Source organism: Carettochelys insculpta, chromosome 13 (assembly GCF_033958435.1).
Source record: "Carettochelys insculpta isolate YL-2023 chromosome 13, ASM3395843v1, whole genome shotgun sequence".
Taxonomy (NCBI): domain Eukaryota; kingdom Metazoa; phylum Chordata; order Testudines; family Carettochelyidae; genus Carettochelys; species Carettochelys insculpta.
This window is the reverse complement of record NC_134149.1, coordinates 43,943,698-44,012,135: the sequence shown is the minus strand read 5'-3', so window position 1 is coordinate 44,012,135 and position 68,438 is coordinate 43,943,698. Positions and strand designations below refer to the sequence as shown.

General features: G+C 50.1%; 4 protein-coding genes across 9 annotated transcripts in view; 3 read left to right on the top strand and 1 right to left on the bottom strand.

The window, feature by feature from the left end:
* Positions 1–22,308, top strand: part of ARHGAP36 (Rho GTPase activating protein 36) — a 34,759-nt gene extending 12,451 nt beyond the window's left edge. The window contains exons 3-12 of one of the 3 annotated variants that reach the window (XR_012647331.1): positions 6,305–6,367; positions 7,125–7,381; positions 7,971–8,166; positions 8,991–9,046; positions 11,048–11,198; positions 13,293–13,441; positions 15,116–15,292; positions 16,856–16,953; positions 19,950–20,279; positions 21,007–22,308. Coding sequence is in view for 2 of the 3 variants with exons in the window: in XM_075007946.1 (XP_074864047.1) it covers positions 6,305–6,367; positions 7,125–7,381; positions 7,971–8,166; positions 8,991–9,046; positions 11,048–11,198; positions 13,293–13,441; positions 15,116–15,292; positions 16,856–16,953; positions 19,950–20,211 (1,409 nt within the window). In the remaining variant the exon portion in view is untranslated. Of the gene's footprint in view, positions 1–6,304; positions 6,368–7,124; positions 7,382–7,970; positions 8,167–8,990; positions 9,047–11,047; positions 11,199–13,292; positions 13,442–15,115; positions 15,293–16,855; positions 16,954–19,949; positions 20,813–21,006 lie in introns of those variants that run through there. The other 2 variants (XM_075007947.1, XM_075007946.1) reach the window with 2 other exon arrangements.
* Positions 22,309–25,658: 3,350 nt separating this feature from the next.
* LOC142020254 (centrin-2-like) lies at positions 25,659–30,722 on the top strand. 3 transcript variants are annotated; one of them, XM_075007943.1, is made up of 5 exons: positions 25,659–25,738; positions 26,823–26,981; positions 27,312–27,440; positions 27,993–28,130; positions 29,757–30,722. In XM_075007943.1, exons 1-5 carry the CDS (start codon positions 25,736–25,738, stop codon positions 29,841–29,843), a joined length of 516 nt encoding a protein of 171 aa, XP_074864044.1. In that variant the 5' UTR covers positions 25,659–25,735; the 3' UTR covers positions 29,844–30,722. The 3 variants fall into 3 exon arrangements, 2 of the variants coding, with proteins under 2 accessions (XP_074864044.1, XP_074864043.1); XR_012647330.1 differs by lacking the exon at positions 25,659–25,738 and having other exon boundaries at positions 26,700–26,981; positions 29,757–30,068; positions 30,167–30,722; XM_075007942.1 differs by lacking the exon at positions 25,659–25,738 and having other exon boundaries at positions 26,700–26,981.
* A 3,251-nt stretch (positions 30,723–33,973) lies between these two features.
* On the bottom strand, positions 33,974–41,467 carry LOC142020252 (glutamine amidotransferase-like class 1 domain-containing protein 3, mitochondrial). Of its 2 annotated transcripts, none has more exons than XM_075007940.1 (4): positions 41,337–41,467; positions 36,821–36,992; positions 34,877–35,078; positions 33,974–34,310 (listed from the first exon to the last, which is right to left on the bottom strand). In XM_075007940.1, the coding sequence occupies exons 1-4, from the start codon at positions 41,442–41,444 to the stop codon at positions 34,118–34,120; spliced, it is 675 nt and encodes a 224-aa protein (XP_074864041.1). In that variant the 5' UTR covers positions 41,445–41,467; the 3' UTR covers positions 33,974–34,117. The 2 variants fall into 2 exon arrangements, with proteins under 2 accessions (XP_074864041.1, XP_074864042.1); XM_075007941.1 differs by lacking the exon at positions 41,337–41,467 and adding an exon at positions 40,019–40,500.
* Positions 41,468–43,804: 2,337 nt separating this feature from the next.
* LOC142020382 (uncharacterized) lies at positions 43,805–57,318 on the top strand. Its single transcript, XM_075008138.1, has 10 exons — positions 43,805–43,814; positions 45,682–45,753; positions 46,449–46,562; positions 48,439–50,124; positions 50,726–50,825; positions 51,444–51,592; positions 51,757–51,869; positions 53,782–53,871; positions 55,421–55,543; positions 56,082–57,318. Exons 1-10 carry the CDS (start codon positions 43,805–43,807, stop codon positions 56,256–56,258), a joined length of 2,634 nt encoding a protein of 877 aa, XP_074864239.1. The 3' UTR covers positions 56,259–57,318.
* The last annotated feature ends 11,120 nt before the right edge of the window (positions 57,319–68,438 follow it).

The following is a 68,438-nucleotide window of genomic DNA, read 5'->3' as shown; positions in this document are numbered from 1 at the left end:
GAGGACCCTTCATCTCTCCCTGCTGAGAGCGTCTTCCGGAAGCTCATTCTTGTCCCCAGCTGTCAGGTTGTTGTCCTTTGTTCTCAAGCTAGTCTTCACTCTGCTAGGATACGGAGGGGGCAAATCTTTCCTCTGGTGTCTGACCGCTAGAGGTGAATGTGCTAATCACCGGATCCACCCATGTTCTCTCTCGGATTTGGCATCTGTGTAGGGCGTGGGGAAGAGCTTGTCTGAGATCATGGTGCAAAGGATTTCAGCAAAAACCTCCAAACACCGAGGTGGGTTTGGGGTTTCTTTTCCCCCTGAGCTGCTGCTCACTCAACCTAGCAAATCAGTTGAGAAATGCCGACGAAGAAAATGTAAAACAGAGGAGCGCCGCATCATGTATTTCATAATATTCCATGTTGGATTCAGCAGCGGAGCTGACTTGCCCTTAGTACAAAGTATTTTGGCAAATAAATCCTTGGCAAACTTCAGGGTATACAAAAAAAACCCTATGGCTGGCCTTTTTCATTACCAAATAGAGTGCTTTTCATTAGGTACCTTCTGCATGTCCAAGATTTACAATCTGGCCTGAGGTGGAAAACATGCTCTGTTTTCTTTTAGGAAGAAATTTTAGAAGAGTGTTTTTCCCCCAAATATTGGCTACATTTAGGCTCAGGGATTTGGCAGAGCACAGACTGGGAGAGAAAAGAAGAGAAAGACAGTGGAGTCCTGCATGGGGCTGGGGAGAAGTTATTAGAAGTGATTTATTCCCCTTTATTCGGCATTGGTGGGGCCACATCTGGAGTACTGTGCCCAGTTCTGCATTCCCCAGTATAAAAAGGATGGGGATGCACGGGAGAGGGTCCAGTCGAGGCAACAAAATGATGAGTGGGGCTGGAGCACATGAGCTACAAAGAGATGATGAGGGATTTGGGCTTATTTAATTTGCAGAAGAGAAGAGTGAGGGACATCGTTTTTCCAAAGCCAGCTGGGCGGCTCTGTCCAAGCCACATGTGGCTCTTTAAGAGCCATTTGCAAGTCCGGATGCAGCTGCCTCTGGCTGACTCCTCATCTGTTCCCTCCTGGTTGTGCCTGCAGTGCTGAAATGCCAGCAGAAGGGGGGTCACGTAGAGGAGGCAGTGGTGAGGCACTGGAGGTAGGGGGTGAGGTAGGGTGGGTGGCTGGGCTGGGAGCAGCTTGGGGAAGTCTGGGGTTTAAGCCGGTGGCAGATTGTGGCTGCACAGTGGAGGCAGAGGGGTTAAGCTGCCAGAGGGTGGATTGGGACAGGGGAGGGGCAAGCCACGGAGGCAGCTTGTGCCCTGCCAGAGGGGGGCTCCAGCTCCTCTGGGGGGTGTTTAAGCTGCCAGAGGGTGACTTGGGCCCTGCCAGGGGTGGGGGGTGGCTAAGCCACCAGGAGGAGGCTCAGTCCCCAAGAGAGGGTGGTAAGCTGCTGGGGGCGGGCAAGCTGCCAGGTGAGGTTTTGCTGGGGGCATGGTTTGGGGCTTGAGTGCCCCCACCTTATTTTCTAGACAAAAAGCACTGGTTACCAGAATTTCACTGTGTAACTGCCCACAGGTAGACTGAAACCTGGGACCCTCATGCAGGCACCTCGAGCTAAAGGCCAGCTGGCACCCAGCTTAGGCTGCAGAGGACACTCTTTCTTCCTCTGTGAAGTGGTGTAGGTACCACTCCATGGGACAGTGAACCACTCATAGATGTGTGGGTTACAACTGCATTTATTTTGATGGTACGAATTAGACACCTGGCTTCTGTTGGTGTCTTGTTGCAAGAAGCCATGAGGTGTGAGAAGTTCTTTTTTAAAAAAGAAATGAAATACGTTCTTGACCTCTGGCCCAGGAAGGACTAGCCCGCTTTTTATTTCAGGTTCTCTTTCACGATGGTGCCATGTTCCCAGAGGCTACGTCTGCGCGGGTGGCCTCTGTCAACAAAGCTAGGTTTTTGTGAGCAAAACCTGCAGAGCTTCTACACAGCAGAAGCGCCTCTGTTGAGATTTTGTCGACAAAACTCAGCTGTTCTGCCGGCATCGTTAGACCTCTCCCTGGTCAGGTATAATGCCTCTGACAGTGTTTTGTCAACAGAGTGGTCTTCCGGTTCCCTGGGTGGCCCTGTTTGCAGAGCTTCCGGTCAGCTGCTCTGTCGAGAGAGGGCCAGGCGGTCTGGCTGCTCTCTGTCGGCAGAGCGGCTGGCTCTTTCGAGCCACTTTTATATGTAGGCTCAGTCCCTACCAGCGGGCGGTTTTAACCCACACATCTATGTGTCGTTCACTGTCCCGTGGAGTGGTACCTACACCACTTCACAAAGGAGGAATGAGTGTCCTTCACAGCCTAAGCTGGGTGCCAGCTGGCCTTTAGCTTGAGGTGCCTGCATGAAGCTCCCAAGGTCCTAGGTTTGAGTCTACCTGTAGTTCATGATCTGTCAACAGAGGCTGCCCGTGTAGATGTAGCTGTAGGGTTTTCCTTTTAATTAGGACCTGATTGCTACAAAAAAAAAAAATCAAGAACTAGAAGAAGTCCTGTGGCACCTTCTAGACTAACAAGTATTTTGGAACATAAGCTTTTGTGGACAAAGACCCACTTCCTCAGGTGCGTGGGAGTCGGGGGTTTCAGAGGAAGATTGAGACTCCCTCTTTAAGTCTTCCTCTGAAACCCCTCCTCCCCCATGCACCTTTGACCTACAAAAGCTCATGCTCCAAAATATCTGTTATTCTGTAAGGTGCTACAGGACTTCTTGTTGTTTTTGAAGATACAGACTAACTCAGCTGCCCCTCTGACACTTTTCTTCTGAGGTTTGGTTTTTTATTTGGACTGGTTTAACAGGGTGTTTGTAGTGGAAACTGCCATCCATAAATGCAGTGGTTATCATTTGCTTTTTTTGCTTCATTTGCCTCGGATAAACAGTAGCTATTTACCCAACAGACATCCTTTTGTTTAAATCTGTTTAATAAGTAAACCATTCAAAAGGCATTGCTGTTTGTGCAGGCTTGGGAGGAGCCTGTGAGTCTCTCAATTGTGTTTCAAGTGGTGTGCCAAGAAGGCTAATAGATCCCAACTACTGAAGTCCCAGATGTGCTGGAGACAGCTGCAATGTGAACTCAGTTTCTAGGAAACAAATAGGGAGCTTTGGAATAACAGCTCATTAGGTAGAAAAAAGTACAGCCCAGAGCTTAAGGCACTGGCATGGGCTTTGGAAGATCTGGGCTCCCAGGTGCTCAAGTTTCAGCCTCTGCGCAGGCCTAATAGGCTCAGAAGTTTGCAGCTTTGCGAAAAAGCAGCAGTCCTCTAGCACCTTAAAGACTAACCAATTTATTTCACAAACCACAGAATCACTAGATTACCTATCTCCCATCTAAGCCCCAGTGTGATTCTCAGTCCTTCTAACTCACCTTCCGGGCCTGATCTGGTGGTTTACTATGGTTATGTCTACACTAAACGTAGCAGAGTGTTGATATGCAATTTTAGCTACACCATTGGCTACAATCAACTTATCAGCAGTTAGCTGCCATGTCTGTCTTCATGGAAGAAGGTTGAGGAGAACGTTTCTCCATCCTTTGTCCTTGCTGCTCACAAGTTGTTCCGGGGTCAGTTCTGACCAGGGAAAGTGCCTTTTGCACATGTGCAAAACAAAGCTCCGGAAGATCAACCCTGAGTAGATTGATATGTTGCAGGAGTGAAGACCTAGCTTTAGAGCTCACCTATGGGTTGGTCTACACTGGAAATGTACATTGGCACATCTATGTCTTAAAAACAATCCAATCCCCTGAGCCCGGGGGATACTGCGCTGACCTACCCCCCAGCACAGACCACGTGAAATCAACTGAAGAATTCTTCTGCCAACTTCATTACTGCCTCTTGGGCAGGCGAATGACCGGGAGAACTCCTGCAGAGTCAGTACTGAGTGTCAACGTAATACACTTGCCACTCGCCATGCATGGTGAACGGGATGGTGTGGCAAAATGCGGCGGCTCCTCAGAATGCTTCACGCACTCTCTGGCCTAGTTATTACTTAATGTCAATGGAAAATCTTTAAGAAAAGACATCAGACTAGCCTATAATCGACTGGTGAGGGCACTCTCAGGAGAGATCCTTGTTCAGATCCCTTTTCCTCATCTCCCACATCCCAGCAGAGTGACCAAACCACTTGGTACCCACACAAGTTTCTTTATTCCTTCCACACTCAGGGACACACACACCTTTACCCAATCCAAAGGGCTCAAGGCATGACCCTGTTAACTTAAACTCCCATCCTTACCCAATTCCTAGGGCTTGGGGCATAATTCCCTGCTGGTCTGCAGGCTCTGTGCCAATGAAAAAGCCTTACACAGTCATATTCTTGTTCTCTAGTTATTTACAATTACCAAGAAAGCAGAATACATGCTAAGCATGCAGTATCATGCTCACCACGGCAGGCAGACGTCTTACACTGGGACAGACAGTCACCGTCTGGATGTTGGTTGCTGCTCCACAGGGTCTTGGGGAGTGAGTCCTCCTTAAGGTGTTCCCTCTTCCATCCTTCTTCCCTTCCTGCTTTTTCCTTCTTGGACCCCAGTCTACGTAGTGAAATTTGAGTCCTGCTTACCTCCACCTCGAACAATTGTTTTACTGGGAGCCAGGAACCAGGTTAAGAGCCTTCTCCTTCCTTTCCCCCAGCCACGTAGCTGAAGGCTCCAGCTGCGGGGCTGCAAGTCTCCCTGTCGCTGGGCCGGGGACCCTGAGGCTGGCTCTGCGGTGTCTCGCCACCCCCTGTACTCCCTTCTCACACACCCCTTTGCATAAAAGCAAGATACCTCTTATCTAGCCTGTGGGGCCAGCTGCTGTGGCAGGACCAGCTCCTGCAGGGCTGGCTGCTGTGGGGCCAGCTGCTGCAAAGCCCTGGTGGCTGGGGCATATAACCATGGCTGGCCCTGGGGCAGAGCCCCAGTTGTGGTGAGGGGCCAGGGGCAGAATCCCAGCAGCTGGAGCACTGAGCCACCACTGGCCCTGGGGGACAGAGGTCTGGCTGGGGTGCGGGGCCAGCGGCAGAGTGGTTTGGGTCTGTGAGGGGGGCAGTTTGGGGCATTGGGGGTTTAAGGCTGGGGGCAGGGTCAGTGTGGGGCTGCGGGGGGGTCTAAGGCTGAGGCTGGGGTGGAGTATGGTTTGGGGCTGTGAGGGGGTTTAAGCCAAGGGGCAGAGGGGGCAGTCCGGCACTGTGAGGGGTTGAAGCCTGAGGGGGTGGTTTGGGAGTATTTTGTGTTCGGTCCTCTGAACACACAAAAAATTGCCACGTGGCCCCGATGAAAAAAGTTTGGACGCCCTTGTCTAGACGTCTCCTGTTTTGCAAAGCAGTCCTTGGGGTGTGGCCGCCCATGTTCATCTTCCCGAAATCCCCAAAAGAAACAGAGACCTCCCGCACCCCTCACAGGGTTGACAAGGACAGGGGTCGAGTCTCAAGCCCTGATACTTCCATTTCTTGCGTCCCCACTAGGCACTGACTGAGTCGAGCTCCTGGCAAACGTCGATGTCTCCTCAGTCTCTTCTGTTATGACTGTCATATGGTTGCTGCATTAATTTGAAGTCAGGAGTCTTTCCAGGAATATCTAATAACGTTTCAGGAACTGTTTGTCATCAGTCATTCACGACACAACAGACCCCCAGGAACAATGGCTTAACTGTTCTCCACAGGGTCCAACCATTCCTTAACAACCCATTCTTTGCACTCCAAACAGCCAGGAACGATACCCCTCATGTTTCCTGTGCTGCTCCACCAGCAGATGTAACCCTCCCCCCAAGGAGCAGCTATGCAAAGTACAAAGGGAACTGAGGCATGTATAGACTTAATAAAAACGTGACAAAAATTCCTGTTTTGTAACACCGCCCAGCTCAGAGTTTTTGGCTTCAGTTCTGGTATGTCCTCTAAGTGGCCCTTGGAGGATTTGTGGGTAGGAAGCTTACAGAGCTGACATTTCTCTGCAGTGGCTCTTTCCACTGGTCATGACCAGATGTGGCGGAGAGCTGTCTACAACAGGGCTTGTAGTTAGGTCGCTTACCTTGATAACAAAGAGACAGTAATGAAGAGCAGCCACGGACTGCAGGGATGAGTGCAACGAGGGGATGGGAACTATTACAGGCTGCTCTGGTGGGGACTGGTAAGGTTTGGCCCCTCCCCTGGTTACAGATGGATGCTCGAAACCTGAGGTGGCCTGTTTGCTGAGTGCGGTGGCTTTATGTTGCAAGAGCGGAAAACACCAGGGCAGAACGGTTTGGAGAGGAAGCGTACTCCAGATGGCCTAATGACATGCAATCCTTTCTCACTTCTCTCCCAGCTGGACCTAAACGCAACAAATCCATCGGAAGGAAAGCAGAGAATGTCTCCAAGGAGAAGAAAGGTGAGTGAGTTCCACATTTCATTCCGACCTTGTGCTCCTCAAAGTCCATTTCCACAGGAATGGGGGGTGTTGGGGGTGGGTGAAAGTGTTACTTTCCATGGAGCTTGTTCCTGAGCGTCTCCTGAAATGGATTCTCTGATGGCGCTCCTAGAGAAGGCCGTTATGTTCCGCCACTTACTCCTTATTTCTGTCTGTGTTTAGCTCAGCACCTGTCACAGACGTCAGATTTTCTCATGTGCCCAGCTCTCGATGTGCAGTGTGCGCGATGTGCCTCTCTTAGAAACCTGTCCAGTCCTGGCAGTAGACTCCCCAGGCCATGCAGAGTATCTTCAGGAGCCTGCCTTTGTCTCAGGTGTCTCCTGGCCCGACTTTTAATGGCCTGCTTGGCAGTGGTGACCGGAGCCATCAGGGTCCCTTTGCGACCTGACATTCTGGTTGAAAATTGCAGACTTGGCAGCCCAAGTCTAAAGAGGAAGGTGGTGAGCAGCCCCAGGACCAGCTGATGGTTCTTCTGTGTCCTGCTCCTGCCCTGCCCTTCAGCTGAGGCAACCATGGGAGCTCTGCATGGGGAGGGAGAGGTGCCAAGGGCCCCAGATCGCCTGACTCTGCCTTTGTTGGTGCCGAGTGTATTTCCACTGTGTTGCAGGGCGTGAAGCTCCTGGCTGGCTGGAGGGATTGCTCCTCCATCTCTGCCTGCCTCCTTTCTGTCAGCCAGGGCCCATAACGGTGCGTTTCCAACTGTGCGGTGTTTTCACAGACTGTTGTCCCCAGGCCTTTGGGATCTCGCTGTCCCAGGTCATCGCCAACGACCGGGCGCACAAACAGATGCAGGAAGCAGTGAAAGGCAGCCGCAGGGACTGCCTGGAGGTGGAAGCGACCGTGACCAGATTTCGAGCTCAGATTCAGAAGAAGTCCACTTTCGGCAGAAGCTGCGTGCTGGGGTCCAGAACAGAGTTCGCCGACGAGCCGCTCTCTCCGACTTTCCTGGACAACATGTCCCGGAGCCAGCGAAGGGTATGGCTGCGAAGCAGGTTGTGTGAGAACTAAACTGTGTGCTGGGAGCCTGGCAGGAGGGAAGCCATGGGACTCCAACCTGGATGCTGCTTCCCAGGGGCCTCTATTTCAAGGTCACGCCGTGCTCGGTTGGCCCTCTGGCTGATTTCAGCCAGGGGCTGGGGGACCAAAAATGCTTCCAGAACCACCAACTGCTGTGGGCTACTGCACAGACACAGAGTTGTAAGCCAGCCCCTGCCCTAAGCAAACCTGTTCCGCACGGGAGATGCGAAAGCACAAACGTGCTGGTTTGAAAACGTAACGAGAGGGTGATGGAAGCCGGCCTCACGGACCAGCCACAGGGGGAAGACAATCTCTTGGGCAGAGCTGAGTGAAGGCTGGCGGGTGAGGGGAGGCCATGCAAAGGAGGGATGAGCCAGGCCTGTGCGGCAGGACTGGATTTACGGAAGCCAGAGAAGAGGATGTGTCAGTGGTGGAGATTGGGGCCGGGTGGCCTCTGCATTCTGTGGGCTAAAAGGGGCGTTTGTTTTAGCGCTGAGGTTCTGGGATCTGCCGGGCTCTCCCAAGTCATCTCTGTGTCGGATTTCAGGGGGCGGTGTCCGTGGACTCCATCACTGACTTGGGTGACAATGCCTCCAGACTGCTGGAAGCACTGCAGCTGTCCCATCCCAACGAGCTGGACCTCAGGAGAACCTTGGAGAGGAGCAAGGCCTTGAGCCTCAATCCCATCTACAGGCAGGTCCCGCGCATTGTGGACAGATGTTGCCAGCACATGGAGGCACATGGTAAAGAAGCTTTTTCCCTCTCGCCCAAGGGAGCCCCCAGCAATAATGACGTGGTGTCCCCCCAGGCCCCTGCAATGAGTGACAAACCCCCAGGGAGCTTGGGGAAGCGGGCCCTGTCCCAACCTCCTGCTCTTGGGTTCGCTTGCTTACAGCAACAGAGAGGTGGCTGTGCTAGTTTGTATTCTAGCTAAACAAGCCACCAGTTCAGTAGCACTTTAAAGACTAACACAATAATTTATTAGGTGATGAGCTTTCGCGGGGCAGGCCCCCTGCCTCAGATCTGGGGATACAATATAATATAACCCCATCACCTGATAAATCATTTTGTTTGTCTTTAAAGTGCTACACGATGGCTGGTTTGTTTTGCTTAAAGCAAAGAGGCACCATCCTGTGGCCTAGCCTTCATCTTGGCCTTTCCGGGTGGGAGCAGCTGAGGCCTGCAGAAAATCACGGGCAAGCCGGCGGGGAAGAACCCACCTAGAGGGTTTTCCCCCAGAGCCTTCCCACTCCCAGGCCCACAGTAATCTCCCTTAGGGCTGGACAAACTGACTCAGAGACATCCCACAAATATTTGCCCCTTTGCTGGAGCCAGACCAAGACCTGTCCTGAGTCTCTGACGCTGTTGGAGGTTTGTGACCCACTGGGATACAATCCAGATGAACGAACCGCCGTGTCAGCCCTGCCCTGCCCCCTACACAATGTCCTCCCTTGTAGCTGCAGGTAAAGAGCCCAGTGCCCCACGTGGCCCAGACCAGCCACAGCCGTGGCCAAGTAAAGAAACTGAGCTGACTACAGAGCTGTTCACAGGCCTGTCTCTCTTTCAGGTCTCCAGACTGTGGGTATTTTCCGTGTCGGAAGCTCTAAGAAAAGGGTTCAGCAGGTAGAGTGCGCCACTCCCCCGCCGCAGGGGTAGGTGGCAGGTGTCACCCAGGGCCCCGGAGGGGGATGGGAGAGGGACATGGAGATAAGAACTTGCCTCCTCCACAATGAGAACCTGATTTACATGTGGCTGTATCTGGGGCCATGAGCTGTAACGCCAGCTATTCTCGCTGGGATGCAAGGCACAGAATGGTCTCCCTGTGCGGCGGGATCAGGAATCCCCCTGAAGGAGCTGCCAGGGCTAGACCTTGCTTCCTGGACCCAGGTGTGATGTATCTCTGCTCTGTCACATGGGCAGGTTCACACTTGGAGTGCAGGGTGCTGTACAGAGAGCCTTGCTGGGGGGCAGCTGGGGAGGGCAGGCAAGGACAGACAAACAAATGCAATATAGTAATCCCCTGAGGTAAGTCGGCGATGGGTTGGAGCCCTGGGAGGGGGCAGGGGGTTAAGCTTGGGGTGGGTTAGGGCTGCAGGGGGGTTGGGAGGGTGCAGTTGAGGCAGGGTGTGCAGGTGATTGGACCCGGGCAGTAGGGGGTTGAGCCTGGCCAGGGGGTTGGAGCTGGGGCTGCGGTGGTAGTGGGAGGGGCGTTGAAGCTGGAGCCTCGCACGTGCGCGCGCACCGGGGTTTGGGAGCCCCGCACACAGGTTGAAGCCGGAGCCCCTCATGCTGCGGGGTGTGAGCTGGGGCCATGGGGGATTTAGAGGGTTAGGTCCAGGCCCGGGTGTTGGGGCCTGGGCATGTGGGGTGGAGTTGGAGGGGAGCCCCAGGCGTGCAGCTGGAGACCCTTACTGGAGGAGGTGAGCTGGGGCATGGGGGTGTTGGGGGGGATTGAGCTGGCAGGGGGTATAACGGGAGCGGCACCGCCCTGGGAAGCAGGGGTAAGGGGCCCTTAGCCTGTGTAGCTGCCCACAGGCTGAGAGCCCAGCAGCTTCACATAGCGCAAAACTCGCGTAAAGCGAGGGGTGACTGCACACTGGCTTCTCGCCCCTTGCACAGTGCGTCAGGACGAGTCACGACGGTCAGCACGAACCGGGGCTCAGCCCAGAAGATCGGGCTCGCCTGCCCTGGATTCCCACACTCTGAGACCGGACTGTATAGGAAGCAGCACAAAAGGCTGTAGGGAGTCTGTCTCCTGTGTGTGCAGGGCAGCTGGCCCAGCAGCCTCTTGTCATGGCATGGGGGGGTCCCCAGGCCCTGCTCCCCGCCCGCAGTCAGAGGTGACTCTCAATCAGCTGGAGGGTTCTCAGGCAACAGGGACAGAGAGTGGAACAGACTTGTCAGCACAGGAACCGCGAGCCATCAGCACCATCCCTCTTGGGGAGAGGGGCCCAGAGGGGTCCCTGAGCTGGGCTCTGGCCCCCTTCCTCCCTCTCCAGCCAGACCAGACTGCCCCACTCACCAGCCCAGTTCCAACTCAGTCCAGCCAGGCCCCTCTTCCCACCTTTCTCCTGTTAACGGGGCCGGCAGCTGGGGAAAGGAGTCCATCTGTTCAGTATATCAAAGAGAAGTTAAAGGCTGACTGGGGTGCAATCTAAAAGTATCTCTATGGAGAGAAGATTCTATCAGTAAAGAGCGTTTTAATAATGGCTGAGGAAAGCAGATCAAAACGTAATTGAGCCAATTAGAGTCAGACTGGAAAAAGGGCCCCATTTTTAAGTGGGTGTAATTACCCAGTGGAACAATTTCCGTAGCTATGGGGTGGGTTCTCTCTCGCTCGTCATCTTCAGATCGCAACGGGGTTCTTCCCCAGTGGTGTTCATTCATCCACCCAGCAGCTGTGGGCTGCATTGTGCAGGAAGTCAAACTAGGTGGTCTTAAGGGTCCCTTCTTACCTTAAAATCTAACAATCAATCAGGGATCTGCATGTGCTCCAGACCCCTTCGCTTCCGTGGGAAATGCATGCCTACAGCCCTCAGAGATATGGGTCCCAAACTGCTGGATGGAGGAGACACTGATTAGGGTGTAACTTTTTCTGCTTTCTTTTTCTTTCCATTCTTTAAGCTACGGGGGGAATTCGACCAAGGATTTGATGTCATCCTGGACGACAGTCATTGTGTCCACGACGTGGCGGCTCTGCTCAAAGAGTTTTTCCGGGACATGCCTGATTCCCTGATTCCCAGGGAACTGTATCCAGCCTTTGTCAGCACAGCCTGTAAGTAGCCAGTCATTAAAACGCTTTAGAGCATTGTATGCAGGGGAATGAACAGAGTGAGTCGCTGGACCAGCAGCTGGCTGGACTGAGCAGGCCGACCCTGTTGCTGGCACAGATGAAAAGCGGGGAAAGATGCAAAGAAAAAAGTGACTGACTAGAAAAGCTGCAAAAGGTGAAAGGAGACCTTGAGCCGGAGCAGAAAATTCCTTTGTGCTGATTTACAGAGCCCATCTTACTGGCTCCTTCCACTCTGTGGCAACAGCCTTCCTCAAGGGCTAAGCGCCTGCTCCAACTCCCATTGAAAGCAATGACAAGTTTAACAGGGACTTTTATGGGTCCGGGTCAGACCCTTTGGGGCCGGTCTGGTAAAGTACTTCGCTTTACTTAACTTAAAGTGCATAACTTTAAGTGTGCGAGGTGTGTCCCGGACATCCTCCATATGGACGTTTTAAGCCCGAAAGGACCATCACAATCATCTAGTCCAACCTGCATGTCACAGACCAAATCATTTCGCCCAGGGATTCTTACATCACAGCCATGGCTGGCAGTTGAGCTAGAGAGTATATTTTAGGAGATGGTGAATTTTTATTTAGAGACCCCAATGGCTGGAGAGTACACCGCGTCCCTCGGAAAGTTGTTCCAACGTTTCATTACCTTCACTGTTTACGATTACCTCTAGCCTGAATTTATCTAGTTTCAGCTTTCAGCTGTTGGATCTTGTTTCACCTTTGGCGGCTAGAGTGAAGATCTCTCTTGTGCCAGAAATCTTCTCCCATTGTAACTACTTACAGACAAGGATCAAGTCACCTCTAGACTTTTTGCAATGATAAACTAAATAGATTGAAGCTCGTTAGTCTCTGGCTTTGAGGTCTGGCTGGATCTCAAATCTTTCTTGTGGTCCTTTTCTGAACCCTTTTCATTTTCTCGGCTTCCTTCTAGAAGTGTGTGTAATCCACAGGTCTCCTGGGTGTGGTGTACTGTCCTGTTCAGCGGCCCAAAGACCATTTATAGAGGAAAAATGAGTCTGTTCTACATCCTTATAAGTTCCAGAGATCCCAGATTCAGTTCCATGGGCAGGTGACTAGGGTCTGTCAGCATTACACGGGGACACCAGGACTGGATCTATATCAAGAAACTGTCTCGCTGGTGCCACACGTAGAGGGACTCTTACATGAGAACAGCCCCATTGCGCTGAGCCAGAGGTCCATCTAGCCCCGGTATCCTGTCTTCCAACAGTGGCCAATGCCAGGTGCCCCAGAGGGAATGAACAGAACATGTAATAACCAAGTAGTCCATCCCCTGTCACCCTGTCCCAGCTTCCGACAAACAGAGCCTAGAGACACCATTTCTGCCCACCCTGGCAAATAGTCACTGATGGGCCTAATCACCATGAATGTATCTAGCTCTTTTTTGAACCCTGCTAGAGTGCTGGTCTTTACAACATCCTCTGGCAAGGAGTTCCACAGAGTGACTGGACGTCGCATGAAGAATTACTTCCTCTTGCTTGTTTAAGACCTGGTATCTATTCATTTCACTGAGTGACCCCCGGTTCTTGTGTTATGGGAACCAGTATGTAACAAGCCCACGTTCACACAGCTAAGATTCACACTGGCGCCCTTAGCCCCTGAGTTGCACCGGAGCTCATGGTGAGCTCATTCTCCGTGACCTCTAAGTCACTTTCAGCGTCACCGTTTTCCAGGACACAGTCCCTCTGCCTGTAGGTGGGACCTGCCTTCCTTGTGTGTGGCCTGCAGTGTGACCGTACTAAAATGCAGGTTGTTTAAATGAGTTCACCGAAGCAATCGGGATGTGAGGAGCTCTGGCTGCTGCCGCTTGCGCAGGGCCCAGTTGACATGGGAGTACAGACGGGATGGGAGAGGCAGGTTGTTTCAGGTGTTAAAAAGGCAAAGCCTGCAGTGGGCAGTGGTGGGGTCACCTGTGCATGGGGAACAGAGGCTCCTGTTCCCCAACTGGTCAACAACAGCCATGCTGCCCATCTGGCTGCTTGGGAAATCTGCCGAGGTGAGAGCGAAATGCCTGGAATCGTCTTGTCCATCTCTGGTCTACCTCAGTGACTCTTTTTCCTCTGGCTAGCCATGGAACGCAAGGCCCAGCTCGCCGCGTTGCAGCTCCTGGTGTACCTCCTGCCTCCCTGCAACAGCGACACCCTGTACCAGCTGTTGCAGTTCCTGAACAAGGTGGCCCAGCATGCCCAGGACTCCACAGGTCCAGAGAGCCAGGAGGTAATGGCTGCACAGGCTCTTGCTCCTGTAAAGCTGCTGCTTGCCAGTGATCGCTGCTGCTTTACTTTCCCGGCTTTGCAGCCCCAGAGTACAGCAGCGATGGGCAACCTAGGCAAGAGAATGGGCCGCGTGCGTGGCCCTCCTTCACAGCGGGCCATGAGATTTGCCCTAACCAACGGGGTCCCTCGAGGATAGGGCAGGTTTTTTGGAGTGCACTTGCGTACCCAGAATTTGGGGTGCCTCAACTGAACATGTCTCTCACAGTCAATGTCGTAAGCAAGCAGGCTGTCCCTTGTTTCTCAGGCCCGTGCTTTACGTGCCTGGCACTTTAGTAATACCCAGTGGAGGAGGGGGGAAACCTATGTGGACATCTGGCAACCCTGCACGGGGGGCAGTGGTAACAAAATGCCTCACAGGTCACACGCAGAAACCTGATGGGCCGCTGGTTGCCCACCACTGGGGTACAGTGTCCTAAAAGGATTTCCCATGTCTTCACAAGAGTGGCTTTGTGTTGTGATTGGATCTCATATAAGTTATGTCCTTACCACATTATGCCAAGACCTCACAAAGCATTACTTGTGTACTTCTGCGGCTCTGGTTTCCAGCATGCTAGGATGGTTGCGAATATGGATCAGAATCAAAGGCCGCTGGTTAATTATTCTGCACACAGCTCTCTGCTGTCCTCCTTCTGCATGAGACCTGTTCACGTTGCTCAGGGTTTGAAAGCAGTTTCAGGGCTCGTTCTAAATGGTTAAGTTGGACAAGGAAATGTGAATTCCCCCCATAGTGAAAAAAACCTGAGCCAGCCCAGCTCCTCTGTGTACCTGCAGCCAGACCCCCCTGTGCTGTGAGCTTCTTGGATCTAGGAAGCTAAAGGAGGATGGATTAAGAATTTCCAGGAAAAACCTACGCAAAGTAGCATTTGGTGTTGGTGACTTGGCAGGAGCCCCCTTCCTGCTGCATCAGCCCAGGACTGCTTGTCAGCATAGCACTGGAGGGGCGTTGTGCCAGATGAGATATGCAGCTGAAGTCCTGACCATCTGTGGTCATTCAAAGATCTCATGCAAGAACTGGGAAAGCACCCGATAGCCTGGTTAAATTTCTATTTAGAGGGTATAAGCAAGTTGATTTACAGGCAGTGTGTCTAAATTGCCTGTTCAGCTACAATTGATCTAATGCATATTATAGGCTAGTGTCTATTTTCTGCCTGGAACTGTTCTCTTAGGCTGTTAAACAATGGTCCTGTTCCTCCCCAGAGGTGGCAGGTGAAGTTGTTCTGGTTTGTAGATGTGGAGGTGGAATGGGCTCTGGCAATGTTATTTGTCACTTGAGGCTTCAAGCTGTGAAACTAAGATCGCAGGCGCCCAGGGGAGAGGTAGAAAGGTTGACGTGATGGGTGACAGAAGAGGGGAGCCTTAAGATGCTTCCTGGTTACAGCTCTAGTGGAAGTGATCTGCTGGACACTGGGCTCACAATGGATGGTTGCACCTTTGCTCACAGGGTAGCGGAGATTAGGGCGGGGAAGGAGCATCTCCCTGTGCCCTAAAGCAATCCTGGCCTTCTCCTGGGAAGGGGCACCCAATACCCTTCCTTTCGCCTGGGTGAGGGAGAGCCCCTGGGCGTGTTCTGTCACTGCCTTGGTATCTGATGCCGATTTCCCTCTCTGGCTGTTAGATTCCCGGAAATAAAATGACAGCCTCAAACCTGGCTACCATTTTTGGCCCCAACCTCCTGCGAAGAGAGAAGCGCCTGGAGCGAGAGCCCAGCGCCCAGGCGGTGGAGATGGAAGAGAGCGCTTCCATCATCCTCGTGCTCCAGAGCTTGATTGAGAACTATGAAGCCTTGTTCACGGTAGGAAAAGGCATTTACCATGAATGCATTTCCTCGTCTTCCCTGCATTGCTTGCCCTGACAGTGGGGTGGGGCGGCACCCGCAGCCTGCCTGCTGCGTAACTGGCCGGCAGAGACTTGATCTGGACCTGGCTTTGCTAGGAGTTGGGTGGAAGTGAGGGGTACGTGCACCCCAAAGGCCACGGGCGGGAGGAGCACGGGGCCCGCCAGCAGGGCCAGAGTCTCTGGGCATCCAGGAGAGGTAGTGGAGGCTCTGTGCTCACAACAGGTGTCCAGCCCTCCCCGCTACAGTCAATGGCAACAGTGGGCTGACGGAGAATTATAATCCGAGGGTTCGGATGGGGGCCCAAACCCCGACCAAATCAATTTCAGGCACCCTTCTTTAGCAACCAGCTTTATTCAGGAACGCATTCCAGGGCAGGATCTCCAGGATACTCCCAGGAGAACTGCAACTGCCCATTCACAAAACAATGTCTTTTGTATTACCTTGCATGGCAATCATCCTGTACCCATGGCCCACTCACGATCACACACCTACACAGGTCATGCCCTTCTGCACCAAACCTCTTCCAATCACTACGTCACCTCAAATTTTCCTTCTCAGGTATCTCTGCAGAGCAGTACTTCTTCTCAAACTGGTTGATAGCAGTAAAACAGGTTTATATGAGTTTCACCCAGCCTCCTCCTTGCTGCTCACCTGTGCACCTGCACGTACCAATCTAGAAGGGTCAGGCCCAACACCCAGGTCACACAGAGGTCACAAAGATAGCAAGTTAATTTTATCCTTCAGGGGGAAGTGGAACAACTGGCCCCCACTCACTGTGCTCCCTTGGTGTCACCTGGGGGAGGGGTAGGACTGTCCCCGCACTCACCAGCAGGAAGCTCGTCCCCCCAGGTCGCGATCTTGGGGGGAAGAGGTTGGGTGGGGGGAAGAGGGGCTGAGCTAGAGGGTGGTTGTCCCAGCCCTTCCTTGGGCTGTGTGCACGGGGCCACATGGCTGATGGTGCCCTCTGTGTCATCCCTCCCCGGTCACCTGGCTGCCCAGCAGTGCCAGCTCCCCTGGAGAGGCACCTGCAACATTCTCCATTCAAAGGTAGACAAGAGGGGACCTTTATGTCCGTTCGTCAGTGCTCCGCAGGCACATGCCAGAGCATCTTCCAAGAACTTCTCCTGTCCTGCTCTGCCTACCCTCCCCCGCCAGCCCAGCTGGCCAGATCTGTCCTAGAGTTTGGTTTCTCTGTAGCGTCAGACGTTCTCCCCCAGTGCAGATAGAACCCCAGCCGTGCTCTGCACTGGCACAGAGAATTCTCTGCCCGGGTGCCGGGCAGGCGTACCTTGCCTTGCACGCTCAGGCTCAATCAGATAGCAACATTTCTACCTGGGAAGAAATTTCCCCCCAGGTCAGCTTGGCAGGAGTTTGTCCTCCCCACCCCTCAACTGCCTCTGCAGCTTCACGTTTGTGGGTTAGTGGAACAAGTCCTCGTGTCTGGACAGTAGCGGCCTCGTTGTTTCTGCCCAGGAGAAAAGCAGGCGCCTTATTTACCTGCCCACGTGACCCTTGCAGGTCTCTTCAGAGGTGCAGCATGACATCCTGAGGAGGCTGTTTCAGACAGAGCCTGATGTCATCGACTACCTCTTACGCAGGAAGTTTAACACCACTCTGTAAGTCCTCGTCCAGAAGGAATTTGAAGCGCTGGGGCTGGGGGGATTCGGCCCTTAGCTTTGCAGAAAGTGAGCTTTTGGCAAAATGGCAGCAAACTCACATTGACGACAATTTTGTAAATCGTTCTTTTCTGTTCTCTTCCTTGCCAAACCCTCACACTCTTCCTCTTCCCCAGCAGTCCTCCTCGGCCCTCCCTCTGAATTCCCAGCCAGCCCATTCCCTCTTTCCTTCCCTAAAAGCTGCCCCCTTTGCCGCCCACCCAATTCCTTCCCTCTTCTGTTTGCTCTCCAAGGTGCCGCTGTCCTGCTGCCCTTCCCCGAGAACCCTCTACCCCAAGGTCTCTCTGAGACATGCGCTTCCTGTGCCCGCCTCACTCGGCCCTCCTGATTTCACTTCTGCTGATTTGTCTGAAAACCACGGAGGGAGGTGCTGCAGGTAGAATTCAAATAGTAGAAGAACCAAGGGAAGGCCAAGAAACATTGTTTTTCCAGTCAACAAGCTCCCTGAAGGCAGGCTAACCTTGCCCAATGTCCATGACTGGCCACCTCAGGCAGACAAAATTATGACTTAAACCAGCCTCCCTGCCCCAAAGGATGCCCACTCACAAGGAGAAGTGAGCCAACCCATCATCGCTGCTAGCCGCCTCAACCGCAGCTCCTACTCTGAGAGTCCAGGAGACACTGGGAGTTGAAAGGTATCAGAGAGGTAGCCGAGTTAGTCTGGGTCTTCAAAAACAGCAAGAAGTCCTGTGGCACCTGATAGACTAACCGATATTTTGGAGCATAAGTTTTCGTGGGCAAAGACCCACTATATCAGATGCATCTGACGAAGCGGGTCTTCACGCACAAAAGCTTATGCTCCAAAACATCGAAGACCCGCTTCGTCAGATGCATCTGATGAAACGGGTCTTTTTTTCCACGAAAACTTATGCTCCAAAATATCAGTTAGTCTATAAGGTGCCACAGGACTTCTTGTTGTTACTGGGAGTTGAAGCATTTGAAATCCCAGTGATCGCAAGTATCTTTGTGTTCAAAGAGTTTTTGTTGTTGTTAACGGGGCCACATCCAAACCTTTTAATTCTCTCTGAGTTCTTCAGACAAATCAGAAGCAAAACCCAGATTAAAGCCATGCAAATTGGTCTAGTCAGGATCGAATCAGGACAGCGTTAGCAAGCATCAGTTGGGAAAAGTTCACCTCAGCCAGTCATCTGAAAGATATCTGACATTGGCTTATGGAGATACACATCTCCACAGAACTGGAAGGGACCTTGGGAGGTCATTGAGTCCAGTTCCCTCCCCTCTTGGTAGGACCAAGCACCATTCCCTCTTTTCCCGCCCCCCCTCCTATTTGCCCCAGATCCCTGAATGACCCCCTCAAGGGCTGGGCTCACAACCCTGGGTTTAGCAGGCCAATGCTCAAACCACTGAGCTATTATCACAGAGACTGGTGGTCTGCGATGCTCCAACATACTGAACATTCAGATGGGCGAGACAAATTTTGGTCTTGAGTGAAATTCAATATAAAGACATTATGACAATAGCAAATCGGCCACACCATAGCCACAGAACCAGGCACTGAACGTTCAGTCATCAGCAATATTAAAATAAATTCCTACTTAAGATAAATTTAATCATCTCCAGTTTTTCGCTGTTTCTCTAAAAAACAGACACATGCTCTGATTCCTCTTGCTAGCAAGGCAGTTACAAGGACCAGTTTCTAGGCCAGCCGGCATATCTGAAATCTGTAGCTTGACAGGAACAAGTACAGCTCATCAAGCTGCAATCCATTTTGAACATTTGCATTATTTTATAGAGCAGTATGCCTGCACTCCGTGTGTGTGTGCGTGCGCACACACGCACGTGCCCCTATGTTTTTGTTTTCTTGTGTCCATCTCCTGTACTTGCCAACTGATTAATCACACAACCCCAAAGACCCTTGCCCGTCCCCTGCTAACCCCTTCTCTGAGGCCTTGCCCTCCATCAGGTCCTCCCTCCTTTGTTTGCCAACCCTCTCTTTTTCATAGGTTTGGGGTGTGGGCTGGGACTGAGGGTCTTCAGGTGTGGGAGAAGGCTCTGGGCTGAGCCTGGAGAAGGGGTATAGGCTCTGGGAGTGAGTTTGGGTTCAGGGCGCAGCTCAGGGATGGGATGCTGGCTCCAGGAGGAGCCTGAAGCAGGGAGCTGGGTACGTGAACGGTGCGGGCTCTGGCTGGGCAGCGCTTAACTCGGGAAGCTCCCGATCGATGATGCGGTGGGGCTAAGGCTGGCCCCCTGCCTGCCTTGCTCTGTGTGGCTCTGAGAGCAGCCAGCATGTCCTTGTGGTGCCTTTGGGCATAGGGCCACGTGGTGCCACTTGCTGGCCCTGCCCACAGGCACTGTCTCTGCAGCCCCTATTGGCTGTGGTTCCCAGCCAATGGGAAGCTGCACAATCAGAGGTTGGGGGGTGGGACACTGTCAGAGACCTCTCCCCCACCGAAGGCTGCATACTCACGCACATGCTGGATGCTTTCAAGGCAGCACAGGGCCAGGGCAGGCAGGGAACCTGCCTTAGTTGCGATACTCTGCTGAACTTTCAGTGGTTGCAAATCTCCCGGGTTGACTTCAGTTGTCTCCAGGGAGATCAAGCCGGATTCTTGGAGTCTACCAGCGAAAATGGGCAGGGGAGGTGGTTTGCCAAGGTTACCATCTCCACCTGGTTATACTGGGGGTGCTTGGTGGGGGAGCCCAAGCCCTGGACATTGGTGGGATGGAGTGGAAAACTTCAGTCCTCCAAAAGGTGCTGACGAGCACCACTGCAGCAAAGATAAAAGCAGCCAAACGGGTTGGCCAGTAAGCAGCAAACTTTACCAGTGCCGCTTGTGAGCTGTGCCATCTAACTGTGCTGGTTGATTAGGGGGAGACAGCCCCTAGCTTGGAGCTGCTCCCCACTCGCCGCTGGGAACTGGCTTTGAAGTCCAGAGCAGTTTGAAGTGTCATTGGGGGTTTTGCTTTTCTCCTAGAAGCACAGACGGCGATGCATCTACAGAGAAGCAGCCTCGCTCCCTGCTGCCCAGCCAAAGCTGCATGCTGGCAAGCGATCAGGTCTCCTCGCATCTCTACAGCCATGTCTCATTCCTAAACCTGCATATTGGGAACAAGCAGCTCCAGGGCAACCCAAGCTCCACTCTGGCCTTTAACATGTACCAAATGGTGCAACACATCCACCACAGAGAGAGAAGCTCGGTCACCAAGGAAAGAGTGAAGACATCTTGGGAACCATAATTCTCAGCGAGGAGTCTTCTCCATTTGCAGTTATCAGCCTTCTAGTTCATACCTCCGCAGCTGCACAGGTAGGAGGCACTAGTGTAAATGGCAGAGATGTGTTACTGTCATATAGCAGAGTTAGACTGCATAGAGCTAAACATGTAGAAGCCCTATCTGCATTCGAGCCAGCCAAAGCAGGTTTGTCTAGGAGCAAAGTGCACTGGGATTTCCAGCTCAACGAGTCACAACACGGAGGGTTAAACCAGGCTGGGAAACGATATAGTGCTGCTCATGGTACTTTATACCTCTCATGCTGTTGTGTTTGTAAATGTATGGTACGCATCTCTGGAGGCTTCTAAACCAGAATAAATACATATACATGCAGACCAAAAGAAAAAAATTAACATTTTGCAAAGGTGGAGTAGCACCTCTGTGTTGAGAGTGGACCCCATTTTTCATTTGAAGCAAGAGTTCAAGCGTTGTTTTGTATGGAGAATTCAATGTCTTTTCCCCAAGTTTACAGCGCGTGAGTTGTGAGCGGACTCTGAATTTTCTGAGCATTTTCATGTATGTTTGTTTGAGTTAATTAGAAATTAATATTAATTAAAATTGGAACTGTAAGATGTTTTTCAGACTCTGGCCTTTTTTCATAACCCCTTTGCTAGCAAGCGGCTGGTTTGTGTCAGTCGTAGTTTCCATCTAAACTAAAACTCAGTGCCAATTATCCTCAAATATACATTGATAATAATTAGACTGTAATAGCAGGTGACTTTTTCTGTTTTCCCCATTATAACCACGTTCCCCTCTTCTCAGGATGGCTGCCATTTTCTGTGATGTAGAGTGGGACTGAAATGGCCCAACAGCACCAACACTGCATGTGTCCAGTAACGGTGGTTATGTCTGCAGGAGACATGAAGGAAGAAACTGAAGGGCAGTGCCCCTAGTAAAGATGGCCATCATTTCCCACTGTTAATAGAACTGGAGCTGAACGGCCCTTATTTCATGAAAGGTTTTGCTGTCAGACATCTCAATCTGCAGATGTGCCAACGATGTATGACAGAAGGCACAGGCAGGTGTGAAAAATGTCTGCAGATGAGAACACGTGTCTGTTCACTGTGCCGTAGCTTACAGATTGTGGTGCTTTGCCATCGTGAAGTGTTTCAGAATATTTCCCGTGTGAATTCAACAAGGGGTTTTACTGGGTGTCCTACCAGGCACCACTTCAGCGTCTCAGCACAATTTGAACACTGCATTTCTGTGTTTTTCGTGAGAGTTTGACTGGAGCTCCAGTGACCTTTGTGGAGCAACCAGTGGTGAAAGTCGCACACACGCTCAGAGACTACTACAGGGGGGAGTAACTCTCTCTCTCTCTCATACATGCATACACACCGTGGGAGGCGGAAGATGCATGAACACAGAATCCCTACCCTTGGGGTCCTACCCTAGCCTAGGAAGCCCTCCTGGCCCCAGACGCAAACCCAGTCTGCTGAGCCCAAGCCTCAGTAAGCCCCCACCCTGGGTTGAGAACTCCTGCTGACTGATGCCTATTCTTAATAGCCACAACCCTTACCTCCTACCCAGGAGATCTAGTGACACCACATGCGGCCTTAATCTGGGGTGGATTCACCTTAACAACACTGCAAAGGCTCCCTAGTGGCCACAGGCCTAATTCTACCCTAGGAATCTTCACCTTTAGTACCACTAACCAGCCACAAGAGGCCAGACCTTAGGGTTCCCTGGGCTAGGTTTATGGTCACCACCTTCAGTAACCATAGCAGGGGAACTCTGGGACTCAGGCATATTCCTTGCACAAGAATCCCTTCCTCAGCAACCCTAGTACAGCAACCTGTAGTACCCTAGCTGGGGACTCTACTGGATTTCAGGCCTAACCTCAGCATGGGAACCCAAGCCACCAGTCCACCATAGAACGTTGTGTCTGCCCCTTCTGCAAGGTGGGAAGGGAGATTCATTCCCATCGTGCCAAAAGCCTGAACTGCTACTTGACTGCCCAAAGCCTACCCTATCCCTGCACCTTCCCTGGGAATCAGTATAATCAGATTTTCTTGACTCAGCTGCTGTTCCCAGCAAAAGCGGACAATGAGGGTCTAAAGTTAATATAAAAATAAGTCACATGAAGCATATTGAATGACTGTTCATTTTCAAGTTTAATTTGATTTAATACCTCCTTTATTTAAAGTAATCTTCTTGTTTGGCTGCATTAGACCAGAGCAGAGGGCTTGTTGCCAGAACTAGTAAGAATATGTGATGTATTTTGGTGCTCTCAACTGGCAAGAGTGTCCGTTACAGGAGGGCTTAGCAAGTAAACCCATTTTCAGTTAAATCTGAGAAGCAGCTATAAATTACATGAGAAGTCTGTAGAAAGATTTGGCCTTCCAGTATTCAATGCTTCTGCACGCACCGTCTGTACGCTGACTTCTCCCACTTTCGCTTCTTCAGAAATGCAAATACCCCCACAGAAAGCGCCGTGGGGTTTTGCTGGTCCCTGCAGCATACACAGGACTTCCTCTTCAAGCTCTCCTCCCATTAGTAAATGGTATGCTCATACAGATGGATCTCAAGGAGAAGCAGGTACTAATAGCTAGGTATGTGCCTCCACACAGCTGCAGGTGTCAGTCAGTGCTGAATTTGCCCCCTAGCTTTAAAATAGCCTCTTCTATCTTGTAACATCTAGTCACCACCTCCTAAGCAAGACTGCAACACCTATGAAATCCTAACTCCTTAGCGTACAATACAAGTCACGCAGGATGCAGTTTCTAACCTTCATGCTGCACCGTCCATCAGCACCACAGTTGGTCAGTCTTTCGGGCACACAGATGGCAGGATTCCAGGACATTTTGCTATAGAATCCTAGGGCTGGAAGGGACCTCAAAAGGTCATCAATTCCAGCCCCCTGCTTCAAGCAGGATCAACCCCAACTAAGTTATCCCAGCCATGACTATGTCAAGCCAGGACTTAAAAATCTCGAGGGACAGAGATTCCACCACCTCTCTCGGTAACGCATTCCAGTGCTTCACCACCTCCTACGGAAATAGTTTTTCCTAATCTCTAAACAACATCTCCCCCTGTGTAACTTCAGACCATTGCTCCTTGTTCTGCCATCTGTCACCACTGAGAACAGCCTCTCTCCATCCTTTTTAGAGCCCCTCGTCAGGAAGTTGAAGGCTGCTATTAAATCACTCCTCACTCTTCTCTTTTGCAAACTAAATAAGCCCAAATCCCTCAGCCTCTCCTCATAGGTCACGTGCTCCAGCCCTTTAACAATTTTCATTACATTCTGCTGAACCTGCTCCAGCACATCCACATCCTTTCTATACTGGGGGGCCCAAAATTGGACACACTACTCCAGATGTGGCCTCACCAGTGCCAAATAGAGGGGAACAACTTCTCTAGATCTGCTCAAAATGCTCCTCCATGCTATGCTGTCTCACACCTAAAACCCAAACCCAGCTGGGTTCAGTTTGAGTACAGACAGGGCAGCTCCACCAGATCCTTGTCAAAGAAAAAGGAAAAGAGCAGGCTGGGGACAAAGGTCACATTCTTGTCATGTAACCAGTGGCTCCTACTTCCCACAGAGGTGTCCTGTCCATGTTGCTGCAGGCCCCCTCCCAACTTCATTTGCTAGAGTTTATTTCTATGAAATTTCGCAGTTAATGGGCAAGAAGGGCAGGAGGAACCAGCCCAGGCTGGCACACAGCCCAGAGCAGCCCAGCAGGAGGGGAAGGGAAGGGGCACAGCTTATCCTTCTAATCAGACCTGCGCTTGTCTCCTGGAAGGGCCAGGCAGAGTCACGGTCTGGGACGAGTCCCTTGGCCTGCCCGGAGATCCCTACGCTGAACGGTGGTGGTGGGGGCACAGGAGGGGAAGACCGTTCCCAAAGGCAGTGGAGGCGCAGAGGGGCTTTTGGGGGCTCAGCCAAGGCAGCACCAGGGTCGCTGCCGCACCAAGGGAGCTGGTTCCATTTGTTTCGTTCGCCTCGTTTGTAGCTGAGTTTTCTGCCCTGCTGGCAGCAGCTCCCCGAGAGCCCCCCGCCCGCACCCCTGCGCAGCCCCCTGAGAACTCCCCCCCCGCCGCGCCCCCCCCCGCAGTCCCCCGAGAACTCCCCACCCGCAGCGCCCCCACCCCCGGCGCAGCCCCCCCGAGAACTCCCCACCCGCAGCGCCCCCACCCCCGGCGCAGCCCCCCCGAGAACTCCCCACCCGCAGCGCCCCACCCCCGCGCAGCTCCCCGAGAACTCCCCCGCCCCCACCCCCGGCGCAGCCCCCTGAGAACTCCCCACCCGCCGCGCCCCCTCCCCGCAGTCCTCCGAGAACTCCCCACCCGCAGCGCCCCACCCCCGCGCAGCTCCCCGAGAACTCCCCCGCCCGCAGCGCCCCCAGCCCCGGCGCAGCCCCCCGAGAACTCCCCCGCCCGCAGCGCCCCCAGCCCCGGCGCAGCCCCCCGAGAACTCCCCAGCCCGCAGCGCCCCCACCCCCGGCGCAGCCCCCCCGAGAACTCCCCACCCGCAGCGCCCCCACCCCCGGCGCAGCCCCCCCGAGAACTCCCCACCCGCAGCGCCCCCACCCCCGGCGCAGCCCCCCCGAGAACTCCCCACCCGCAGGGCCCCACCCTCGGCGCAGCCTCCCGCGAACTCTCCACCCGCAGCGCCCCCCCCCCCCCGCGCAGCCCCCCGAGAACTCCCCCGCCCGCAGCGCCCCCAGCCCCGGCGCAGCCCCCCCGAGAACTCCCCCGCCCGCAGCGCCCCCAGCCCCGGCGCAGCCCCCCGAGAACTCCCCCGCCCGCAGCGCCCCACCCCCGGCGCAGCCCCCCGAGAACTCCCCCGCCCGCAGCGCCCCACCCCCTGTGCAGCCCCCCCAGAACTCCCCCGCCCGCAGCGCCCCCAGCCCCGGCGCAGCCCCCCGAGAACTCTCCACCCGCAGCGCCCCCACCCCCGGCGCAGCCCCCCGAGAACTCTCCACCCGCAGCGCCCCCACCCCCAGCGCAGCCCCCCACTCCCAGCGCAGCCCCCCGAGAACTCCCCCGCCCGCAGCGCCCCCAGCCCCGGCGCAGCCCCCCGAGAACTCCCCGCCCGCAGCGCCCCCACTCCCAGCTCAGCCCCCCGAGAACTCCCCACCCGCAGCGCCCCACCCCTGTGCAGCCCCCCGAGAACTCCCCCGCCCGCAGCGCCCCCAGCCCCGGCGCAGCCCCCCGAGAACTCCCCCGCCCGCAGCGCCCCACCCCTGTGCAGCCCCCCGAGAACTCCCCCGCCCGCAGCGCCCCCAGCCCCGGCGCAGCCCCCCGAGAACTCCCCGCCCGCAGCGCCCCCCCGAAGCACACGACACTGCAGCTCCCGGCCCCGCCCAGCCCCTTGCTTGTGCTTCCCTCCCGTGCGTCACCGTCTCTACAGCCAACCGGCGCCGCTTCCGGCTCACGCCCCTCTCCGACCCTCGGCCAATCGCCGTGCGGAGCGGTCCCCGGGCGTGCGCGGTTGCCATGGCAGCGGCGGGGCGGGGGATTGTTGCGGGCCGGGGCTGTCCCTGGCGGGATGGTGAGTGCCGGGCGGGGGGTGCCGGGCCCCTTTCCACGTGGCACTGGCCTGAGTCCCCCTCCCCCCAGAGAACGGGCCTTAGGGATCCCCCTGCCCGAGCCCCCACTCCCCATAGAGTACGGGCCTTAGGGGGGGTCCCCGTCGAGTGAGGCTGGGCAGAGACCCCTCTTCCCCCGCGCGTTGCTGGCCTTACGGGGGGATCTCCCCGCAAGTGGGGCTGGCCTGAGCCCTCCCTTCTCCCACGTGGGGCTGGCCTTGCGGGGGGATCCCCCTCCTGTGCAAGGGGCCGCCTGGGCCGCCTGGCATCTCTGTTCACCCGAGTCCTGCTGTGTGGGGTGACCTTGCTGCTCATTCTTCCCTCCCCCCGCCCCGGAGATGCTCTTCCCCACCCCAATGGGGAGGATGCCCCACTCTGTTGGCAAAGCTGGGGGTTTGCCTCCTTTGCACTTGCTGAGAGCAAAAGGAACGAATGTCCAGATTTGCCAAAAAACCACCAGGACGCCCAGGACAAAGTTTTGAAAGGGGACTGTCCCAGCCCAAGCTGGATGTGGTATGGTCAGTGAGTGCTCTGGGGGGCATGGATCAGCATCCGCGCGCATTCCCCTTCCGTAGCCAGCCCAAACCGGGGAAACTAATAACCCAACCAGGAAACTAAATAAATGTGGTGATGAACTCTGGCCACGTGCTACCTGAGGTACCTTGCACATGTGCTAAGAAGTGAACCCACTGCCTCCAGGTCCTAGGCCTTGCTAGTGGGGGTGGGTCAGAGCCCAGACGTTTTGCGGTGTAGATACATCTCAAAAGGCACACCCGAATTAAAAGCTCTGCCTAAAACAGTATAGACGCATTAGCATGGCTGAGAGACCCAGGCCCAGCAATTCTGAGTCCAGTTATGGACGCTCAAGTGTGGGTTTGGAAACATTGAGTCCACAAGCTCAGATCCCACAGACCCATGTGTACAATGCAATGTAGGCATACCCTGGGAGGTGCCCTGTGTGAGAATGAGGGAGGAGAGGGCATGCAGTTTGGGTGCCTAATGCTAGCCATCCACCTGGTCTCTTGTTCTTTTGCAAATATTTCCAAGGCTTCCAGCCCTAAGAAAGCAGTAGAAGGGGCAGCAACCCGGAAGAAGAAAGCGGCTCCCAAGTTGGTGCTCACTGAAGAACAGAAACAGCAGTTGCGAGAGGCCTTTGATTTGCTTGACCCAGATGGTACCGGTACTATCGATGTGAAGGACTTGAAGGCAAGCAAAAAAATCACTGATTTGCGTGTCACCAAAAGGCCTACAGCAGCAGACAATAAAACATAAGAGTGCCATGGGCAGCATGTAGCTGTCTAAGCCTCCCCAAACCTTGCATGATTGGGGGAGCAGGGCAGTGGTGGATTTGGGTCCCCTTTAAAAATCTCCCCCTGTGCCACAGCCCTGGAGGAACTTTTGCTCTGCAGAGCTTCCCATAGCAGCTGAAGGTTCTGCCCCCCCCCTTTTTTTTTCACCATAGTGTGCCCCATAGTTTGAATTGATTCCTCCACTTTGCTTCTGTTTGCGTTGCCAACTTATTTTCCATGTTTTCAGGTGCCCATAAGGGCACTTGGGTATGAAGCTAAGAAAGACGAGATGAAGAAAATTATATCAGAAGTTGATAAGGAAGGGTCGGGGAAGATCAACTTTGATTCCTTTTTGTATGCGATGACTCAAAAAATGGTATGTAAAATTGGGGTAGCTGCAAATGTCCTGGGCATTCTTAACATTAAGGTCTTTAGTGGGAATCTAGAGCATGTAGGATCTGAGCGGGTCCAGCATTTCCCCTTCAAAACACCAATCAAAATTCAGTAACATGGGTGTGAATGAGAGGCTGGCTGCTAAAGACAATGGTGAACTACTAAGCAATAGATGAACATCCATAAAGAAATCATTATGTCGGGCCCACTGAAACATTTCAGCACTACCTATTGTTCCAGCCCTGAAATCTGCCTGTTCTCTCAGTAGATCTAATTCACCTCTGTCCTCATTCAGACCACTACTAGGATATTGCAGTCCTGGTCCCTCAGATTCTTCTGGCAACTTTGTTTATGGCTTTTCCTTAAGTAATAACAGAGAATGACAAATGTACAACAGTGGCAATAAACAAACTCCACAGTGGCCATTCAAGTTATCTTCTTAGCGTACATTTTTAATAACACGTGTGACGGAATGCTAGAGTGTTGGTGGCTCCTTTCACATTTGTGTGACGTTGTGTTGTGCCTCTTTGTTAAGTCTGAGCCGGAATCCAAAGAGGACATTCTGAAAGCCTTCAAGCTGTTTGATGACAATGGAACTGGCAAAATCTCCTTCCAAAATCTCAAACGAGTGGCTGGCGAGATTGGGGAAAACCTCACAGATGAGGAGCTGCAGGTTTGTAATGTACATCTCTTTGCATTTGCACAATGTTGTCACCAGTTTTTGTTTCATGACAGATTCATTTAGCTGTTAGGGGAACTATACAGCATTCTAGATCAGGGTCAGGAAACTTTCTGAGTCAGAGTGCTGAAATTTGACCCTTTGACCTCTACGGTCTGTGTGCTGGTGATTCTTTTTAAAGTCACTAATAGTGCTACTTACAACAGCGTCGTTAATGAATATACTAAGTTGCAGAGTTTTACTGTTAGGTGGTGGTTGGTAGCATTAATTAATCCACAGGTAGCATGGCTTTGATCAAACTCCTGGCTGCATGGGTGAGGAGGAGCAGGGCTGAGCTCCTACCTCAAGTGCTGGTGAAAATTGGCTTGCATGCCACTCTTGGCACGTGTGCTGGGGGTTGCTGACCCCTGTTCTAGATCCATCTTACCTATCTATGACATCTCCTTTTTGCTACTCATGGGAGGGGATTTCTACCTTCATCTGAATCATCAAATGGTTGCCAGAGATGGAGGTAGGATGTTGGATTTGACAAGCTGAGGATCTGCTATGATAAATTGTTTGTTACTTAGTGCAGCTTCCCCCAGTAAATAACAAGACTGGAATATCCCTTTTTTCATCTTTTTCTTTCTTAGGAGTCTTTCCTGGAACTCTGCCGTTTCCATTTACTCAATAAGGGTACTCACTCTTTTTAGTTCCTGTGCAATAAATGGGAAATGCAAAGTGATGTGTCGTTTATCTTGGCTGATTATGGTTACATCTCATCTGATGAGAGGATTGTTCCATTTACACTATGTTTACTCCCATTCGGCTTTGGGAGTCTCCTTTTTGCAGCACTTAGACCATGATAATCTTTCTCAACTGCTTATATTTATATAAAGATCATCCCAGGCCAGTAATGCATTGTCAAGGCAGAGCAATTGGAATTTTGCAGTTGAGCAAACTCCAGGAACTTTTACCAACATATCTGGACGTTAGCAGAATCAGTAGTGTATTTTCTGGCCGTATAGCGTCTTGTTGATAAAACCACTGCAAAAATCAGTGTATAATTGGTGCAAATGGACAAGGAAAAATCTAGCAGACAATTTTTTTAACTCCTCCTTAGTCTGATATTTACAGTCTTTTTTTTTGTTTTTTGTTTTTTGATTGCTTTGGGTCAGCATAAAGTTCAATGTGGAAAAGGATTTTACAGCACACGTACTATTTAATCGGCCACTTCTTAGCGGTCTTAAACCCTACTTTTTGCTGTGCCCTCACCGATGACTTAGTGGAGTTGCAGAGCTGTGGATTTATGCTGTTCTAATACAGCAGAAATTTCTGTCTCAGCGCTGATATCACCCAGTCATAGCTTGACAGAGAATGAGGATTTAGAATACTTTGGGTATGAAAGCTGCTTGAACAAGGCCTGGTTTGCTTTCCATTCCTCTCCCCTTTCTCATCTGCTTTAAGGTACTTCTTGTGGGTGCAGTTTTCCGTTTTGTAAAGAGATTCAGCATGAGACCTACGCATTACTTACTCCTATTTTGAGCACTTAAATTATGCCTAAACTTCATGCTAAAGTGTGTGAATTCCATCTTCTCTGAGTCCACCTAATCTGGTGTCTTCATCCTTGCTGTTGTGCAGGAAATGATCGATGAGGCAGATGTGGACGGAGATGGGGAAGTGAATGAACAGGAGTTCCTGCGGATTATAAGGATGAACAGCATGTAGCTAGATGTTTCTCTCTTCTCTGTACCCGCATTTTTAAATACAGTTGGTAGGGACAGCTGTTTTTTTTTTTTTCTTTCTCCAGCCTCTCTCCAGTCTCCTGGGGTGAAAAGCTGGAGGATCCCATTAGAAGTTTTTGGAATCGTGGTTGCAGCAAGAATGAATTATTGATGTTAGCTGTTTATACCCTGATGTTGGATTCCATGGCAAATTTTTAAATGATCTCAGGTAGCATCTAGGCATATGTGAAATATTGACTTGTTTATCGAGTGTTTTCATATTCCAGCATAACTCTATCCCCTTTTAATTGCTTCCTAATTGGACAGGGAATGGACTTTCATGAATAACAGGAAATATTTTTCAAAATATACTTTTAAAGAAGAAGCCAATCCCCGAGTCCACTCCAAGGAATCCCAGTTAAAAAGTGCCCTGGCACCTCCTTAGGCCCTGATCTTGCAATCGGATCCATGATGGTGGACCTCGTGCCCAAGCAGAGATCAACTGACTTCCAAGAGACTCAATGCAGTGATCTGCCCATTCACATACAGTTGCACAATTGGTCCTTATTTGGTTTGTAGCATTCACCTAGAAAGTGAGATGCATGTAAACTTTTACACTGTGGATGTTTTGATTTAGCCCAGTGTGGGACTTTGAGGGTACAAGGGGGAATTTCACTTTAGCGACTGGAGCATCTCAATTCAGTGAGATGGTATAGCAGATGTATTGCAAATGGTAGACTCTGTCATCACCTATCCTACTGTATAAAGTGCACCCTGATTTATTGTCGGTGTTTTATCCTCTGGCTGACTTTGCACTCTATTTTTGGGAAACGGTGTTTTCATTTATTATATCCACTGGTGCTAATGGTTTTCTATGTGCCAATAAAACTCACTTAAAACTCTTTCTCTTCACGCATTCGCTCTCTCCACTGGTTTGGGCTCTTCATCCCTCACAAAATATCCCACCTAATTTTTCCCTTTTATACTTTCAGTCCATTGCTTCCTCCACAGCCTCACCACGGTAACGCTCAAAAAGTAATTCTGATGGTGTGCAGGTGAACACTGGGACCCAAGCCCACTGCATTGTGCAACTCCTGCTCCCCACTGAGAGGGGTTCTGTGGGCTAGTGAGGAGCCGGCTTTCTGTATGCTAGAGAGTGCAAGGGCCATCCAGGCACAGGTCACTGGCAGTTACTGCTTTCAAGGTTAAAAGCAGGGGTGGGCAATAAATTTTTGATGCAGTGGCGCTCCAAGAATTTGGTAAGTGGCGAGGGCTGTACTCTTCCATAATATTAACGGGATGGAGGTTGGGTGCACAAGGGAGCTTGGATAAGAGACTGGGATGCAGGAGGGGGTGTGGGATATGGGGGGGAGTTCAGGTGAAGGAGAGGGTTGTGACCTGGGGCAGGGACCTGGGGTGTAGGAGGGCATTCTGGGTCCACAAGGGGGTATGGGTGCAGTTGAAGATTCTGCCTGGAGGAGGGGTGTAAGAGGAGGTGTAGGGTTTGGGAAGGCATTGTGATCTGGGGCAGGATTGCAGGAGCAGGTGTCGGGCTTGGGTTGTGACCTCGGGCAGGGATTGAGGTGCAGGGTCCGGGAGGGTATATGGGAGGAGGAGAAGATTGTGACCTGGAGGACAGATGCAGGAGGGAGTGCAGGGTCTGAGAGGGGGTTGTGACATGTAGGAGGGTGTGCAGGATCTGGGAAGTGTTGTGGGTACAGAGGGTTGGGTTGCATGGGGAAGGGGAGTGAAGAGTTGGGCAGGAGGGAGGGGCTGGGGAGGCAGATGCAGGTTCTGGTCAGGAGACACTTACTGGGGCAGCTCCTGGCCAGCAGCCCAGGAGGATCCTTAGCTAGGGACCTTGCCTTCCATGCGCCCCACAGGTGCTCAGAACAACTGCGGGGGCCATCTGTACTGCTCTGAACTGAACCCTGTGAGCGGGAGGGAGGGGGAGCTGTACGTCCAATGCTGCCTGACCAGCGAACAGGCAGCTCCTTTTGTCCAAAATCAGCCAATGGAAGCAGCAAGATTTTGCTGGGGGTCAGGGCGGCGTGATAGGCTTCTTCCCCCTACCCCAGCCTTGCAGCAGTCACAGAGGCCCGAGCCTGCTTTTCTGGGCAGCTGAGCAGGGGCTGGGCAAGCAGGGAACTGGCTGATGCTCCCATTGACTGAGTGTGGCCTGTGGGCCATATTCTGCCTGGCCTTGGCGTGGAGTGTGTCTGAGAAGGAGAGATGGCCAGGCTGTGACATTGAGGTCCTGTCTGTTCTGCATGGGCATGAAAGACCCCATGGCGCTTTAAGTGAGACTGGAGGTTTGCCCTGTGATCCTCGGCCAAAAATCTCCCTTCACCTTCACTGTGGTGCTGTGTCCTGTGTGCAGGTAGGGTGTTGCGCTCTTCCCCAGACAGGGTTGCATTTCAGGAGGTACCATATGTGTCTAGTTTGCAAAGCACTCCAGAATGCTTTTTAATGCAAACTGCGATATAAATCGGAACTAGTTAGCAGAAAGCAAGCAACATTTTTTGGACTTAAGGCAGGATCTCACTGGCTGTGGCTGGCCACTCACCAGTTGGGTGAAGGAAATGATCTCTGCAGAAGTTCTTGCTAAGCCTGTATGTTTGACCACATTCTGGGAGGCAAATTTGTGATAGTTCTATTTGAATTGGTTTCTATGAATGATGTGTGTGTGTGTGTGTGTGTATATATATATATATATATATATATATATATATATATATATATATATATACACATATATACTAGGTTTGTTTCCTGTAGCATGAAAGAAAGCCTAACAGTGATATAGGATTATTACTAGGTACCTATAGACTGTAATCAAATCCCTCCTTAAGTTACTTGCCTCGCTTGTTCTCCCAGGACATTTAACTAGCCACTCCATCCCCATTCTGCTGGAACAAAGGCAAAGCAATAGTATCCACAATGTTCGTTAATATAATGTGTAATGCAAAAACAAATGCTGGTGTGCAGTCAAACAGAGGTCAGCATATACAAGATGTTTGTAATCTTATTCAGTAGAAAAGATATGATTTTGATATGAGTAATGCATACCTGTTCATGGCTAGATATCAGTATTGCTGGGGTATCATGGGGGAATACAAGCCCTGCAGTGTCATTCCAGGGAATCAAAGTCATCTGAAAATTAAGTACTCTTTCCAAACCAGAGGTGACTAAAATTGATTTGGAATAGACAAGTCTAATTTTGCCAGGCCGAGGAGAATGACAGACTTTGAAGATGGAGGTTTGTAAACCTTTGTTTGTCGGTTGGCTCCGTTGTTCTACAGACTAAGTCAGAAAGGAAATTTTGACAGGACAAACCTACCTTCTTTGTGGTTTTACTCTCTTTGTCCCCGTGTCTAAGAAGCTTCCAAAGCTTGCATCCCTTCCTTTGGTCCGTTGCCAAACTGGAGGGGAGCTGACGCCTTGTTTGTGTGTGGGTTAGACGCCACTTTATGTGTTGGCAAGATTCATCATAATCTCAGAAGGGAAAAATTAGTATAAAAATTCTAGGACTTCAGTAAAACTGATGGACATTTCAGGTCAATCCCTCTGAGTCTGAAACCTCTCTGAGTCTGAAACTCTACTGCCATGCAGCCCCCTAATGACAATTGCTACATCTCAGGCCCCTAGAAGGCTGACAGAATCGCAGGGTGGTGACACCTAAGTACTATTATTATTGCTAAAACTTCCATTTTTTTGTCAGCATACTGCAGGGCATCTGTGAGTAAAGGTGACAAACTCTTACAGATGCCCACGTTTGTCTTGAGTTTTCCCTCCTTGGTAGCTGGCAGTATAGGTTGAACCTCTCCAATCTGGCATCCTTGGGACCTGACCAGTGCTGAACCATAGAATATTCTGAACCACAGGAGGTCAGTATTGTTTAGCAGCATTACCAACACTTCCCCTGCTTCCTGGGCTTTTAGAAGACATTTAGGGGTAAATTAAAGCTAAATAATAGCACAGAACACAGAGCCAGGACTGAGGGCTGTAAACAAACAATGGGACTGTACGCAACTTAGCCCAATGTCCACGTGTCATGGATGTGTCCAACTAAAAACATGACGGACCACAGATGTTACCAGACCAGAGAGTGCTGGACTAGAGAGGTTCAACCTGTAGTTGAATGGGAAAAGGCCCAGTTTTATTAGAAATAAGCTTTGTGCCACAAGAGTGTAGGGGGAATCAGGGTCCACTCTCAGTGGATGTCTGCAGTTTTTCAGAAGACTTGGATTCCCATAATTTTCCAGCATGTTCAAGCATTTAGGCAAGTTTCAGTACTTCCTTGACCATCTTTCCAATACCGTCATAAACCTCATGCACCGCGGCATTACACATGAAGGCACTGGTTGTCACCAGCTTGTTCTTCACATCCACGTGAATCTCATTTACATGCTTGTTCACATGCTTGCAGCCAAGTTCCTTCATAGCCTCAGCAGTCTTTGCATAGGGCCACCTAAAGGAAGATGGGAGAATAAAGCAGGTGTTTCTAGGAGTTGCCGATACAGAGGGAGTCCGCCAATGCTTTAGATGAGAAGGATTGTTCCCATGAGGGCCCCCCAGGCAATACCTAGAGTATACTACAGCAGAGGAATTCCTCTGACGTCAAGGGACTAAGCAAACTCTGTCCTGCTCCCTCTCCCCCACTGAAGGACTCTAAAAGCTTTGGTAAATTAAACATTGAGACCCTAGTGCCCCTCGACCCTTGTGACCAGCTTGGGTTATTGACCAACTCTTCTGAAAGAGGTTAATTCCCCTCTTCCCTCCCAGCAGATGCCAGTATTCCTGCCACTTGGACAATCCCACCCCAGTTTGTAGACCCTGTCCTGCAATGTTCTTGGCCTGGATTTTTAGAAGGGGGCAGGTATTATGAAGATACTGTATGGACCATTAATGATATAACGACCATTGTGAATCAAGATCCTGAGGTCTTTCTTCCCCTGTTGTTGTAAGAGAGGTAGACTAGAGTGCTGTGCTGATCCTTCAGGGTCAGGTTTCGCATTCAGGCTCTGTGACACTTACTTCTCACTTCCTTTGTCATGTCCCACTGTCAGCTCGCAGCCAGGGAAAATTTTGGCTGCCAGGACTGGGGCGATGCAGCACAGGCCGATGGGTTTCTTGGCTGCATGGAATGCCTTCAAAGTGTCCTCCACTACTTTAGAGACCGTGCAGTCCTTCCCCTGTGCTGCCCAAGTACTCAGGTTCTTAGCCACCCCAAAACCACCTAAGAACAGGGAAACACATTAATGTACAGGTGATTACTTCAGGGTAGGAATTCTAAGTTATTTGACATGCATTTATCCACAATCCAGAAATATGTTTACGAAAACCCATCATCTGATTACTTGTAGCTCTCTCTCAGGGCTTGTCTGTACTAAATGGAAGATTGCCGCTGCTGCAGTCGATCTTCTGGGATTTGATTTAGTGCACCTGGTGGGAACACACTAAGCTGAACCCTGAAGGGGACCCCTGTTGTCCATGATGTTCCTTACGGTTGCAAGGAGGTAGGGAAGTCAAGGGGCAAATTTCTCCCATTGACCTCCTGCAGTGGGGTCAGGCCAGAAATTTGATCTAAGGTATGTCAGCTCTAGCCACACAATTCTCGTAGCTGGAGTTGTGAATCTTAGGTCACATTTCTTTTCTAGTGTAGACCTGCCCTTAGACCTGGCTTAACTAACTCAGTGAGGAGCGTGGGTTGTTTTCAGATATAGTAATGCCACCGAATACATGCTAGATACAGTTATAGCAGCAGAAGTGCTTTGTTCAGTATTGCTTATTTAATTCAGGCAACTGGTGTAAACTGCATTGGCAAGAGAACTCTTTTGTTTGTATAAACTGTAGCTCTGCTTGATGAGTTTTCAGGTCCAGCTCTACCATCAAACCCCTTTGAATATAAGCAAGGCTGAAAGCCTTACTTCTCAATTACTGTGCAATAGCAGCTGCAGAAAATCCTGTGCTCTCTAAACAGAGTTCATTTATAGATGTATTAGTGCTTTATTCATGAACCCACTCCCCATCCTTTCTCTTATTTTTCTAAATTGATGGGTATGGTGCAGCATGTTGGCAAAATCATTCCCCTAATTAAATCCTCATTTAGAACCAGATCCTGTGCTCATTGAGTCACTGGCCACACTGCCATTACTTAAGGTGCAGGAGAGACTGGGCTTTTTGTCATTTGCCTCTGCTTCTCCACTCTGTGCTAATGGCTGTGCCAGGCACGTCTTGATAACAATCTACTGAAGTCAAGAAAAGAAGAGCGCGGCAGGTGTGGTGGCGGATAAGTAGTAGTGTGGCTTCAGTGACTAGGACACTGAAATGAGACTCAGGAGAGCTTGCCTGTAGTTCTGGATCTGCCACTTTTGGCTGACCTAGAGGGAATCCCATCACGTATCCATGCCTCAGTTTGCCCCCCTGTAAAATGAGAATAATGATACCAATGTCCTTTGAAAAGTGCTTGAGATCTATTGGTTTTTCCCCAGCACTAGATAAGACTTGGGTATAATTATTTCCTCACCTTCACTTCCACATCCAGTTAAAACAGAAGTCACAGCAAATCACTTCTGTGCCATGCTGTCCTTTAGCACAGCTCTTCCAGCGTGCTGTGCTTTCCTCTCCCAACCTCCAAACCCCACCGGCACCAGCCTGCATCCCTTATCCTGGTGACTCATTGAAGGGCGTCTCCAGGTCATACCAGTGGAGAGCTGCTTCCTTCCGCAGGATCCCTAAAGGGTGTCTACGCTTCAGCTGAGAGGATGCTTCTCAGCCCAGGTAGACAGATGCACAACAGCAGTGTGCTTTCAGCAGCTCACACTAGCCTCTCAAATACAATAGTGCCCAATAGTCTGGGCACATACCCAGGCAGTTAGTTTGTGCTGTCATGGCCACACTGCTGCTTTTAATCAGCTAGCAAGAGCAGAGCTAGTGCTTGTCTGTCTTCCTGCCCGGGGAATCCACAAACAGCCCCACCTGGTATGATCAGAGCATCCATTTCCTTGATATTCAGTGTGGCAAGGTCCTTAATGTTGCCTCTAGCGATTCTGGCACTCTCAACCAGCACGTTGCGTTTCTCCTGCGTTGGCTGCCCTTTGACGTGATCCACCACATGCATCTGCTCTACATCCGGAGCATAGAACTCCCCCTGGGCAAGAAAGAGGGGACAAGATCTGTTATCTTAAGGCTCACAACCAAGGACTGTTCTTAAGCAGTATCAGACTTTGTGGGTGCGTCTACACTAGCCAGCTACTTCGAAATAGCTGGCACAACATTGAAATAGCACACGTTGCGTATTCACACGCCGTGCGCTATTTCAACGTTGAAATCAACGTTAGGCAGCGAGATGTCGAAATCGCTATTCCTATCCGAAGATGGGAATAGTGCCCTACTTCGACGTTCAACGTCAAAGTAGGGCATGTGTAGACGATCCGCATCCCGCTACATCGGAATAGTGGGGTCCTCCATGGCAGCCATCAGCTGAGGGATTGAGAGACGTTCTGCCAAGCCCCTGCAGGGCTCTGTGGTCACCATGCGCAGCAGCCCTTAGCCCAGGGGTTCTGGCTGGTGCTGCTGCTGCAGCTGGGAATCCATGCTGTGTGCATGGGGTCTGCAACTGGTTGTTGGCTCTGCGGACCTCATGCTGTGCAGGCTGAGTGTGTCTGGGAGGGGCCCTTTAAGGGAGCGGCTTGCTGTTGCCCCAGAAGGGCTAGTCCAGCCTGTGACCCCTGTCCGCAGGCTTTGCTGCCCCCTTATTTCAATGGGGAGTGCTTGTGTGTGTGCACGGTCTGCATTTCCTTCCGGGGCGTCTCCTTTCAACGTTCCCCATCACTACTTCGACGTTGAACGTCGACAGCACCAGCCCCGGAGGATGTGTAGATGACACGCGTCAAAGTAGCTTATTTCGATGTTCTTACTTCGAAACAGGCTACTTCAACGTAGTGTGCTTGTGTAGACGTAGCCTGTGGAGCGCATGAGCATGGTTGGTTGCTGAGTTAGAGGGGATTTGACAGCAAACTATCACAGCAGTATTGCAATAGATCTTAGCAACCAACTGAGCATGACTATGGACTTATCACTAGGTTATTGATGTTGATTGTGTATTGTCGCCGTGAGAAGAGAGAGTTTTTTCTAACTTCTTGGGCATTGGGTGAAATGAAAAATGAAGATTTTGGGACCCTGAAACACTGTGTGAATTCATCTTGATTATCAAATAGTTTGTCTGTAAAAATAAATTATTTTAAAAAATTAACAATTTTGAAACATGTTGTTTCTGTGTTCTCAAAATATAACGCTTCAAGTTCCTGATTTGAAATGATTTTAATTTCAAAATTTCCTTCAATTTTATTTGAAAAAAATCAAAAATGCTTTAAAAATTGATGCTGGAACAAAACAAAAACAAAAACCAACCAACCAAACAGAAAACCACCACCACCAACAAAAACCCCACTTCAGTTTTGTCAAAACAAATCCTCTTACTTTACCTGAAATGAAAATTTAAACGTTGGATTTGGCAACAATTAAAAAATATTTCTTGTTCTTACACAAAACAGTGGCTTTGGGAGACTGCTTAAAATTGCCAGAGAACCAAAAAGTCTGTAATTCTATCAGCTTTAATATGACCTACCATCAGACAAAGAGGTAGGACTAGCCTGAGCCTGTTCATTCCTTTGGAATAAGTATCAACTGATGGATGAGGTGGTGTGATGGGGTGGACTAGAATCCAACAGTCTCCTGCTGAGATTTGTGGCCTTTCCCTGTCCTCCAAACCATAGAGAAGTTTTCCAAGGGGGTGGCTGGGACAAGTGGCCAATCAAGGGCCAGGAAGGACTCTAAAAGGGAACTGCAGCACTGGAGGCAGCTTAGCGTGGCTGGAGACTTCACTGGGGCTGCTGCTAAACTAGCATTCTCCCATTGGAGGTGCCATGAAAATGAGGCAATTCAAAGCAGGCTAGTAAGGCGCTGATGTGCATATTCAGCACCTCATTAGCATAATAGTGGCCACACGAACAGACTTTGAATTGTAGATTGACAGCGAAGACGGGGGCAGCTTTGAAATAAGTGCCCCACTTCGACATTCCCTTACTCCCACAGAACTAGATCAGAGTAAGGGAACGTCGAAGTGGGGGTGCTTATTTTGAGGCTGCCCCCATCTACACTGTCATTCTGCAATTTGAAGCCTGTTCGCGCTGCTACCATTATGCTAATGTGGTGCTGAATATGCATATTAGCACCTCATTAGCCTGCTTCCAATTGCCTCGTTACCGTGGTACCTCCGACGCGAGAATGGTAATGTAGCTGCAGCCAGAGACAGCAGCTACCTTGGACAGCTCTGTGTGGAGACTTGGCTGTCACTGCAGATGGTGCTGGTGGACTGCAGGTAGAGCCCTGAGAAGGGCAGGACTCTTTTGTGAGTCACAGAGCCCTGAGGAGAGCACAAACTCTGAGAGCCACAATAGAAAGAGCACTGAAATGGGCCCTGTTATCAGCATGTGTCTCTCTCCACAGAACGTGGATCAGCTGGAGGTCTGAGGCTGGAAAGACAACTCCGATTGCTATGGACTGTGATTCAGCGGGGATGACTGGTAATTGAAAGGCTCTTCTTATGTAGACTGTGACACAGCCGGAGGCTACGTATCCTAAGACTTTATTGAACTTTGGGGGCCTATAGGCACCTGAACCGCCCTTGTCTCCAAATTGTGATGCCTGCCAGAGATGAGGTGCAACCCATTACAGCTGAATAGTAACAGACAGGTAGCTCTGTTAGTCTGTATTCTAACAAAACAAAACAGCAGTCATGTAGCACTGTAAAGACCGACAAAATCACCTAATATAGCATGACTAACAAAATCACCTAATGGCACATGGCTGGTGTTTTGTTCTATTACAGGTGGGTAAGGTAATATCTTCAGTTGGACAAACTCTGTTGGTGAAAGAAACATGCCCACCCAGAGTTCTTCTGTGGGAGTTGGTCCAATAAAAGAGCTTACGTCACTCATTTTGTCCCTCTAATATTCTGAGACCCACAAGGTTACAACATCAATACAAACAAGTATCAGTCAGGGGTGTTCTAGCTAAGATTGGAGCCTGCAGTTCTTGGCCCATGCTAAATGGGCTAATCATTTCTCCTATACAACACAACTAAAACAATGACCAAATTCTGCTCTCACTTACACCAATGCAGATCCTGGATAACTTGCCCCAAACTGATGTAGCGCCATAGAAATATCACACCCATTGACTTCAGTGGAGCTCTATCTCTTCTTATCTAGAACAGGTTCATGGAACGTAAAGAGAGGTTACTCCAGATTTTCACTAAGGTAACAGAACAGAATGTGGCCCACGCTGTGTATACTCAGGCTGGTGCGGAAAAGCCAGGGGAACACTTTCCTTCCCCAAAACCAAGAGTAACAATGTCTGTTCCATTTTGTTAGTGCCTGAATTTTCTTTGTTGGAAAAGTTTTCTTCTTTTACAAGAGGATCAAAAGAGAGCTGCAGATTCAGTTCCCCTGCGTCATGGGAAGATGTTCACTAGAGTACGCAAGCAAAGGGGGAAAAGGGTCTTAAACTTTATGAAGAGTTGTACCATTTTCCTCCATCAGAGGGCTCCTGGCATTAAGGGATAACGAAGGGTTGTGCTGCCCTCCCAATAGACTTCTAGTTTTGGGTAAGGGGAAGAGTGAAAAAACAAGAGGAGAAAATTCAGCTTATGAAAGAGGGAGGCAGACCAGCCTTCTAAAAGCAAGAGTTGAGAATGTGAACCTTGAAACCTGGGAATCAAGAGCGCTAGAGCCTTAGTTTGCATAAGACAACGTTGTTCCACTGACTTCACTGGAGCAACTCTTGTCCACAGAAGCTGCGGTGGATCCAGCTTGTCCTTTGCTGGGAGCAAAGGATGGCCTCGTGCAGTGTTCTCGCACACAGAAGATTTGGCTGCGATGACTAATTCTATATTGCCGGCTGTGGGGTTTTTCTGGTTTGGATTACCAAGAGCCCTTTCAGTGGCTTCTGTTTCTTTTTTCCCTTCAAAAAGGAGTTTAAAAAGCAAGTGTGGCCACTTAGACACAGAGGGAGAAGAGCAGACACAAACAAATATCTAGGTAAAAAACAGGACTAGACCTGCAGTGTAGCATAGGGGGAGGTACCAGGAACATTGCTCCAGGAGATTAAGAGTTACACCTCTACAACTGAGTCCAGCCAGTCCTTTCTCTGGAGTTCTGAGTGTTAAAGTGTGGAGTCCTAGACAGAAGAAGGAAGTTACAGAAATAAGAGACCATCAAGCAGTTTTGTAATCATATTTCCTCAATTATCAGGTTCACTAGTGCTGGGGACAATACAAGACTCTAGATTGTTGTAGTGCCCCCGACGTGGTTGAATCTGACCACTGGGGACACGTGATTGAATCAGCAGCAATAAGAAGTAACCCTAAGGAAACTGTGACAATCTTTATAGCAGAAATAGACCTGGGCCCCAGACCCAGGGTGCTTCTTACCTGTGCACCCTCCCTGCTGAGATGCACCATCACGGCAGAAGACTCATGGATTTCACTGCCATCATACACCCCACAGCCAGCCAGGACAACAGCTACCTTCTTGCCCATGTCTGGACTCAGAGGCAATGGATTCTCTTGGACAGCTGGAGCTGCTGTGTGTTAGTGTTCACCGTCCAGAGCCTTTTATTGAAGGAGATCCCACCCCAGGTGCAGGCGGGGCCCTGTGGGCTGGGTAGAGCTTTTTCCTGGCAGGATGTTTTATGTGTTTGCAAAGCTGGCTTTGATGTGTACATAAACTTTGTGCAATCAGCGGCTCCTGTTAGCTCTCCTTTTGTGGTGCAAGGGGAATTTACAGCTAGAGGGAGTGGTTTGCTTAGCCAACTGTGCACATCTTTCCTTGTCTAAGTCAATTTTCTACTGTGTGGCAGACAGGGACGTTTCTCTGTAAAATGGCTTATAACAGAACCGTGCACTGGGCCAAGCGCAGGCCTACTTTAAATCCATTCTAGTCACTGGAGTCAAACCAGGCATGTGCTCTTTAAAAAAAAAAACTCTTTGCTGCACAGAGAGCAGGGTTCCCTTTCCATTGTTAAATGTCCTCTGTTTCAAAGCTCTGTGTCCAAACGGCAGGCATTCTATGTGTAACCCCAGGGGCACTGAGACAATGGACAAGGGAGAGTGAAGTCTCTGCTCTGTAGCCTTAGTTGAGAGTCAGCTGGCTCTGAGTTCACGTGGTAGAGCCCATGGCTTTAGCAAGTTCATTCCTTCCTGTTGATGACCCAGGGCTGGTCCACCTTACGTATGGGCAGGCACACTGGGTCTCTGGAGTTTGGGCCATGCATTTAGAAACAAGGCTGTTGGTTCTTTGCACCTCCCCAGTAGCTTTATGCTCATGTAACTCCTTTGGCTGCAGTAAAACTGGAGTTACAGAGGTGAGGCGACAAGAGCCTGGGAAAATCCACCCTTCTGAGCAACCAGCATCTTGGTACACTCACCATTCTGTCAATTTATCTCTCCACATGCGGTGGTGTCTACATTTCCATTCCTTAAAGGCTGATAGGTCTCATGCAGCATCCCTGAATTACATTACACACTTTCTGGACAGTATTTATGAAATACTTCTTGACTGGGGCTCTGCCCGGCTACTGAGATATAGCTTTTAAATGCTGGGGTGCTAATTGCTTATTACAAATATGTATAGGTTACCTGTCATCACTGAATATGTGTCTGCAGTTCTCATGGGCCTACTTTAAAAAGCAGGTGGCAAAACGTGACACCAGACGTGATGTGTTAATGGCTTTTACATGTTATAAATCATAAAAAGAAGTTCAAACATTAGCGTGGGAGACAAGTCTAGTTAGGCTCCATTTAATCCAGTGCACATTTGGTTCCCGCACTGCTTTTACTAGTCCCAGCTCAGGTGACCTGCACGGCGTGTGCAGGAAAGTTCAGCTGGTTGCTAGGGATGCAGATAACATGCAAATACAGTCCTTCCTGGTTTTGATACAAAACTGCCAAGTCATGCTGTAGTTTGAAAAATGAGGTCTTCCTCCTTCAGACCCTTACAAGAAGTCACATTACTGATTGGACATAGCTTGGCAAAGGCTGCAGCTCTAAGCAAAGATCGTGAACGCTGCAAAGAAAACCCATTTGCATATGGTACGAGCTGTGTTCCGTCTTACAATACGTCCCCGTGCTAACTGGTACTCACCCCAATGCACGCTTGTTTATCACATTTTAGGGCCTGAACTGACCCCTGATAAGGTCAGTTAAATATGGGCTTCTCTACAAATCAAGTGATTTCAAAAGAAATATTCCAGACTAATTATTCCTGGGTAAGTCTATAAGGGTATGTCTACACAGACCGCTATTCCGAAATAACTTTCTGAGTGTCTGCACAGTAAAACCGGTATTTCAAAATAATTTTGAAATAGTGGGTGGCTTATTTTGAATTCTATAAGCCTCATTCTACGAGCAATAGTGCATATTCCAAAACAGATATTTTGGAATAGGGGTTGTATAGACAGCAAATAGGGGGCTAATTCAAAATAAACTCTTCTGGAATAACTTATTTCAAAATACTGATGCTGTGTTGACATAGAACACTGGTTGCAAGTGTCTATCTTTTATGTGCTTCCAGGGGCTCTAATCAGAAATAGGTTCTATTGTGTGTGGACACATTTCTTCTGAATAAGTTTTGCTTATTTGGGGTCTTCCCTGTAGTGTGGACGCATTATTCTGGAATAACTTATTTTGCAATAATAATTCTGGAATAAACTCTTCTGGAATAGCCCTGTAGTGTAGACATACCCTATGCAGGTAATCTTATTCTGAAATAAAAGTACCTTACTCCAGATTATCTTAATCCACCTTTAATCAGCGTGTTCACACACAGAGATATTCGGGTGTGGCTACAGCGCTCTAAATTCACATTCTTCCTTAATCTGAATTAACTAGCAAGTGTAAACATGCCCAGAGGTATCCCACTGACTTGCAAGGACATTAGGCTGTCGAGGCGGGGTGAATATAATTAAATGTAATCAATGCCTCTGGTGTTTAATGAAAACCCATTCAGGAGCAGAAATGGGCAATTAAACTGCTTGAGAGGGGGAATTCTGGGATGAAGCCCAGCACAGGACTCAGGGCCCTGGAAAACATAGACAGTTGATCGTATTAAGCCCTCATCGGGCGGTCAGTCAATGGAAATTCTGCAGGAGTCCTGTGCTGCACAGGATTGGGCCCTATGTTATTAATTACGTGACGGGAGGGAGTGTTCAAATGCTGGCCAACACTATAGAAAATTTCCCACAAAGCTCCTTTAAGGCCCTTGCTTACCATTGTTTTCTGGCCAACTTCCACTCAATGTGTAACCACCATTGCTCACTTAAAGCCCTACCTGAATTTGGCCCAATAGATGCACTGTACACTATCAGCGCTTGAATTGCTATGTTTGATTCTGGTCTGCCTAAGCATCTTTGCCTTTGGTGGCTGTTGCTGGTTCTGCCATGGCCACGCTGTATGTATCGAGTGATTGCTCAGTAAATGTGTCTTTGAGATGAGTCGCTCTGCTAACTCCTCTGACTAACATGGCATGGCTTTTATAAGACAGGTCTCACATATAATGCGTAACAATCTGACCTGTCAGCTACTTTGTTGTGATGGTCTAGTGCCGAGCACGGCTGTTCTCGGCATTTTAAAACATCTTTGCTGAGCAGTTCATATCCTGCTTCATACTCCTGCTGGAACATGTGGTAGCTGGCCATCCCATGAGTATCCAGTTAGAGTGCTTCACCCTCTCCCTTTTTTCTACGGTGTCATTTGTTTTGAGGAACATTTGGAAGGGTGGCAACCAACTTCCGTAGTTCTCTGCCAGATTCCTTGCCAAGATCTAGTTCTTAGCTACCTCCTTCTCAGCACAGGAGTGCAGGTAAGTTTGGAGTTCACCAGGCATGGACCAGAATTAACAGGGCTAAACCCCATCATAGGCCAGGGGTGTAATGTTCCCTCTCCTTTAAATTTTGTTACAGGCAATGTGGCATTGTGCCCATGCACACCACCAGTAGAAACACACGCTACCCCCTGTGGATACCTGTGGGCGCTTTGCTCATCCAATGGGTGGCACCTGAATCTCTCCTGGGTGGTCACCCAAATGCTCAGCTTACAGGAATGCTGGCCAGGGCGTTCCAGTGCCCGCAGTTACAGTGGTAAAAGCAAAGGGGTACTGAAGACTTTCTAAGCATGTGAGAAGACGACACAGGCTGTCCGCTCTGGATGGAATCATGCCCTCTGTTGGACAGCCTGCAGGGGGGCGGCATTCTCGCCTACCCTTGTGCGGGCCTGATTCCATCCAGTTAACAACATCCTTGCAGGCACTGGCCAGAGGGGGCATTTGTAGGTGTGTTAGGAAGTACAAGGAATGCTAACTCTGAAGTTCAGGAGACATGACTGAGCCCAGGGCAGCTGAGCTTGTTAGCATCAGCAGATGGATGTTATTTTTTTAGCATTATTCTATTCACTACCCAAGCTGTCCCACTGGCAGCAAGGGAGCAAGAAAATAACCTTTGTTAATCATTTATAGAGTGTCGTTTTATCAACAGTTAAGAGTAAAATTGACGGGCTGGTGGGGGAAGATTGCAGCAGCACAGACTGAGTCACAGGCTCAAGTTTATTATGGCTCACAGCACACTTTTATTTCCTGGTCTGTCACTCACAAGGCCATGAGATGTTGTTGTTAGGGAAAAGAGGTGGAGTGCTGAGAGGAACAACAGCCAGTGGAGCAGGTTTCCCTATAAAGAGGTAGAGAAAGGGCTTTAGAGAGCATTTCAGCCTGCCTATCAGTCCTCAGCAAACCTGGCCATGGCAGAGGGACAGCTGCAGTCTCTTCATTACTCAATAGGGCTCCTGGGCATTGCATCAGGTATGAATGAAGTTTACCTGGGAAGGGAAGGTGGGGTACACATGGGGGTACACACAGGGGTACACATTTTAAATGTGGACTAACTAGATTCTGAAAGAAAGAAAGAAAGAAAAGTTCCTTCCAACAATGGGTTCTTTGAATCTTCTTTGCTTGGATAAAACTCTCAGACCAACAATCCAATATGCATAAAGGAGACAGTAACATGTTTGATTTGCCTTCCAAACACTGTACTGAATGTTGCCATTCAGCTGATTTGGATGGGAGTCAAATCTAGACTGTCTGATACAATGTATAGTAGTTTCTAACATAATTCTTTATTCTGAGATTCACTTTTGTCTTTAAAAGAACAAGAATTCCTGTGGCACCTTGTAGACTAACAGACTTTTTGGAGCATAAACTTTTTTGGGCAAAGACCCGTTTTTGTTGCCCATGAAAGCTTATGCTCCAAAATATCCATTAGTCTATAAGGTGCCACAGGACTTTTCATTGTTTTTGTGAATACAGACTAACACAGCTACCCTTCCGATACTTTCGTCTTTCTTTTCTACTTCCGTCTCTCTTCACTGGAGCTCTCTGTTCCCGTTCCTCTTTCTTCATTCCTCCTTTCTTTGTATGTTTCTCTACTTCATTTCCCTCTGTCTCCCATTTTCCTGGAAAGCTTGTCAGATGTTTTTTTCCCTCTGTGTTCCATGCAGGAGCCCTCTTGCTAGCCGTGCATGCCTACAGCTTCACCAGCCCAGCCCCCTTGATCCCCAGCACAGCTCTGGGTATCCTTCTGTTTGTTATATCGGCTCTGTTGGCTTATTCAGGTAAGACGAGGAGGTCTGGCAGCTAAAAGTCCTGTCTGCAACTTTATGCATATTTTTGTACTGCCTTCTGTTTTTCCAGCAAGTAACTTGGCCAAACCACTGATTCTTTCACCTGAAACGACATTCCAGGGTGCAAGTTTTGCCTGTGTGTAGAGGGACTTGGGGCAGAAGGATCAGTTCTAAATGAATCACTTACTGAGATGTTTGCACTGCAAATCTGATCATTGTTAACAACAGTTTCGAGGCTCTGTCTCCATGGCAGTTTAAGGGTAATCAGTGAATTCAACAGCAGGATAAGCAGTTTGCAAAGGTCATAATCAGGTTGGGGGAAAAAAGAATGTCAGACTCTTCTGACTGACTAGGAAATTCTGTCTCCCTAGGTGGGGGAATGAAGAGACAGATGCTTAAGTTTCCATACCTTTATTTTACGGGGGGGCATTAATGTGATTGCCTTGTACTGGTCCTGGCATTTTTGTAGCTATTAAACAAAATACTACCCATGGGCATAAGTCACTCAGCTTTTAACCTCAAAGTACAGGGTTCAGATTTACACTCAGCCAGGGATGGTGCACAGCCTGATGCAGAGCCCTCTGAACTCAATGGGAATCTGTCCATTGGCCTCACTGGGCTTGGATTAGGCCCTTGTGAAGTGGGTTGGTAGCCTTGATTAAGCCTTGTGGGCAGGCGTTGTCTTCCCAATAGGCAGCAATCAGGCACAACAAGGGTCAGGGAACACCCGCGTGTGAAGGCTTGAGTGCTCTTGTTCTGTTAGCAGTGACTGGCCTAATTATTACATTGACCGGTCATTTGGTGGCATAATTGCAAAGAGTTGAGGTCTGCCTTTCTCCCGTCCTGTGGGCAGAAGCAGCCATAACTGGGTGCTAGCTATGGGTGCACCAAGGGCAGGTCCATCAGCTCTCCAAGCTCCTGGGGGAAACGTGTCACAGCAGAGCAGATGGAAGAACTGCTGGTTCTAAGCTAGCTGCATCCCAGCACCCTTGAGTGAGACCAGGTCCTTCACTTCACAAGCCTAACACCACAGCGCCTTGCCTAGCTGTGCCTGCACTCACCCTCCCAGCCTGGTGCTGGTTCCCAGGGCCAGAATGGAATGGACGAGGGGAAACTCGGGGCGGGGGACAAGTTCCAGGCCAGAATGACCATCTCCCAGCATAGGTATAAACGTCACAACACTGGGGTTAGTAACATGATCATGGGAGTCTAGAGGCCCCCCAGGGAAGGTGCTGGACTGATACAGGAAGCAAAGAGGGCTGGTAGCTTGTTTGTAAAATTGTTGGGTTGTTTTTGGGGTGATAGCTGAATTCCATTCAAACTCACATTCCAGCTGATGTCTCTTTAACTCAGTTCTCTGCCACTTTCAGAGCTGGGGCCCTGTACTAGATAGACCTTGGGTCTGATCCAGTCTGGTAGTTCCTGTCCTTTGGGATTATGGATCACGTGCTCACAAGGTGTGCCATGCTGTGAGTGATATTTAGTACACGCAGGCCCTGCCCCAAAGAGCGGACAATCTATGCTAGCCAGGAGAGGGAGCACCAGCGCTTCATTTGTACTAATCTAGTGTGACACTTCTTCATGACTTTCTTCATATGGGCTTCATAGCATGTGGGTGAAGAGACAGCAATGGGCTGGGGGACCTGGACTGGGCAGGGTGGTCCGTGGACAAGCGTTGGCGATGTGGAAAATGTTTCAGAGCTGACTGTGGGAACTCAGGTAGAAGTTCGTTATCATTAAGAAGAGATGTGGTGTGTCATTAAGCACACTGAGAAATGCACCTTATTGGCCTGCTGGTGCGTCTAAGAGCTGGTGGTTTCCGAGTCATTATGACCTGGCACTCTTGCTTCCTTTGTTTCCCTCATAGGGGTTCAGAAGAGCCTGAGAAATAGCTCCTTGTTCGTGACCCTTTGTCTAACCATCTCAGTGCTGTGGTGCAGCTACGGAGTCATCCACATCCTGGCAGGGCAAGGTGTTCTGAATGGTGTTGGTGATTTCCGCAATGCCACAGTGCCTGGCCTGGCCACATTTACTCTGGGGCTCCTCATTATTGCAGCGGTGGGCTTCCTTCAAAGAGATGTCATCCTTGCCATGTTGGCTTCTTGCATTTCGCTTGCCTGCGCTCATGAAATTGCTGTGCTGTATAATACAGCTTTCGGCTCCTCCGCTGTGGCTTGCAATTATATGATTGTTTGCTTTGTTGGAGGCTATTTTGCAGTGGGGAGGGGTCTTTATTTGCTCAGCAAGGAGAAAATTACCCTTCCTGGCACAGGTCTGGCCAAGACCAAGACTAATCACAAGGTCCAGGCCAGTGGTGCCAACATGAACGAGTTGGCAGTCATTGGTCTGATCTTGAACATGCTGTCTGCCAGCGTCTTTGGCTGCAGGCTCCTGGGAGTGACCAGCAATCTATTTGTGGGCCAAGTACCCTGGCTTTGGGCAGCTGGGATTTACCAGATCGGGGTCTGCATTTTCTCGTACCGTGCCATGGATGTGTTGGCTGCTGTGTTCTTTGCGTTCACCTCGGTGCTGAAATTTGCTGCGGGCTATTCCCTGCTGTATCGGGTCTGGCAGCAGGATGAGCCGGTTTTCCCTGTCCCATTCCTGGTGGTTTTTGCTATCCTCTTTGCTGTCTTGGCCCTCTTCACCACCATTAAAAGCCCGGTCGATGGCCTGTATTTGCTCTTTTATGTGGCCTACTGCATCGCCCTGGCCTGTCGCCCTCATGGGTTTTTTGAAGGTGGCCCCCAAGGGGTGGATGTGGCCATTTTCGTGGCCTCAGCCCTTATGGCTCTCATTTACTGCTACAACATGAAAGCGAAGGCCAAAATCCCGATGGGGGAGGGAAAGGTCAAGGCCTGGCTCTCCCACAGCAGTCATCTCAAACTCCGTGAAGGGACGGACCTTCACGCTCCCTTCCTGGGCTATTCCAGGTATGCAGACGCCGAGGCGCTTGGCTATGCGTGCAGCGTCCTGGCTGCCTTTGCAATCACGATGACGGTGGATCCAAAGGCGCCGCTTGCGACTGTTGTCATACCCTGGGTGGTGGTAGCTGGTGGGATACTGAAGCTTTTCTGTGGTTCGGTGGCCTTCGCCCGTGGTAAGACCTTAGAGAGCACCGCCTTCATTCTGTATGGGGTCACATGGATCATCTGGGGCTTAACCAGATACGGTGGCCTCTACGGCCCTAGCAGGGGCTTCCAGGTAGTGGTAGGCATCATCACCCTCATGCTTGCCAACTGCTTCATTGTCTTTTGCACACTCTTCTTAAGCATCTCCTGGTTCATTTACTCCCTCACGTTCTTGCTTATTCTCATCAGCTTCTTGCTGGATGCAGTTAACGCCATCCCAGCTGGCTATGATATTGCAGTCACCATCCTCTTTGGCCTGGCCAGCTTCTACTGCTTTCTGTCTGCTCTTTTCAACAGTACCTTTGAGGGTGCACTGTTCCCTGTGGGCAGGCCTATTGTGAAGCTTGGCAGTGTTGGGGTAGGAAGCACCAAATGTCTTCACTTGCCTGCCAGGAAAGCTTCCTCAGTCAAGCAAATTGCAGGTAAGGGAAAGGCGTAATGGAGAGAACAAGGGTTGGGGTCACCTGTGGGGTTTCGTTCTCACGGGGAGTCTTGATAGTAAAAGAAGATTTTACTTTTCTGAATCGAGAAACTTTGAATACACTATGGCATCTTGCCCAGGGCAGCCTGTCGAGTGGTTAGAGCAGAGGCGTGGGAAGGGAGGGGTCAAATGTTCTGCTGATGTAGGTGGGAGGAATTCCATAGAGGTCACTGGTGCTGCCCCCACCTGAATGGTGCGAAGTCCCCTGGTTTCTGTCCCTGGCCGTCCATCCTGGCAACTTCATACAAATCCTACAAGCTGCTGGTGCAAAACGACAGTTTCTAGAAAGTCTTGCTGGGATACTTCAGGGGTATTGAGAACGAGAGAACGAGAGAGAGAGTTACTCTCTGGGCAGTGGTACACCTCCTTGCCTATCTGCATGTAATCTATAACTCTCCTTTAATGAATACCAGAAAATGTAGTGGGCAACCTTTCAATAGCCAGGGCAGAAAGCTCATCGGAGATCTCTTCCATACATAGTTCTTCTGGGAGTTTATGACCCAGCAGCTTTATTCACGGGATGGGCTGTGTCCTGTTCTTAGAGATCATGAAGAATGGAGGGGCCTGCGGCATCCCCACAGACACAGTGTATGTGCTGGTGGCAGCCTGCAATCGACCTGATGCTGTAGAGAAAGTTTACAAGTAAGTGTTTTCGCTACAGGCCCAGGCAATGAGACTCCTGGCTGTAAGTGGCACCTCACAGCAGTGTCCACCACAGCCTCTCTGAAGGTGCCAGCGCTGTGATTCAAACCCTCAAAAAAAGCAGTAACCTGTGTGTGAAGGTCAGGGTTAGAAGAAGAGCCATGTCGCTGGACAGATGTCTCCCGGGAGGTCCATGGAGACCTGGAAGGTGATGGAGTCAATTGCCTGGGATGTCACAAGACAGTACACGGAACAAAAAGGGAGGACATGGGATGGGAACGAACAGGCACGATCGAATCACATTCATGGGAAACCTCCTGGGTTTGATTGTTTTTAAAAGTTGGGCCCCCAGAATTAGTGGATGCTGTTGAGAAGTGGAGCCTGAGTGAAATGCTCACAGTGACCCCATGAGCCAGTATCAAGACCTGGTCTCAACCCGGGTTTCTTCCTGCAGAGGAGGGCCATGCTGCTTTTTCTACAGCAGCTCTTTTGCTTGGGTCAAGCATGAATGAGCATGTCTCAGCCTAAACCTCCCCAGACCACTTCTGCAATTCGGGAAAATAATTCCCACCCTCCTCCAGGGGCTAACAAGCCTCCTTTCTTGTGTCGTCTCTGCAGGACAAAGCGCCAGGCTCAGGATCGCCCCATGTCACTCTGGATTTCTAGCCTGAAGCAGCTGGAACCTGCAAAACATTTGTTCAGCCCCGTACTGTGGGATTTCATGGAGGCTGCCTGGCCCTCTCCCATTAGCTTGGTGGTTCACAGAGGTGAGAAAATACAGTTGCTTTCAGGCTTTCCACAAAGCGGAGAGTACCACTAGCCTACCGTTCAGCGAGACAGCTCACCATGCCTCAGTTATTCACATGATGCCACCACTGTCTGTAGAGTCGTCCCACACGAGTTAAGTGTTGTGTGGCTCTTTCCTTCACAGGGGAATGGGTGAACTTCCTGGGGATGAAAGACTCTGCCAAATATGTTGGTACTTCTCAAAGCGTCGCCATCCGCATCCCTGACTGCTCTGTCACCACGTACCTCATCGATCTGGTGAGTGATCCATATACACCTCTCTGGATCAAGCAGCAAGAAAGGTGAGGGGTCTTAGGATCATACGGGTCCTTGGGAACAGGTCTGGTGTCGATACCTGGCATTCAACACGTGGGGCGATGGCTGGGGACTGGTGTCAGGTGACCTAGGTATGTCTCCCAGCTCTGTTCAGGCAGCCCTGTGCATCAGCTGAGCCAAACCAGTGAGCTGCACAACCCCTCTGAAAGTGTAGTTGGTTCCACCAAACGCCAGCAGCTCTGAGTCCTGGTTCGCTGGGCAGATCACTCTGCCTCTCTTGTGACTCGGAGTTGGTCTCTTGGCTGTGCCCAGCCTTGCCAGCACGTTCCCAGACAAGAGTCACAGTTACTCCCAGTTCCTTCCCTGCAGTCCTTCTCAGTCAGCTCCAGCACAAATCACTGGAGCTCCCTGCTCAGTCAAAGCCCCAGAAGGCTCCCAGCAGCAGGCTTTAGCTTCCGGGGCAGCTCCTGGTCTGGACAGAGTCCCATGCCAGCAATCTGACTCCTCTCTCCAAAACTGGAGCCCTCCACCAGGTCTGCTGTGCACCCCGCACTCCTGGAGAACAGTTTGCTCCCTTTTCCAAGGGCATCATGGGAGTTGTAGTCTCTAGGGCTAGATTGCAGCACACAGACTCTTCCCAGTAAAGCTCAGAGACTCCTATAGCGAAGAGGGCCTACATTATTTGGTGGGGATTTATTCAGAACCTTGTTGTCGGATGCTACCAGCGCGGTGCTCTGCTCTCTCCAGTGTTGGTATCACTCGGCTGCGTGCGTGTGTTCCCTCTGTGTGCTGCCCCAGTTCTGCAGATAGCCGACAGCAGACCCGAAGAGAGCCCCCAATGACCACAGAGTCTAGTAAGGTGCGAAGGCGCGTCAGCCAGGTTTATTGCCGCATTGGACACAATAGTAGTTCCCTGTAGACTTCTTTGTCTAAGTCAGGGCATACTACAAATGTGCACCCACGATCAATGGACTCGGCTCAGTCAGTGGCAGGACTTTCCACTGCCCCCTCGGCCGGACCCAGACCACACCCCAGGAGTACATTCTTATACACAGGTACAAACAACTTACACGTCACTCCTGACATATTGAGGTACAACACTTCTACGTAGTCAGGTGCCGCCTCTCACCTGGTACATGTTGGTTCGAACAAAACAACTCTATCCATCATATTACCCTTCTGCCCCTGTCACTGGGATGGGTCGGCCTGTTCTTTGTTATCTGTGGAATGTTCCAGGGTAGGGTGTTGTGGTACCATGTTCATACTTCAATACGCTAGGCAGAGATGTTTATGCAACATCACCCCTCTTCTTGCCAACTTCTGTGAGCAATGCATTCCTTTAGCTCACAGCTGCACTTTGCTTTCTGTTAGCAAAGTCTTGACCATTACTTTGGTTCAGGCCTAAGGCCTCATACTGGGCCCGTACTTACTACAAACCTGATTTCTGTTGACTTAGTACAAAGCAGGCCCTTTCCGTGCCACCGTGTCTCTGGGCCTTTGCTTAGGAAACCAGGACGTTCTTTAGGCTCCTTTGAGAATTTGCTAGCCAACTGTGTTTCCCTCATTCCTGTGTAACTTACTGTCCCATGAAATGAAGATGGTTCATTATTCCTTTTGGAGGCAAGGGGCTCCAGGAACTGTCTTGAGGCAGGTCTCTGGCTTGTGCTGTGCAGGAGGTCAGGCTAAATGATCAAAAATCCACTCCATTTAGCCTGATTTTCCACACCCTTCCTCTCTCTACAGCTGTCCTCACACCCACACGCTGATACCCTCCTGCGGTTAAACTGGGCCTCAACAAACAAAGGATGAAGTGAAATGAATGCATGAGCATTGTTGTTTCTCTGCTGGAACTCCAGCTCAAAATGCATTTTCCCATTGTGCTTCCATTTGCCAGGTTGGCCCCATTGCAGTCACCTCAGCCAATCCAACTGGAGAGGCAGACACCACCCACCACAATCAGGTGTACGCCAAGCTAGGGGACAAGGTAATCATCATGTTGCTTCTTCACGGTCATCCTGGGATCTGGGGGAGATGTGACTGTAGGGTTACACTGATTTGCTCCCAGCCAACAAGACGAAATGGAAGGAAATTGTGAGAGAGGCATCAGACACCAATGGGCGCTGAGCCCACGGTTATTTACAATGATGATAACGAGCAAGTGAATGGTTAGGACCGAAAACCTGGGGTATATTGTACATTAGAAGCTTTTTGAGGAGTGTCCAACAGGTAGCCCATGGGCCAGAATCCAGCCCACAGAGCTTTTTTATCTGGCCCGTGGAGCTGGCAGAGGTGCCATTTTTAAAAGGCTGGCTGCCGTGTGGCTGGCTGCTGTGGGGTCCCAGCAGCGGGGGCATGGGGCCCATAGCAGAGCCCTAGTGGCTGGAGCATGGAGCTACCCTGGCACACAGATCTCCTGGGTAAATTAATCCTGAGTTTTGAGGGGATGGGTTGGGGCTGCAAGGGGGATTAACCCGGGGGGTGGGTGGGAGAAAGTTTGGGGCTGCAGGGGGTCTGAGGCTGTGGTGGTTTTGGGCTGTGGGGGGGGGCGGGTTTAAGGCTGTGCAGGAGGGGGCTGGTTTGGGCCTGCGGGGGGTGGGGGTCTAAGGCAGGGGGAAGTTTGGGGCTGCAGGAGGTCTAAGCCTGGGGATGGGGGCACGGTTTGGCTGTGTGAGGGGTTTAAGCATGGTGGGGGGTGCCGGTTTGGGGCTATTTTGTGTTCAGCCCCTGGAACATGTAAAAAATTGCCATGTGGCCCCTGATGAAAAAAGGTTGGACACCCCTGCCCTTGACATTCTGATGTTCCAGAACCCGTGGGGTTGTTAGCGATTCTAGAACCCTCGTTGTTCTTTGTTTTACGTTCAGCACTAAAGTTCTGAATCTTTGACCAAAGCTGTAAAAATCCCTAGAACCACTGGGCGCTCTGTAAGGTTCTGAATCTTACAATCTCTCACTTTCCACGAGCACAGCCAATTAAGTGACCAGATACTTGTGTTTTCTAGTGTTTAGACTCTGAAAGCAGAGCAAATGCCTTAAGTAACCCTATGAGTGAACTGGATGGTTTCCATTGAAAATACAGAACTTGAGACATTAATGGCAATTTCCTGTTGGAATGACAGACTCAGAGGAGGGGGTAACTCTGTTCTTTCAGCCGGCTCATATCTGAGCCTTCTGACTTCCTGCACAGGCAAAGGCTACTTAAGTAGAGATTCTCGGTGGTTGTAAACCAGCATAGCTCCACTAAGGTAAATGGAATGGTGTCAATTTACATCCGCTGAGGATCTGGCCGTTGGGTGTTGCCTAGTGTGTTAATTCGGCTTTGCATTGGCCAGAATCACCCTAGATCACTGGAAAACTCCAGGGATATCTGGTGACTCTGGCTGACGAAAGCTGGAAAAATGAGGAGTGGGGACTGGAATTTTTACCACAGCAACAGCCTGGCAGTAATGCTAAATCCATTGAAAAAGCAGAACTCTCCCTGCTTTAGCCAACAGCCTGAGAAGGGTCTTGTGATATAAGTGTTGCTTACTGTCAAGGTGGATGCAGTTCTGTGCAATGGGCCTTCTCCTGAGAACATTGCCTCCACTGTTGTGGACTGCACCAAGATAGAGAGTGGAAACATAGGGTTCTTCAGGGTCGGCATTGTTCCCAAATCCAAGGTAACGTAAGTCTTCAATGTGTTTCTCTCCTCCTTCCCCTTCCCCCTGAGTGGGCAGTGGGAGGACAGGGAGGCACTCAGACCCATGGGGAGGCAAAGACATCACTAGTCGTCTAGCACTGGCAAGCCAAGGACTGAGAGTTAGGCTGCCTGTGTCCTGACTCTGAGTTGGGCATGACCCTGGGCAGGTCACTCCCCCTTGCTTTGCACTTGCAGCTTGGATGGTAGTTGCCCATTTATATAAAGTGCTTTGAGATCCAAGATTGAAAGGTGCCTCATAAGTTCGTGTGCAAAGGTTTCTCCTTATTCCCTAATATTAGAAGTTTGATGGGAGTCATGGCCAGCCAGCGGCTGGGACTTGGAGGTGCACATCCTTTCCTGGCACCGGTCCCAGAGTCTTTGCATGGAAGGGGAGGCAACGTGCAACTCTCACGTGGCGGCGGCAGGGAGGGCAGCCACGGCAACTCTAATGGCAAAAGAAGCTAGTTTGTGCCGTTGCCACTCTGTATCCAACTCCCAATCCTGTTCGTCTGCTTCAGGTGCTACAGATACTGGAGCAGGTGCTGAGGAAACACGCTCAGGGCCGTAACCACGGCAGCATGGCCAGGCCAGGCCAGGAAGAGCGTCAGGGCCTCTCCAATGGGACACACACTGCCAGCCCGGAAGAGAGCGCGCTGACTTCGTTCACTAACCGTGCATTCCGTGCCGACGAGTAGGAGGCATAGCTCTGAGCAACTCCATCGCACAGTCACTCGGGAAGAGTTGCCAGTAAGTGACACACAGGTGAAAAGGAAGGATGGGAGAGAGATCCTTGCCTCAGGTGCAGTGAACCCAGCCTGCTCTATGCTGGGCTGAACTGCCCCTGCCAGGAGCGGATTTCTCACCCAGGAACGGACAGTGCTATTTTTCATCTTTGGAGTCAAAAATTTTTTACTGAAGTGATTTCCTGGCCTCAGGTCCCTCTTCAGAGGTTCAGTCTCCAGCTCAGGATTACACAGTTTGAAGACTGTTCATCTGGAAATTCTCTTTGTTACTTACGAGGATTTGTTTAGGGGAGAGCCTGCATGAAACACTTGGTGAATTCTGCCCCGAGACCCTTTCAGAGGCTTGAATCCAGGTATCCAGTGCAGTGTGAATGCCCAGGTAGACAGGAGACAGCGCTGGTTGTTGGTATCCTCTTCCTAGAAAGTCAGATATCTAGAGTTTAGCTACTTGGCTCAAAATCAAGATAGCGGAAGTTGGCAGCCATCTGCAGTCAGCTCCCAGGAAAGAGCGCCTCCAGCTACCTCTAGAAACCCCATCTTGTATTTCTCAGGCTTTTGCTCTCATCCTGGCACTCTGTGCTGTTTGGGAGATCTGGGAATCATGGGTGCTTTCGTTGGCTCTCTAGGCTCATGCCGACTGGCTTCTGTTTCAACCAGTTGCACAATGACTGTTCGCTTCCCCCAGACAGGGAGCTGATGCTCACCTATAAAATGTAGCTTGCCCGGAGAGCAAATTTCATTCCTTGCCCCCTACCCCAGTGGGTGATATTCCCTTATACGACACATGGGGAAACTGAGGCACACTGTGGCTTCTGTAAAAATATTACAACAGTTCCCACTTTGTCACAATAATGAGGGGGTAATACAGCCTTTTTGACATGTTGAGGCAGTTCCCTTCCATGCAGTGACAGAATGTGCATCACTGACTTATTTTACAGTTTCACAGTCACTGATTTTCCAAAATCAATACATCATTTCTAATAAAATGTACGGCCTGTAGCACTGAACAGCATTACAGTACATGGTGATTGTCAGCCCCTCTGCAAACCAGAAGACATGACCTCGAAATAAATTTAAACACTACACAGTATCCTAATCTGTTATGCAGATACCCATTGAGAATGCATGGGACTGTCTGTACCCTCCCCAAAAGCTGCCTGTGTCTCATATAGGAGGAGAAAGGTAACATGAAAATGCATCTGTGGGATGGTTTCAATGGGATGGCACTTAGAGGGCCAGCTCCTTCGCACTTTTTGTTCTGTGTTTGTACAGCACCTAACACAATTGGGGCCGAGTCCATGACTAGGACTCTTAGCTGCCAGGGTATGCAGATGAGCATACCTCTGGTATGAAGTGACCTCCATTCCTTACCCAGGTTAAATAACAAGCAGGCATCACTGAAGAAGATAAAGTCCAAGGTGAGGCAGTTTTGAAGAGGGTCAACCTCAAAGGCATGAAAGTATCCCAGAGCTTGTCCCCAAGCGCATCTAAGAGGGAGTCCCAATGGAGAGCTTCTGGACTCATCGTTGGTCTGCACCTAGAACAGTCATGTATATCAGTGACTTCCAAGATGCCTGAAAATGCTGGCCCCTCTCACAAACCCCAGTCTAGGTCCCTTGCTCCTCTCCAGGACATTCCTCGTTGGCCCGGTGGGCCAATCCCCAGGATGTTAAATTATGTCCTTTGCCTCAGCTAAGCTCCTAAATTCACCTGGAAAGACACACAAGTGCCTCACATGGCTCACAAGTCTGCTCTTTCGGTCCTGTAGGGACTAGTGTTAGTGAGCTCCAGCCCTGCTCAGTGGGAATGGTGGTGGGTACCCCAGGGCCACAGGCTGGGTAGGGGATAAAGAGGGTGGTTGGGGAGCTCAGAACTCCATCAGAGGGAGGTGATTAATGTACGCCACGACACCATCAATGAACGGCACATCTCAGAGGCTCCAAAGGTTCAGTCTGGTTCCATCTCTAGTTCCCGTGAGCTTGAGAACTTTGGCTGGAAGTCACACATGAATGGATGTCGTTGCGAGATTTCCAACGCCGCTTCTTCCCAGGTGGGGATGGAACTAACCCTTCCAGAAGGGCCTTCCCAGCAGCCCTTTGGCCTTTGCAGTCCCAGGAGTGCAGAGGCAGCTGTGACAATGCAGGAAAAAAAGAGAAAGAAAATAAACAAGCGTATTTGTTATTCTTGGGAAAGCTCAGCTTCATTGTCTGCTCTCATGTATCTGATCTAGTGGCAGTGACATTATAAAAGGAGTCCCTTGGAATTGCCAGGGGTCCAGCACTTAAGCAGATGGACTTGTTCAGCTGGAAAGCATGATATGAGATCCACATGTCGTGGGAACCGGGCCTAGGAGGGGCGGGGCATGGGAACAGGGTCAGAGAAAATCTTGTCTGTCCAAGAGATATTTGGGGCCCGAGTTGAGGCCTGTAGTCACCCTGACAAAATCCCAACACTCTCCATGCTCGCAGTTGGCAGCACATAGCCTTTGGCATTTCCAGCTAAGGGGAATGGTCATTCCAGCAGAGGACAATCCCCAAATCCTTCTCCTTGGGTGAAAGAAAACCTCACCTAGCGGCTAGTAGCAGAGAACAGTTCTGTGCCCCAGTCAGCCTATCTCGGATGAAGTGCAGCTTTGAGGGGGCTCTCTATCGTTCATTGGAAGGCTTCCCAGAGTCCCAGGGCTCAGCCCTCATGTGGGAGGCCAGGGCTCTGGTCACTCATAGTACTAATGAGGCTCTCCTGGAGAAGGCCTAATTGCACAGAGGGGTACGTGATGACCAGGCCAGAGTGGGGTCTAGTGAGTCAATGAGCCAGTCACTTCATTAGCAGGGAAGCTATATGGAAGGAGTACTTAGCAGGCAAAGGAAGCAGAGAAATCGGGCGACAGAAGGCTAGGAAGGTCTGCCGGGGTTCTCTGAGTGGAGACCCCTTACTTCTGAAGGGGTTAGAAAGCTGATGAGTGGGGTAAAGGCGTACAGATGTTGCTATGTGCTATTGAAGGGAGTAAATACTAAATAAGCTGGACGGGCTGCTCACAAACAAGGTCTCAGTGTGGGTGGAAGTGCAGGGGTTGCAGCACACTGTTCACTTACACCTCATCTTCAAAGGGTTTTGTGGCACGGACCCAGGGTATTTCAAAGTCCTGGCGGAGCTCAGGGATGAATGTGAGTGACAATTTTGCTTCTCTGGCTTCTGCAATAAGAGTAAAGCTCATCTGTGTAAGAGACAGAGCTTTCTCAGGGAGCAGCCCCTTACTGTGGAATGAACTCCCTGAGAAACACAGGGTCATCACAGACTTCAAAACCTGCTCCGCAGGTAAGGGTCAAGGCTCTGAGTGGCCTGCTCTAATGTAAGTGCATGGTATGAAGAGCGGCATGGAGATCATGGTAGCATGAAAGGGTTTAACTGGCCCTGCAGAGGCCACTCATGCTACCCGTCTCCATTTGGAGGGTGAGCCAGGCTAAATTAAAGAAGTAGCCTAGCTGGAGAAGCAGGTGGGTCATTGATCTAACGAGGAAGCTCAGAGTACAGTAGACAGGTGTGTAGGGAGACAGGGAAGGAAGTTGCAGTTTCTCTGGGAGTAGCAGGGAAGGGATCCTACATAGATATGAAGATACCACCCAGGTGGAGCATGCTTTGGTGGGGAGCCTCCTTGGAAGGGGGATTAGTAAGACTGGGACTTTTCAGTTTAGAAGAGGAGACTAAGGGGGGATATAATAGAGGTCTATAAAATCGTAACTGGTATGGAGAAAGTGAATAAGGAAAAGTTATTTACTAGTTCCCATAACACAAGAACTAGGGGTCAGCAAATGAACAATACCCCCAAGGAGAGAGGCTTTAAAGGGACCTGGTTGGAGGGCTGAATCATGACAGAGAGCCTACCACGTGGGTAGCAGGTTTAAAACAAGGAAAAGGAAGTTTTTCTTCACACAGTGCATGGTTGGCCTGTGTTACTCCTGGCCAGAGGGTGGTGTGAGGACCAGGACTTTAACAGGGTTCAAAAAAGAACCAGCTAAATTCACGGAGGTCAGGTACATCAATGGGTGTTAGCCAGGGTGGGCAGGAATGGTGTCCCTGGTCTCTGTTTGTCAGAGGCTGGAAATGGATGACAGGGGAGGGATCGTTCAATGATTCCTTGTTCAGCTCTCTCCTTGTGAGACACCTGGCATTGGCCACAGCTGGAAGACTGGACACTGGCCTAGAGGGACCTTTGGTCTGACCCAGTGTGTCTGTTCTTCTCTTAAGGGGTGGGTCTGGACCTCCTGATAACTCAGGGCAATGCAGTCCATTACAGACACACTTCAGGAGGGAGTTTACACCCTGGCCTGGGCCCCGATGGAAGAGGGCAGCAACGGGGAAGGATACTCCAGGTGCTGGCCTGAGAGAAGCCACCCAAGAGACGGTTGGCCTTGGTGTGGACTGGAGCGCAGCATGCAGTTGGGCAAGTCTCCCGGGGGGTGACCCCCCAAGAGGCAGTGCTCTGAAGAGGCACAGAGAGCTGGAAAGGACACAGGATGCCTCAGGAGGGGCCAGAAGTTGCTTTTGCTGTGGTTTGCATTGGGCTGTCGAATTTGGAGAAAAACCTCAAGGGAGAAGCCCGGGGCGCTCGCTCTGACAGACGAGTGGGACAGAAGAAGGCTCTGCAGGAGCAGAAGTGGTCAGATGTCCCCGGGGACAATAATACCCCCAAGGAGTGAGGCTTTAAAGTGACCTGGCTGGAGGGCTGAATCATGGCGGAGAGCCTACCACGCAGGCCACAGCTGCTGTGAGGAAAGAGCTGCTAGGCCACAAGCACCAGCCTTGAGCCCACTCTTGCCACACATAGAAACAGGTGTTTTTAAAAACAGCCTCTCTGCCAAAGCAAAACTTCCCATGGCCTCAAGGGGGAGGATGAGAGAGCAGACAGGCATGGCACACCATACTGCTTTTGCTCAATGCTTTACCAGGAGGTGCCTGGAGGCCGTGGCGACAAGTGCAGGCTAAGGACCTGCAGAGAAGAAAGCAGGAAGGTTTTGGGTAGTTTCAGGCCATAGTGAATTTGTGGGAATTGGAAGCAAGGTCAGGTTCTGGGAAGTCACCACAGGCACTTGCTTGGGGGAACTGCAGGTGGCTTTGGCAGCTGAGGGGTGGGATAAACAGAGCTGTCCTGTCCATGGGACTGCCTGTGGCAACTGTCTCAGGCCCTGTTTTGTGGGGGCCCTTCACTTCAGGAGTACGTGGGGCCCAGGGCAGCTTGAAGGACTAGTGGGCGGCCTGGTGCCAGCAGCAGCAAGTGACTTGACTCCAGCCCACCCCACCTTGCCCTGCTCCACCCAACCAGCTCCCAGCACTGTTCGGGGGTGGGGGCAAAAACCAGGAAGAGAAAGGTGGTGGTGGGGACTGGGGAAAGGGTGGAATGGGAGCAGGGCTTGGGGCAGAGTGGAGGTTGTGCCGGGCCTCACACCCCTCTAGGGACAGCCCTCTGTAGTGACCCGGTGTTGATAGTCCCAGACTTCTCAAAAGAGTTCGCCCTGCAAATGGATTTATCAGAGGTTGGGCTGGGATCTGTCCTGTCACAGACAATCGAAGACGAGGGACATCCCAGTTTTATACCTGAGCAGGAAGCTGCTCCCCAGGGAACGCAAATGCGCAGTAGTAGAATGAGAATGCCTGGCCGTGAAATGGGCCATGGAGGCACTGCCGTATTACCTGCTTGGAGGCCGGTTCATCCCAGTCACTGACTTTGCTCCGCTTCAGTGGATGCAACGGAATAAGGAAAAAAATGGTAGAGTAACCCAGTGGTTCCTAACCTTGCAGCCGTTCCAGTTTAGGGTGCAGCACAGGGCTGGGAGCAAACATGGGAACGCAGAGGGGTTGTCCTGCTTGCAGGGCCTAGCGTCCCAAGTTGCACAACCCCCGGATGTTGAGCCGGGGGAAGATGCGTGGCAGATCACAGTCTGCAGCCGACAGGTGCCTGGGGGAGGGGGAACATTTTGGGCATTGAAGGAACCCCTTTTTGTTTCCCTTGTAAGTTCCCAGAGAGTGCAGTCCTGTGGGCAGCTGGGGCTCATCAAGGGTCACCCAGCATCAGGCTGTAACTGAAGCACCTGGGACCAATAAAGGCCTTCAGGCTTTTCTATTAAAGGGTTTCCCTAGGCTGCAGGAGGAGAGGGGAGGGGTGTGGTGCCCAGAGAGAATGAGGCTGGAGGTGTGGAGAGCCCAGCCCAGCCCAGCCCAGCCCAGCCAACAGCACAGCACTGTGGGAAAGATCCCAGAAGATAGTGGTGGGTGAAGAGGCCCAGGCAAAGAGAGCTGTTACGGGGTAGGGGCAAAAAACCTCCACAGGCTCTCTCCTTGCCTACAGTCCCTGGACTGGTGTCAGGGGAGTGGATAGGACTGGACTCCCCCCACCACTCTCCCTGGTGGGGCTGGAGCAACTCGAGGCAGGAGGAGAAGGGAACCTCCTCCACCCCAAATTCAGACTGGCCTGCGATGAGCATGGCTCTGTAAAGGGAGACCCTTGCCTTTGGGAAGTCCCAGGGCAAGGAGGGGGGCCTCCCTGCATCTCTCAGGCTCATCCCCTCGGTCCTCCACCCCCAAGCCAGGCCAGGGCATGGAACATGGCTGACCTTGAGGACAATGGCCCTGACGGTGGACTTGCCCATGCCGAATTGCTGCCCGATGGAGCAGTAGCTGTCTGGTATGGCCAGCTTGGAGATTATGATGGACGTGTGCTTCTCAATGGAGAGGGCTGGCTGCTTTCAGGTGTCCTGCCATTGAAGGACGGGGGTGAGCCAGCTGCAGGTCTCCAGGGAAGAAGGATTCTTTTGACAGTGGGGTTTACTTTTGAAAGAGCAGCATCTACACCAGTTTTCTTCTTCCGAAAGAAGCTCCTTTGAAATAAGAATGTGCAAATGAGGTGCCATGTATGCAAATCTACACCTCATTTGCATTTTTGATTTCCCTCATCTGCATACCTCTTTCGAAAAAGGAAGGCAAGTGTAGACACCACCTTTGTGCTGCAAAGAGTTCAGAATTCCACTTACTGACAGAGGGGCCTGGAAGTGCAGCATCAGCCCTGGATGACCCATAGTCCTGATTTCTAGAATGAGAATGGAAGTCAGTGGGAATGGAATGTCTGATTATCTGGAGATGTAACCTGGACCAGTTCTTCCAAGGCGATATGGCCAACACGCCCCATGTGAATGGGGTCTTGATTCTAGAGGATTTGATCCTGTGTTTAGAGGCAGAAATAAGTCAAGACTTTCACAAGGAGTGGTTTCTTGTGAGTTACAGTAAATAGCCAGCCCTGTGATTGGTGCCAGAAAAAAGCAGGACTTGTCTCCTTCTTTACCTTGGTATTGATTTATTGCAGACACCAGCTTTTCCATCTGCTTAACTACTGAAAGATTTGTAAATATTGTATATGGGCCAACACCATCTGCTTGGACAGATCCCATTAAAGGGCACAGCTAGCAAGGGGATTTCCTCCAGAAACTAGCTATGCAGAGGAGCTGAGCAAGCCTACCATACTTCATCTGCAGAGTCCAGCTGTTTGTAATTTTGGGGCTTTGGCTTTGATAATGCCATTGCACTGTTAAATGCTTTAGATACTCTGGCCCCCAGTTCCATTGTACTTACCTTCAAAATACCCCTGTGTGCAAAGATGTGATTGTCCTCATTTATAGATAAAAAGCACAGAGAGATGAAGGAATTGCCCAGCTTCCCACAGGGAGTCTGTATATGGCAAAGCAGGTAAATTAAGCCATATTTTCTGAGTTCTGGCTAGCACTAACCAACCACTGGACAATTGTTCCTCTGTGCTATCACGTACTGCAAATACATTCCAGAACACACACAAGAAAGGATGATAATCTACAGCTATTTTCAGTGACAGCCAAATGAAATGTAATAAAACTACTATTTACTGTAATTACTTTAAGTACTTACCAGAAGTCCATTTAAAGCAGGTGACTTGTATGCAATCATTCCAGAAATTCTCAGCTTATACCTGGCACTGTTCTATAAATAATTCAGAGATGTGACCTGCTGCTTAACTGTACAGGTTCCTTGAACATTTTCCTGCTTGCATTTTTGTAGGGTTTCAATTCCTCCTTTGTATATTTCATAGTCGTATGTAAATCAGGTCAAATATTGCAAAACGATGGCTGTGCACATTGATCACCAGTTTGAATGACTGTTCAGTTCTGTTTAACTTTATTTATGTTCCCTTGTTGCTCGGATTTGTGACCGGAACTACAAAACAGAAAAAAGATTTAAATGTAAAATATTGACATTTCAAAGTTGCTGCCACTAACCAAAGCTTGAAAAAAAAAATCCATTTCTTTTCACAGCATTTCCCACCCTATTTTAACTGTTTTAAATCATCACAGTATCTTTCTAAAAAATTTCCACAACCCCCTAATTCTCCTAAAATCCCCACAAGTTTTTAGATAAATGAAAAACATTGAGAATAATTGCAAAACCAGTTTTACTAACCATCAAATTAAAACTTCAGTTAAAAAGGTACAGAAAATGCCCTGAAAAGCAGAAAACATCTATGACGATGGCATTGTTTTGTATGTATGAAAAGTTTTATGGAAAAAAGCCATAAAAGGACCTTTTTATGTGAAAATGTTGATATTTGTGACTATTAGTGAAAATAGATTATTGATGGCACAAAAGTTTGGGGAAATTAAAGTTCTTACTAATATCTATAGTTGTGTGCACCAACAAAGAGATTTCTTATTCAGTTCAGAAAGCTTTAATACGACAAGTAGAGATGTGATTTAAGTGACCAGTCATAGATGACAAAAATAAATTGCTGTTTGTTCAACTGACCAGCTTGTGAACGCATAGTAGTGTGACGACTGTTCACTAAAATGACACAGAGCGTAGTCAAGGCAATGGCCCAGGTCCTAAAAGGTAAATTTAGGCATCCCTTGATCTAGGTTGATGGGGCAAGGTGAAGTAAAGCAAACCAGCAGTCATGTAGCACTTGAAAGACTAAAAAAATTATTTATTAGGTGATGAGCTGTCATGGGACAGATCCACTTCTTCAGATCTGGAAATTCTGATAACAGTAAACTGGCACCATGAGAGTTTTAACAGAATGATAGGAAAACATGAATGGTGTATCTACATGGGCACAAATCTTCGAAATAGCCATGCTACTGGCCATTTTGAAGATTACTAATGAGGCACTGAACTGAATATTCAGCGCCTCATTAGCATTAGGACGCTTCCGGCTTTCGGCACTTCAAAAGCGCCGCTTTCGAAAGCGTGTGGCTCGGCACAGCTACACGGGGGTCCTTTTTGAAAGGACCCGCACCTTTTGAAATCCCATTATTTCCATTAGTGAGCGGGATCAGGGGATTTCGAAAGGTGCGGGTCCTTTCAAAAAGGACCCCCATGTAGCCGCGCCGAGCCACGCGCTTTTGAAAGCAGTGCTTTCGAAGTGCCGCAGCCGGAAGCGTCCTAATGCTAATGAGACGCTTGAATATTCAGTGCCTTATTAGTAATCTTTGACATATGGCTATTTCGAAGATTTGTGCCCATGTAGACACAGCCAAAATGAAAACTGACAAATCAACTGTAGAGGACAGAAGGAGGGGGGGATGAAGTGGGGAGGTGGGGGGAGATGTGGAAAATTACTTACTGCGAGTGTCTGTTAAGTGGTTTGCCTGAGCTCACCACCAATATCAAAGATGGGGAAATTGTCCTTGTGGCGTGTAAGGTAATTGCTGTCTTTGAGGCCAAGGCATGAAGTGTTGAACTTGAGAATGAACTCCAATTCAGATGTCTCTCTTTGCAACCTGGTGTTAATGTCTCTTTGTTTTAGAATGCAGGATTTCAAGTCTTGAGTACTGTGGTTGCTAGTGAGAATTTTCCTGAGGTTAGGCGGATGCCTGCAGGAAAGGACAGGCCTCTCACGCAGGGCCCCTGAGAATGTTTCAGTATAGGTTGTAGATTGCTGTGCTGGAGGGGTCTGAGTTGGGGGCTATCGGTGATGACATGTGGTGTCCTGTTATTAACTTTCTTGGGCCTGTCTAGAAGTAGCTGGTTTCTGGGCATACGTCTGGTCCTGTCAATCTGTAGCTTTACTTGTCCAGGTGGGTAATTAAGTTTAATGAATGCCTGGTAGAGCTCTTGAAGTTTTGGTCTCTGTCAGTAGGACTGTAGCAGACGTGGTTGTATCTAAGGGCTTGACTATAAATGATGGATCGTGTGATGTGTCTTGGGTGGAAGCTGGAGGCATGTAGGTAAGAGTAGCTGTCAGTGGGTTTCCGATAGAGAGCGGTGTCAATGTGGCCATCAGCGATTTGTACTGTGGTGTCTGGGAAATGGATCTCTTGTGTGGGGCGGTCAAGGCTGAGATTGGTGGCATGCAGGTTCTTAAAACTTCCTGTAGAATTCTTCCAGAGTCTCTTTACCATGGATCCTAAGGATAAAGATGTCCTCAATGTAGCAGAAGTAAAGAGGGATAATAGGGGATGGGAGCTGAGGAAATGTTCCAAGTCAGCCATAAATATGTTAGCGTGCTGTGGGGCCGTGTGGGTGCCCCTAGCAGTGCTGCTGATCTGGAGGTATAAACTGTCCCCAAATCAGAAACAGTTGTGGATGAGGACAGCTACATAACTGAGCCACCAGATTTGTCGTGGTAACATCTACGATAGCGGTTCATCTTCTTGTGGAGTATTGGTGTAGAGAGCCTCTCCATCTATGGTAACGAGGATGGTATCTTCAGGAAGGTTTCGGGTGTTCTGTAATTTCCTCAGGAAGTCAGTGGTGTCTTGGAGATCACCAGGAGAGCTGGTAGCATAGGGTTCGAGGAGGGAGTCTACATCGCTGGACAGTCTGATAGTGAGCGTGCCAATACCTGAAATGATAGGGAGTCTGGGCTTTCCAGGTTTATGGGTTTTTGGGAAGCAAATAGAACAATCCTGGCTGGGGCTCTGAGGGCGTCTGTGTGAATTTGGTCTCCAGTAGAGGCGGGGAGTTCCTTAAGAAGATGGTGTAGTTCCTTTTGGTATTCTTCAGTGGGTTCAGAGGAAAGAGGTGTGTGAAAATTAGTGTTGGAGAGTTGCCTAGCCACCTCCTGTTCAAAGTGCGACTTATTCCAATGACTACAGCACCGCCTTTGTCAGCCAGCTTGATTAGAACATCAGGCAAAGTCAGTTCGACATCTTTGCACTAAGGGAGAACCTTTTACTTTACTTTTCCCCTCGATCTACTTACACTTTGCCCATGCTAAGGGAACTGACACTGATGTAACTTACAAACTACTTATTCCAATACTAGGAGGCTAATTTAACTCAGACTTTCACTGACTCCTCAGTACGCAAGTTACACCAATGCAGACTCTCTCATGCAGAGAGCATTGGACGTAATCATGCCTAAGGAAGCTTAATGTAATATGAGGGGGAACTAGCCCACTTTAACTTATACCATCTTATGGGTGTGGTATGAACTTGGCTCACTGAAGACATCACCAGAAAAATCAGTCTCAGCCTGAAATGGGTAGTGTCTGAAATAACAATGACTCAGAGCGTAAGTTGATCAGTTCTAAAAATAGGCTCGTTAAATCTGTTTTGGGGTGGCTACATATTTCTGCAACACTGTGAATGGTAACCGGAAAAGAAATTGGACAAGAACTCTTGACAGATTGTGATCAGGGCAAACATCCAGTCCTTTAAGCTTTCCCTCCAGGCCAAGGCAGGGCGCCCATATTCTCCCATCCTAACCACCCAGGCTGCGTCTACGCTATGAGATAAAATCAATTTTTAAGTCAGTTAGCCTGATTTTCTTTTCCCAGAGCCTGTCCTCACTGTAAATGCCATTAGCTGGATTTATGGACCACTAAACTCGACATGATGTCGAAATGCTAAAATCGTAGTAACCTGACGGGTGTAGTAACAGAGAGTAAGTAAGTAAGTACACCTGACAGGTGTAGCGTTCAGTTGGAATTTAAAATTCCAAACGAAGGGTAGTGAGGATGCAGCATGTCTTTAAATTGAATTCATTCGCCTCCACGGATGTCCCATATGTGCCCCACAATTCTCAGCTCTGGCCTCTTCCATCTCCACTGCTCTCAGATGCGGAAGAATTAGGCAACAGGAAGATTACTACAATTCGGCACCTGGAAGTCCATGG

Bases quoted from the DNA above. Each gene is read 5' to 3' on its own strand.
- LOC142020254 (XM_075007942.1), top strand. From the start codon at position 26,700: ATGCAATGTAGGCATACCCTGGGAGGTGCCCTGTGTGAGAATGAGGGA. The intron at 26,982-27,311 runs GCAAGCAAAAAA...CCATGTTTTCAG, and splicing joins TCGATGTGAAGGACTTGAAG to GTGCCCATAAGGGCACTTGG. The intron at 28,131-29,756 runs GTTTGTAATGTA...GCTGTTGTGCAG, and splicing joins TCACAGATGAGGAGCTGCAG to GAAATGATCGATGAGGCAGA.
- LOC142020252 (XM_075007940.1), bottom strand. From the start codon at position 41,444: ATGGGCAAGAAGGTAGCTGTTGTCCTGGCTGGCTGTGGGGTGTATGAT. The intron at 36,993-41,336 runs GTAAGAAGCACC...TTTCTTGCCCAG, and splicing joins TCAGCAGGGAGGGTGCACAG to GGGGAGTTCTATGCTCCGGA. The intron at 34,311-34,876 runs GTAAGTGTCACA...ATCTTCCTTTAG, and splicing joins CATGACAAAGGAAGTGAGAA to GTGGCCCTATGCAAAGACTG.
- LOC142020382 (XM_075008138.1), top strand. The intron at 46,563-48,438 runs GTAAGACGAGGA...TTTCCCTCATAG, and splicing joins GGCTCTGTTGGCTTATTCAG to GGGTTCAGAAGAGCCTGAGA. The intron at 51,593-51,756 runs GTGAGAAAATAC...TTTCCTTCACAG, and splicing joins TAGCTTGGTGGTTCACAGAG to GGGAATGGGTGAACTTCCTG.